General features: G+C 46.7%; 2 protein-coding genes across 2 annotated transcripts; both read left to right on the forward strand.

The window, feature by feature from the left end:
• The first annotated feature begins 573 nt into the window (after positions 1-573).
• Positions 574-12,364, forward strand: Pdcd2l (programmed cell death 2 like). Its single transcript, XM_028877796.2, has 7 exons — positions 574-1,322; positions 1,441-1,607; positions 1,734-1,794; positions 3,484-3,827; positions 5,621-5,731; positions 11,203-11,351; positions 12,182-12,364. The coding sequence occupies exons 1-7, from the start codon at positions 1,215-1,217 to the stop codon at positions 12,310-12,312; spliced, it is 1,071 nt and encodes a 356-aa protein (XP_028733629.1). The 5' UTR covers positions 574-1,214; the 3' UTR covers positions 12,313-12,364.
• Positions 12,365-20,962: 8,598 nt separating this feature from the next.
• Positions 20,963-47,908, forward strand: Uba2 (ubiquitin like modifier activating enzyme 2). Its single transcript, XM_028877797.2, has 17 exons — positions 20,963-21,100; positions 23,398-23,481; positions 24,464-24,534; positions 25,508-25,572; positions 27,255-27,355; positions 29,581-29,702; positions 31,965-32,032; positions 33,086-33,207; positions 35,269-35,368; positions 36,643-36,809; positions 39,827-39,920; positions 40,013-40,125; positions 41,198-41,353; positions 42,541-42,637; positions 44,193-44,298; positions 45,788-45,924; positions 47,098-47,908. The coding sequence occupies exons 1-17, from the start codon at positions 20,963-20,965 to the stop codon at positions 47,283-47,285; spliced, it is 1,929 nt and encodes a 642-aa protein (XP_028733630.1). The 3' UTR covers positions 47,286-47,908.
• Positions 47,909-54,455: the final 6,547 nt, after the last annotated feature.

A 54,455-nucleotide genomic window follows, 5' to 3' on the forward strand; every position in this document is an offset into this window, starting at 1 on the left:
CCTTGGAAAATACTGAGATAAAACATCCACCAAGCCATCCAAGTTTGCAGAGTCAGCCTGAAGGGAACGTCACAGTCAGACTCCACAGAGCCTTACTCTGCCATGTTAGTGTGATAAACCAAGACTAACCAGAGGAATGAGCTGGTTCCATCTCCAATCTCTGGACAGGGCTGAGGCCAATCCTGGGAAGGCTGGTGCGCCCGCCATTCAGGTGCAGGATCTTAGAATACCACTTTCCCAGCATTATAGAAATCTTAAAATCCTGTGTATTTCCAGCCTGCTGTACTCACTTCTGTATGTGTGTGGAGGGTATGCATGGGATTACCTCAGGTGTCATTCCTCTGGTGCCGTTGATAACTTGCGTTAAGACAGTCTCACTAGCCTGAGAGTTACTGATTAGGCTAGCTGGTCATTGGACCTCAAGGATCCACCTATATCTAACCCAGATACTAGGATTATAAACGACCCCCAGCAGGTCTTTGTGTTTACATTGTTTCTGGGGACTTGTGTTGCCATGCTTACTTACTGAGCTACCTCTCCAGGTGGTTTTTTTTTTTTTTTTTTTTTTTTTCTTTTTTTGAGATAGTCGCAAACCATAACCAAAGCTGGCCTGAGTTTCACTGGGAAGTCCAAAATTGCTGGGATTACCGGTGTGAGCAACCCTTGCCTGGCAATGCATGTTTTTCAAATGTGTTTATTGATGTGTCATTTAAGTACAACAAAACTCTTCGTTAAAATTTTTATTTTTTCACGTACACCATGTGTGCTCCTGGTACCCACGGAGGCCGGAAAAGCATAGGATCCTCTTCAACTGGAGTTGCAAGCAGTTGTGAGCCCCCTATTACATGCTCGAAATCTTCACCTCAGCCTTCCATACCCATTTTTAATCATGTCTTTCAAAATTAAGGACTTTTTGTTCTGTTTCTTGCTGACTGACGATACCATTATCCCGCCTCCAGTTTTTAATTTTCAGGTGAACTTTTTTCGTAGGTCTCATCTGAGGATATCAGAAGTAAAACCTGCGATCTCTGGGATTGCAAGCCCAGGACTCAAAGCCGCAGTCCGTAAGGCAGTGGGATCCGCCCCTTAGCCAATCGGCAGGCCCCATCTGGCTTGGGGCGGGGCCGTCCTGGCGGGACGGGCGGCGCGCGTGCGCAGAGAGCGCGCCCTTTGAGCCACCGTATCTCGCGCTGTCACGTGGGGGTCCGGTTGTCATGGCGGCTGTCGGGAAGCCGGTGCTGCTGGGACTCCGAGACGCGGCGGTCCAGGGCTGCCCCAAGGGGCCCGCCGCCTGGACCGCTAGCAAGCTGGGCGGCGTCCCGGTGAGCGTGGCCGCGAAGCCTTGGCGGGGCCCGTGGGGCGGCGTCCCGCGTGGGGAGAGGGTCCCGCGGGAGGGAGCGGGGTTGAGTCCCGGGGACTGAGTACCTGCTGCGCCCCCAGGACGCCCTGCCGGCCGTTGCCGCTCCGGGGCCGCGGTGTGGCGGCTGCGCGCAGCCGCTCGCGCTCGTCGTGCAGGTGTACTGCCCGCTGGAAGGCTCCCCGTTCCACCGGCTTCTGCACGTGTTCGCCTGTGGCCGGCCCGGCTGCGGCGGCAGCGGGACGCGCTGGTAGGCGGGGAGCTCCCGTAGCCTAGTAGAGTGGCTGGTCCCGGAGAGGGCGGGCTGGATCGGATGAGACTGGGTGGGGCCACACGTCGGGGGTGGAGCCCTCACGACATCTGTCTCGCCCCTAAGCTGGAAGGTGTTCCGCTCCCAGTGCCTGCAAGTGCCAGAGAAAGAGACTCTGAACGCCCAGGTAAAGCGACTCTGGTCAGCACACTGTGTGTTTCTATAATTGGAAAATCTTTTCCAGCATCTCGTTTAAGACAACCTTTCTTGCTCTGTTTGTGAGACACAGTCTACCCTCTGTAGCCCAAGCTGGCGTTCACTGCCAGAAAGTGGTTAGTCTAAATCCCTCCCTATTTCTGTGGTTACCGCTATATAGCACCACTCACTATTGAAGACAGTTTTGTTTTTGTTTTTTTTTAAAGATTTATTTATTATGTATACAGCATGTATGACTGCAGGCCAGAAGAGGGCACCAGATCTCATTACAGATAGATGGTCGTGAGCCTCCATGTGGTTGCTGGGAATCAGGGCCTCTGGAAGAGCAATCAGTGCTCTTATCCTCTGAGCCTCCAGCCCGACAGTTTTTTAAAAGATTTATTTTGGAGGCTGGAGAGATGGTTCAACTGCTAAGATCACTTGTTGCTCTTCCAGAGGACCCAGGATCCATTTTCAGTACTCACACGGCTGCTTGAAATCATCTGTAACTCCAGTTTCAGGGGTTCCAATGTCTTCTTCTAGCCTCAGTGGCACCAGGAACACACACATACATTGCAGGCAAAACACCCATACACGTAAAATACATTTAAAAAAAAATCTGGCCAGGCGGCGGTGGTGGCGCACACCTTTAATCCCAGCACTCGGGAGGCAGAGCCAGGCGGATCTCTGTGAGTTTGAGGCCAGCCTGGACTACCAAGTGAGTTCTAGGAAAGGCGCAAAGCTACACATAGAAACCCTGTCTCAAAAAACAAGAACAAAATTAAAACTCAGGGACAAATATTAAAGATGAAAACCTAAGATAATCATAAGTAATCACAAAAACACACTGCCTCCAGTTGTTTCCTGTCCCCAAAAGGCCCACGAAACCTTCTGACCTTGGCTCCTCTTCCCAGGGTCCTCTTTTTCTTGTGCCCATCAGTAAACTCTATGATCTCTTATGACTAGCTGAATGTGAACCCCCTTTTGAACCAACGCTCTATTCCAATGAGCACAACACAGACAAAATTCCTGTAGTAGTAGTTCTTCCTACTCTGTTCCCACACTACTTGAAGCACAACTGAAAGATCGTGGGGCAGACTGACCAAAGAAACCTTGACCTATGTGTACCTCATTGCCGAGAAAGAGAAGACAGTTTGTAAGTCACCTCTTACGTGTTTGGGTTGTTGGTTGGTTGGTTTGGACTTATTTATTTAGTTTATGTGGATCAGTGTTTGTCTGCACAAATATACATGCCCCACATGCACAGCTGGCGCCTTGGAGGGTAGAAAGTGGCATTTTACCCCCGGGACTGGAGTTAGAGATGGTTGAGCCACCCAAACCTGCGTCCTCTGGAAAAGCAACAAATGCTCTAACCACTAAGCCAGCTCTGCTGGTCCAATTTTGTTGTTTGTGTGTTTGTTTTGAGACAGGGTCTCACCCTGGAGCTCAGGCTGGCCTGGAACTCAGAGCTCTATCTGCTTCTGCCTCAAGAGTGCTTGGATTAAATGGATACCGCCCCATACCCAGTTAGACTAGAATCCAGGAAGTTGAATTGTAGTGTGCCGGGGGAAGGGGCTGATATGCAGGCTCCCTGGAAGGTACAGGGATGGGTGGTGAGGCTGAAGGGATAGATGAAGTCATCGAGAAGTGATTGGCCTGTGTTGATTGGCTGTTCTTCTAGAAACAGGGTAACGGCCTTGCAGCTGAGAACTGGTGCGAAGGCTCCCAGGACTGGGGCAGTGACAGTGAGGAGACGCCGCCCACCTCAGATTTGGGGACTGATTCTAATGGCGTCAGAGCTGTAGACTGGACTGCACAGCTCCAGGCTCTCTGCCTGCAGGACGGTGCCCCAGCTCTTGCTCACCCTGTCCCTTCACGGGAAGTGCCACAGTTCCAACCCTACTATATCTGTGTCGCCGAGGAGGAGGATTACGGGAACTCCGTGGGTCTGGAGCACGCCCGCAGCCTTCTGCAGGACTACCAGCAGAGAGAAGGTGTTGACATGGAACACCTGCTTTCCCTTTGGTGAGAACTTGCCACCAAGGTTGAGAGAGTCAGGCAAGAAGCTGCCACAGTGGGGTCCCTTTTGTCTTGGTACCTGTGGTGAGTTCTAGAGAGAAGGGATGTGACTGGGCTCTTTTGTTCTGCTGTCCTTGGATGAGAAGAGCAGACTCAGGCCAGGGCTATCTGTATCAACCAACCTGCATTAACTTTCTTTCTTTCTTTCTTTTTTTTTAAAAGATTTATTTATTTATTATGTACACAGGAGAGGGTGCCAGATCTCATTACAGGTGGTTGTGAGCCACCATGTGGTTGCTGGGAATTGAACTCAGGACCTCTGGAAGAACAGTCGGTGCTCTTAACCTCTGAGCCATCTCTCCAGCCCCTCTTTTTTTTTTTTTTTTTTTTTTTTAATTTCATAATTAACTCAGTTTCACACATCAGCCACAGATTCCCCCGTCCTCTCTCCTCCCACCCCCCAGTGCATTAACTCTCAGACTTGTAGCTGAGTGCCCTCAGGAACTGAACCCAGATGAGCACACAGGAGTTGGTGGTACTGGCTGCTTCCTTTTGTTCTATGGTGCGTTCATTTGTTTCTGTTTTGATTGACTGTGGGGCCTGCAACATGTTAAATGAGTGTTTTACCAATGAGCTGTGCCCACAGCCTCTAGTCTCTTCATTTTTCAACGGTTGTTTTTACATTGTGTATTTGTGTACATGCACACAGAGAGTGCATGTGTGGAGGTCAGAGACAGGAGAATCTGCTACATGGGTTCTGGGGGAGGGAGGGAGCACCTTAACCCACTGAGACATCTCTTGGACCATGTTTTGATTTTTTTGTTGTTTTGATTTTGAGACAGTCCCATGTATATTGGGTTGGCCTTAAACTCTCTCTGTAGTCAAGGATGACCTTGAATTCCTTATCCTTCTGCCTCCACTTTGAGTGCTGAGTCAGGTTTTATGCAGTGTTGGGGACCAAACCCAGGCTTCCCTGGTGGTAGGCAAGCGTTCTTCCAGCTGAGCTACATCCACAGCCCTCTTTCCTGATTTTGTTTTTTAAAATTCCTGACAAGGAATTTGTGTGTGCACCTATGTTTATGAGTGCAGGTGTGCACATGCTGCCACAGTCCATGTGTGAAATTCAGAGGACATTTGCTCCTCTTCTCTTTTTTCAGCATGTGGGTTCTGGGGGTGGAACTCAGGTCTTTGAAATCAACAGCAAGTGCTATTTTGCTGGCCTGTTTTCATGTGGTTTTTTTATTCTTTGTTTTTTGAGACAGGCTTTCTCTGTGTGTCTCTGACTGTCCAGGAGCTTGCACTGTAGACCAGGCTGGCCTCGAACTCACAGAGATCCACGTGCCTCTGCCTCCAAAGTGCTGGGATTAAAGGCATGCGCCACCACCGCCCGGCCTTCATGCGTCTTTATAGCAGAGGATGATGAGTTGGAAGAAAGACCCCTTGTGTCAATGACTCTGCTGTGATTCCAGAACTGCCTCAGGCTCTGAGGCCATTTCAGGTTCTCAGTTCTCATTTATGAAATGGGAAGGGTAGCAGAGTTTCCGTTCTTTTATTGCATACTTTGGTGGGTCCTGAGAGAGTAGATCTAGACAGACCATGAACCAAAGCACTAAAGAAGGACGAACTGACCCTTGGAAGTTGGCCCCTGACCTCTATAGGTGCTGTGGCACATGTGCACCAACCCCCACCACACGTGGGGATTAACAAAATCTAGAAAGAAAGCCGTCTTGCTTCCTCTTGCGAATGCTCTGGTTCTCTAGACATTCCTGATTTCACGTGGTCTCTGCTTCTCTCTTTAGTTCTTATAGTGATGGGGACGAGAAATATGAGAAGACCAATATTAAAAGTGGAGACCAAACGTTTTACAAGTTCATGAAGAGAATCGCAGCCTGTCAGGAGCAGATTTTGAGGTAAAGAAAATATGTTTTGTTTCTGTTTTACCGTAGAGGTGGCATGCCAACGAGCACCTACAGTCCCAGGGACTCCTCGGTAAAGTGGGAAGGTCACCTAGCCTGCCTCAGCAACAGTGAGGCGCTCAATTTTTTTTTCATACTATATCCATATTTATTGAGAGATGTCTCAAAGTAACTGAGAAAGGCACCCAGCATTCATCTCTGGTCTCCACATATATGGACATATGCACAAAGAAGTATCTTTCTTTCTTCTATTAGAAGTGTTATGTTTAGGAGCCTTCCACCAGGTACTTGTTTCTGAGAATATCTGCAGTCAGTTTCCTGGACATGATATTGCTGGGCTAAAGGATATTAAACTTTTTGTAGATATTGGCAAATTTGCCCTTAAAAACATAGTGCCTGCTTGCATTCTCACTAGGAATGTAAAGTATTATCTTCTGGTGAATATGCAAATTTCATTTTGTGGACAGAGTCAGGGACTCTGCTCTTTACTAGCTAATCATCCGTTCTTCAGTCACGTTTCCGTTCCCCAGTTTCACTGTATGGAAACAATTGCAGCATCTGGGGTTATTGAGAGGCCCTTCCGTGGACCCTGCACTCTGCTAAGGTAAACAGCAGTGTATAAACGGTGTGTGTGTCCTGTGGTGTGTGAAGAGACAGATGCTGGGGCCGATCACAGTAGGTTCTTGCTCTTCCATAGTGACAGCAGAACAAGCCTCTCAAAAGAGGATAGGAAAGCAGGAGAGTCCACTGTCAAGTTCCTAGTAGAGGGACCAGCAAGTGCAGAGCCCTGGGGAGGGAACAGGGGAATAGGATGTTTGCCAGAGCAGCTCAAGTGGAGTGCGTGAGGAAGGCACTTAATTTTAAAATGTATTTTTACTATTTTTAATTATGTGTGTCTGTTTGTGCATGAGATTTCGGGTACCATAGAATCCAGAAGAGATAGGCAGTCGTGGGCTGTTCCGTTTGGGTGCTGGGAACTGAACTTGAGTCCTCTGTTCTTAGCCACTGAGCCCTCTCTCCAGCCCAGGACACACACACACACACACACACACACACACACACTCTCTCTCTCTCTCTCTCTCTCTCTCTCTCTCTCTCTCTCTCTCTCTCTCTAAATGTATGTGTATGTGGATGCCCATGGAGCCAGAAGAAGGCGTGGGATCCCCTGGAACTGGAGTTAGGGATGCTTATGAGCCATTACATAGGTGCTGAGAATGAACCTGGGTCCTCTGCAAGAGCAACAAGTGCTCTGACTGTTGAGCCATCTTTCCAGCCTCAGCTTTCAACTTCTTAAAAGAAATAGCCAAACTGTTTTCCAAATGTCTTTTACCCTTTATATTCCTTCCCATGGGCTGTGCGTAATAATCCTGGTTCCTGCACACTTCACCAGACTTGGCATTGAAATGATCTATGCCAGATAGTTATTGGCAACCACACTGATTAAGCTAATTACAAGTTTATGAGTCCTAGTGTACACCTTTAGTCCCAGTATTCAAGAAGGCAGATGCAGGTGGATCTCCAAGTTCAAGGCCAGCCCAGTCTACAGAGTGAAGTCTAGGACAGCCAGAGCTACATAGTGAAACCCTGTTTCAAAACACACACACACACACACACACACACACACACACACACACACACACACACACACAAAGTTATGAGTCCTTTTATTAATGGACAGACCAAGAGCAGACTTGCACCTCTGAAATCTCTTGGTACCCTGTAGGCAGAGTTTTCCTGTCCTGACTGTTCCCAAATAACTGACACAAAGGCTTAATATTATTTATAAGTGCTTGGTCGATAGCTCAAGCTTGTTACTTTCTAACTCTTAACTTAAATCAACACATTTTTTATCTATGTTTTGCCATGTAGCTCATGGCTTGTTACTTCATTTTCTACACATCCTGTTTCTTCAGCAGCCGCCTTGTGTCTCTTCTGACTCTGCCCTTCTCATCCCAGTATCCTCAGTTTGATTGTCCCGCCTAACTTTATCCTGCCTTGCTATAGACCACTCAGCTTCTTTGTTAACCAATGAGAGTAATAGATATTCTAGTGTACAGAGGGTTATTCCGCAGCAATGCCCAAGCTCAGGGTAAGTGGTTTTTTGTTTTTGTTTTTTTGTTTTGTTTTGTTTTTTCAAGACAGGGTTTCTCTGTGTCGCTTTGCACCTTTCCTGGATCTCACTCTGTAGACCAGGTTGGCCTCGAACTCACAGAGATCCACTTACCTCTGCCTCCTGAGTGCTGGGATTAAAGGCATGCGCCACCACCGCCTGGCCAGGGTAAGTGTTTTTAAGACAAAATCACAATTAGAACAGTGCTCAAGGTGGGGTTACATCAGTGAGGGTTTGGGGTGGCCTAGTGGCATCTGTTTTCTTGCAGAGCTCAGAAGTATTTTCCAGACCCTACATGACAACTGTGTTTTGGTTTACACTTCCTCTTAGTTATTTTAGTTTTATGTTGAAGCTTGCACAAACACCAGTTATTTTGGTTAATACATCTGGACCATCGTCCCAAAATTGTTGCCAAGGCACATGTGGTTGTTGGGATGTGTGTGAAGGGCTGAGAAGTATCGAGGCGGACACAGAATTAAGTTGGAATAAGCAGTTTCTACAGAAGGTGTATGGTGGTATGGTGGTATTTCAATTGTAACTTTAATGTTTACTTCCCTTGTAACTGAAGGACACTGACCACTTTTTCAAGTATTTGTTTTCTACCTCTTATACCTTATTTTTTAAGGCTGGGGATCCAGTTGGGGACCTTGTAAGTGTAAAGCAAGCACTCTACACTGAGCTATAGCCCCAGACTTTAGGTTTTGGTTTCTTTTACAGTTTGAGTTGGCTTGGAACTGGCTATGTAGACCAGATTAACTTCGAATTGGTAGTTTCCCGGGCCTCCACAGTCCCAGTGCTAGGATTAGCTCGGCGCTAGGTCTAGTAAGCTACCACTCAGGCTGCTTCTGTCGGGTTTTGCCCCATGCATTTGGGTGCTGGGTAAGGAGGAACTCACTGTGCTGCTGTCTGGTGAGGTCAGCCTGCTCTAACTGGTGGGTTGCTGTTGTTTCTCCTGCTGCCCTTGCTTGGGATCTGTCCTGCCTGATTCATGTAGCTGTACAGGCTTTCAGGGTCTTTGTATGACTGATCTTCAATTTGCTTTTATCTTTGTTTTCTTTCTTTTGGACAGGTTTCTATATAGCATAGGCTGCTTTCAAACTTGCTATGTAGCCAGGCATAACCCCCAATATGACCCTGGACTGGGGAGATGGCTCAGTGGAAAGAGCACTGGCTGTTCTTGCAGAGGACCTGGGCTTGTTTCCCAGCACCCGTATGGCGGATCACAGCTGTCTGTAACTCTAGTCCCAGGGGATCTGACACCATCCTGTCACTGCAGGCTCCAGGCACATGTGTAGTGCACATTTACACATGCAGGCAAAACATCCATTTATATAAATAAACAAAGGTTTCGAAGACCATCTGATCATCCTGCCTCTGCCTCTAGCACACTGGGGTGTATAGGCAGGCCTGCATTACCATGTCCAGTTTATACAGTTCCAGGCATCAAACCCAGAACTGCTCACATGCTAGATAAATAGTCTTGCCACACACATCTCTCAGTTCGTGTGTGATTGATTTTTATGTATTCTCTCTGTCCCCCACTTTGTGTGTGTGGTGAATCATACCCAAGACCTCAGCAGTGGCACCCAAGTGTGCTGCCCTGTTCTCTGTTCACACTTTCACTTCCAACCTACACTGAATGCTGTTCTTTTGTTTTTAAGATTCATTTTAGTGTTTGTGTATGTGTGCGTGTACAGTTGTTCTCAGAGGCCAGAGGAGGGTGTCAGATACCCTGGAGCTGGAGTTAAAGACATCTGATGTGGGTGCTGGGAGCTGAACCCGGGACCTCTGGAAGAGCAGAACATGCACTTAACCACTGAGCCATCATTCCAGCCCTAGAATTACAGGCTTAAACTGTGTCTTAGTTGGGTCTTTCCTTTAATCCTGTTTGCTAATAAATAGAGTGTCAAACTTAGGTCCTTAGGGGTGGTAGCAAGCACCCTTCCTTGCTTAGTTGTCCTGATGGCCCTGACCTTGAACTTCTGATTCTCCTGCCAAGCAATACCAATTTCCCTTGATAGCTGGCTGTTGGCAAACATGGGTTCTTTGATTCCAGTCCTAGTCATAAGATGAATGCTTAGGCTCCATATCACACAATACCTACAGGTGCGTGTAGATGCACCTGTGCAGACATACAGCTATGTGTGTGGGCTGTGCAATGCATACAGCAGGGTAATGAAAAGCGGAGGCAGAGGTGCAGAGGTCATAGAGAGACCAATGAAGTCACTAGTGTGTTTACATATGATACTAACAAATCCAGTTGGCAAGCTTCTGGAGACACCTTGCCAAGCTGTGGGGTCACAGGCTTGTATCCGGGTCTCAGGGTGAACCAAGCTGCAGAGACAAGGGGCAGGACTTGTGGAGGCCACAGAGCTGAGCAAAGGAACTGGTCTACAGGGAGGGAGGGAGGGAGGGCACTCCCTCGTCATAGCTGCAGCTGGGACTGAGCTGAGCAGAGCCCCTGGGCAGTTGGCAACACACACCGAGTAGTCATGTAACAGGTCATGGTCACCCAGGTGAGGATTTCAGGTCCTTCCTTGGTTAGGTAGGTGTGTTGAATAAATGTACAGGCCTGGTTTTGCTGATATGGTTTGAGTATGTCCATGTGCGGTTCCCATCTATTCAGTGAGCTCAGAGTGCAGCCCTTCTGCCTTGAGAAGTGTGTGTGTCATCTGTCCTTTAAGGTGAGGCAGACCCCACTCAAAATGGAACCAGGACACTGCTCAGCCGGAATCTGGTTGATACAATATGGAGTAACTTAGGGCAGGGCTCAAAGGCTAGCCTGTAAGTGTCTTGTCCAACCTGTTATATCCTCTTCAAGGCTGAAGATGTCATTTTCCTAAACCTAGTTACCTTAAACTCCTGGGTGAGCATTCTTCCAGAGGAGAGTGGATATCGGTAAGGGTGAGGTGATTATCTGAGAACCACTCAGTTCCCTAAGCAAGGAGGACTTTTTTCCAGACCTCCTTACGGGAGCAAGACAGTGTCAGCAAGGTGCACGTTGCTTAACTAAGTGATAATTAGGCAGGTCGGTCTCTTTAGTCCAGTCTGGTCTACCTAGTGAGCTCAGGCCAGTGTCTATATAATGGGACCCTGTCTCAAATAAGATAAAATAGTCTATGTGGGAACCAGAAAAAGGAAACTTAACACATTGTTAAGAATAACATATGAAGGGGTTCCCTGACCCCAACCTTGCCCCTCCTTAGGGCCTTCAGTGCCATTGTGCCAAGACTTCAGTTCCCCTGAGTGCTTGACACAGCGGCCGGGGATGCTCTGCTCCTGATGCCTGCAGTGGCCCTGCTGCTGGCTGCTGGTGTGTACGGCTCTGAAGCATGGCTCTTCCCTCCTGCTCTAGGTACTCGTGGAGTGGAGAGCCTCTCTTTTTGGTCTCTCCCACCTCAGAAGTCTCTGAGATCCCATCCTGCAGTGGCTGTGGAGGCCAGAGGACGTTTGAGTTTCAGCTTATGCCAGCACTAGTCAGCATGCTCAGCAGTGCTAACCTAGGTGAGAACCCCTTTATTCACTTTAGTGTGGAATGATATTACAATGAAATGCTTTCTTTAGTTATTAAATATAGAAAATGTGAGAAATTTGTAATCTAGCAAATTTCTAATGCCATTATGAACATTAGCCATTTTGATAACTTGAGACTGATCAAGCTAATTTGTACTTTATAAAAAGGTTTATTATTTTATGTGTATGGTATATTGCCTGCCAGTAAGATAAAACTTATTGTCATCTAAGAAAATTGCCTAGAGGCCAGCAAGATGGCTCAGAGGTAAAGTAGAAGTCTCATTGGATAAAGGAGTTTGTTCCACATACCTGACAACCTGAGTTTGGTCCCTGAACCCCACAGTGGACGGGGAGAACTGATTCCCAAAAGTTGTCCTCTGACTTTCACATGGAGTATGTGACATGCAAGCACCCGCCCCCTTCTCACACACACACTAAGTAAAAATAAGCGCCATTGAGATGATTGAGCCCATAAAGACATTTGCTGTGCAAGCCTGATGACCTGCGTTGGATCCCCAAACCACATAAGGAAGAAGGGCACCACCTCTACGGAGCTGAGAGGGCTGGGGGTATGCTGCTTGTCTTTCTTGCTTGAGAAGCTGAGGCAGGACAGTGCTTGAGGACAGCCTGGACAACACACTGACACCGTTTCACAAGGACAATGAGTTAGGCTTGGGTCGGGGCTGGACAGATGGCCCAGTGATTAAGAGCCCTGGTTGTTCTTCCCGAGGACCCAGGCTCAAGTCCCAGCACCCACCTTATCATGAGTGTACCTTTTAACTGTCTCCTTGGTGGACTCTAGAGCATGTGGTATTTTTCAGGTCTTGCTGTGGAATTTGGAACAATTCTCGTTTACACATGTGAGCAGAGTTGCTGGCCTCCGAATCAGCAGACTCCCATGGAAGAATTCTGTATTATACAAGAAGACCCAGATGAATTTTTATTTAAGTAGAACACTTCCTCTTATTTATACAAATTAAAACAAGTTTTCATATTGAAATATATGTATGTTTACCTTATTTTAGCTTGAGACAGGGCGGCCTTGAACTTGTGGCAATCCTCCTGCCTCGGACTTAGCATATAAATTATTAACTAATGTTTTTGTTTAATTTATTGTTTTTCTTTTGTTTTGTCTTGTTTGAGACATGGTCTCTCTGTGTAGCCTAGGCTGGTCTTGAATTCTACAATCCACCGCCTCATTCTCCCAAGTCCTAGGATTACAGGTAAGGACCATCATGCCCAGCTTTAACTGTCATTTATTAATTTGTTTGTTTGTTTATTTTTTGAGACAGGGTTTTTTTTCTAAATTTTATAATTTAATTTAATTTTACATATCAGCCACGGATTCCCCTGTTCTCCCACCTCCCATCTCCTCCAGGGCAAAGACTCCCCTGGGGATTCAGTTCAACCTGGTAGATTCAGTCCAGGCAGGTCCAGTCTCCTTCTCCCAGGCTGAGCAAAGTGTCCCTGCATAAGCCCCAGGTTCCAAACAGCAAGACAGGGTTTTTCTGTGTAACTCTGGCTGTCCTGAAACTCTTTCTGTAGACCAGAGTGGCCTTAAACTAACAGATCCTCCTGCCTCTGCCTCCCAAATGCTAGGATTAAAGGTATAGGTCACCACCACCACCCGGCTATTAACATTTTTTTGTTGCTGTTTTGTTTTTGTTTTTTGTTTTTGGAAACAGTTTTTTTTCTGTGTAACAGCCCTAGCTGCCCTAGAACTCACTCTGTAGACTAGGCTGGTCTCCAACTCAGAAATTGCCTGCCTCAGCTTCCCTAGTGCTGGGATGGAAGGCTGTGCACCACCACCACCAGGCTTAACAGGTATTTTTAATATTGTCCTTTTCTTTCTCTTGGAGACTGTGCTGGGCTTGACTGCACCTCCTGACTGCGTGGATCAGGGACTATCTGCTGCCATTTGCAGTGTTTCTTCCTGGCCTGGAGGCCACTGACTGTCCACAGACACCCTGGTAGGCATTCTGTCTCTAGTGTAGCAGTCAGCATCTTCCCATCCCCTCCAGTGTACCCCACTGCACCCTCTCTCAGCCCTGCAGAGCGTCCTGCCCTTAGACCTGGCTGCCAGGACCTACGCTGTGACCCCTCACTCAGCGTTCTGCTCTTGCAGCATCCCAGGAAGGATCTCTGTGCCATGGCCTATCATCTAACTGCCCACTTGCCCAGTCTCCCCTTCCTGCATTCCGTTTCTGTGTCACTGGCCCCTTCGTTTCTTCTCCCCAACAGCAGTGTGGGAAGACTCCCACTAGTCATGTTCCAGCATGCTCTTGACTCTGCAGTGAGGAGGAGTCCTGATGAGTGGGGTGTGGTCATGTGCACAGTGTAACTGGTGAGAGCTCGCTGAAGGAAAGTGGCTGTGTGTGATAACTGAAGGTTCTGGGCAGAGAGGCTCCAGCAGAGCTTGGCTGAGCATAGCACTGCACAGAGCTGTTCACCTCTCTCTCACTGCCGTGCCAGGAAATCACCACTGGTTTCTCTGTGGTGTCTATGCTATAGACAGTGACTGCCTCAGCTGGCTAGACCATTTACTCCAACTAGAGCAGAAAGTGACGGATTACATCCACAGCTGCGGCCCTTTGAGTTTCTTCAGGTGGCTGGCAAGGGGCGTCTTGACAATAAGGATTGTTGCTTAACTGTATTCTATCTTTTTGAGTCAGGTACTAATGGGGATGATACAGGGAGTTAGCTGGGTTGGGAGGTTGCTCAGTGGTAGAGTTTGGCAAGGCCCTGGTTTCATCCCTAACACTACCCCTCCCCCCAAAAAAGCCCTTCCCACCTTCTCAGATTGCTAGGAGTTACATTCCTTATTCTTTTTTAGATAGGGTCTCCAGTTTGCTGTGTAGTTAATGATAATGAACTTCTAATTTTCTTACTTCCACTTCTAAAGTTACAGGAACATACTGCCATGCTTGGTTTATAGAGTATTGGGGATCAAAGCTGGGCCTTGGACATGCTAGGCAAACACTTTACCAACTTACCTTCAATCTCAGACCCGGTTTTAGTTTTCTGAGACATAGTTCCCGCCTGGCCTCATACTGACCATTCTCCCTTGGTCTCTCCCTTTCCTACTTTCAGATGAAGATAGGCTGCTGACCAAACCTACATTCATGCTTTGTGTGTGTGTGTGTGTGTGGGTGCACAGAGGTCAGAAGAAGGCACCAATGACCTCTTCTAGGATCCTCCGTCTTATTTGATGCGTGGTCTCTCCCTGAACCTGGAGCTCATGTATTTCTACTAGTTTGGCAACCAGTGAGCCCCAGGGATCTTCCTGTTTCTATCCCCACCAGTGCTGGAATTTAGAGCTACAGGCCTTAATAGACCACACCCACTTGTTATGTGGTGCTGGGGTCTGAGTCAGGGCCTCAGGCTTATACAGCAAGTGCTCCTACACACTGAACCATCTCTCCAGCCCTGCTCAAGCATCCTTGAGTTTGGTTATGTGTTACCTATTTAAACCATACAGCTGAACAGAGGCTTTCCTGCAGTCCTATAAGACATTGTGACATGTGAAGAAAACAAGTCTGCTATACACCCATTTAGATGCACCACTGTGTGTGAGGCCGTGGGTTGCAGAACTAGCAATGTCAAAAAAGGAAGTGCTCTGTTAAAGATTTGGGATTAGAGAGGCACAGTGGAACAGGATTGTTGCATGGGGAGGGGCTTACAACTCTCACTTCCTGCACGTAACAGTGTAAGTTCCTACTAGAACTTATTATGCAGGGCAAATATCCAGCCTCCTGGGAAGGGCATCTGCTAGATTAGCTTCAGGATGGTGTTTTTGAGTGCTGGGAGAGAACTCTGTAGATGTACTTATTAAATAAGAAACACAGAACCAATACAAAGAAGAAAGCCAAGAGATCAGAGCTAAGAGCCTTACCCATCTGCTGCAGCTAGCCTCTTCAGCCAAGAGACCTACTTCCTGTGTTTTTGTCTTTATATAGACTTTCTGTTCTGCCTTCTCATTGGTTGTAAACCCAACCACATGTGACTGCCTCGTCACTGCCTGTCTGTACAGACCTCCAGGTCTTCTATGGTTGGTATTGAGATTAAAGGCCTGTGTCTCCAATGCTGACTATATCCTTGAACACACAGAGATCTACCTAGCTCTGCCTACCAAGTGCTGGGATTAAAGGCGTGTGCCACAAACGCCCAGCTTTTGCTATGGCTCTAATAGCTCTGACCCCCCGGGGCAACTTTATTTTTTAACATACAAATCACATTTTAGTACAAATAAAATAACACTATAGAACTCAGCTTATATGCAGGAGTGCCCTCTGCCCTGGTGAGACCCTCTTGTTCTTCCTACACTTGATAAATCCAGGTAGTAGCATATGCTAGCCTGTGTGTGGATGGTGAGCCAATCAACTGCAGAGAAAGACAACGGTTCAAATAGCAATTTTTTCTGTTTTCTGTCTTTAGAGTTAGTTTTCTTTGATGAGCATGAACTGAGAAACAGAACCACAGACAAATGCATAAAAATACCAACCAGGGTGTTCTCAGCTGTTAAGAGCACCCACTATTCTTGCAGAGGACCAGGGTTTAGTTTCACAGCACCCACAACGTAGCTCACAAACTTCTGGAACTCTAGTTCCAGGAGATCTGACCCCTCTTCTGAACTCTACAGGCTCTTCATGTACATGGTGCACAGGAACTCACACATACACATAAAAATAGAAATAAGGTGGAGAGTGATTAGAATAGAGTGCGTGTGCATGTGTGCAGACACACACAGAAAAAGTGCATCTAATTAATGCTGCCTTGTAACATGAATCTTAAAGGGTCTTACTAATTAAAAAAACACAGATATTGAGGTGAATGTTGAAAGATCAGAGAAACAGAGCAAGCCACAGCTTCCTCACCTCGCCAATTCCTCAGCTGATCTTGTTTGCTCAAACTGGGAGCCTCTGTGTCCTCATCTGAATGGATCTCAGCTGAACTGCTGCTCAAAAGCCTAAAAGCTTAACCAGCCTAGTTCCTGGTTTTCACGCCTTAAATACCTTTCTGCTTTCTGCCATCACTTCCTGGGATTAAAGGCGTGTGTCACCATGCCTGGCTGTTTCCAGTGTGTCTTTGAACTTACAGAGAACCGGATGGATCTCTGCCTCCAGAATGCTAGGATTAAAGGTGTGTGTGCCACCATTTTCTGGCCTCTATGTTTGTCTAGTGGCTGTTCTGTTCTCTGACCCCAGATAAGTTTATTAGGGTGCACAATATTTTGGGGAACACAATATCACCACCACATTTCTTTTTTTTTTTTGTCTAAAATTTTAAAAAGCTTATAACTAATACAAGAAAAACTATATCCAATAAGTATATACAATATACACAGTCAAGAATTATTTTAACAATCTCTAGTCCATTAACATTTGACAGATTCAGACAAAATACTTCATTATAATATATTAACAATGTCCAGTCCATTAACATTTGACAAATTCAGATAAAAATTATTACTTATCCTATTTAAAACAAGTAGTTCCTTTTTATTTTTATTTTTATTTTTATTTTTTGGTTTTTCGAGACAGGGTTTCTCTGTGGTAGTTCCTTTTTAAAAGTAGACTCAATAATCTCCCTTTTTATCTTATCATATCCATATTCTCTCTCTTTTTTTTTGAGTAGATCCAAAAATCAACCTTTTGTCATTTCTATATCTTCTCTTTTTTCAGAGTAGATTCAATGAGCTACCCTTTTCTATATCTTTTTTTCTTCTTTTTTTAAACAAGAACCTTGTATCTAATCTCCTTTGTTTAGCTTTTATTTTTATTTTTTACCATTAACAATTAACAACTTGTAACCAACCATCATAAACAACGACAATATCCATAACTCAAATTAGCCAAAAACCACATATCCCACCTCTTGGGAATGTGGGTGTCGTGTTCTTAAAATTACATCAAGTCCTGAGAGAGTTAGTTGTATCATTTGTCCAGTATCTGCATAATGGGAAAGTGCAGGGCTTGTCTCAAGTCCTTGCTCGAGTAGTCTGTGAATCTGGATCATCTCAGCTAGTCATCTTGAAATTGTCCTGAGCAGTTTGTAGTCCAAAGCAGATCTTTCAGTGGTGGTAATCAGCTTAACAGCTTTATCATAGTCATGTAGAATCATCGTTGTGGGGTCCCATCATCCTTTTGAAGATTTCAAAGTTGTTGTTAGGCGTGTTTCTTATTTAATAAAACTGTTTAGAATTTTGTCTACACTGCCTGTACTGGGATCAGTGTAAATCAGGGAATTTCTTATTTTAAAAAATAATTTATTTAAATTTATTTTATGTGCATTGATGTAAAGGCATTAGATCCCCTGGAACTGAAGTTACACAGTTGTGAGCTGCCATGTGGGTACTGGGAGTTGAACCCAGGTCCTCTGGAAAAGCAGCCAGTGCTCTTTACCGCTGAGCCATCTCTCCAGCCCCCAGGGAATTTCTTTATGGCCACTTCCAAGACAGAAAAGTCAGGGATGATCAGAGTTCCTGTGACCTGATTCCATCAGAGGCATTCTGTCTAGCTCTGTGGCCTGCCTTGAGAGTTACCAGCCCTGAATGGCTGACTAAAGCCACCGTATATATTAGATAGGTGCAAAAGTAATTGCAGTTTTTGCATCGCTGAAATTTTGTGTAATATTGGAATATATTAATGTTTTTTTTTATTTTTTATGTGTATGAGAGCATGTTTGTGTGAAAGTGTGTGTGTGTGTGTGTGTGTGTGTGTGTGTGTATGTGTTCCTGTCCAGGAGGTGGAATTACAGACAGTGGTGAGCTGCCTTAAAATAGGTCCTCTACAGTAGCAGGATGAGCTCTTAACCTCTGAGTCATCTTTCCAGCCCATGGAGTAGATTGATAAATGTGGCTATGCTGTATAACATTTTGATATGCATTTCCTGCCCTTTTTTAAATGACTTGCTTGCAGCTTATTTTATATTATGGATATTATGTTAGCCAAAATGCAGATTCGAAGCCCGGCGGTAGTGGCACGCACCTTCCGTTCCAGCACTCAGGAGGCAGAGGCAAACAGATCGGAGTAATTTTGTGATCTGAGTTCAGGATGTGCGACAAAGCAGCAGAGATGACTCTCATCAACGCACATTTGGTTGCTAAGTAACAGTCCACAGAGCAGCGGTTCAGGAACAGCTGGCTGACTCCCACTTAGTGATGGCTCAGGGAGTCTGCAGAGGCAGTGAATGAGAGCCTTGAAGAGTGTAGTGGCTGACATCAGGAGCTGACAGCTGCAGGGGTGGTTTTCAAAGAGGTCAACATGGACCATTCAATCTGCAGTCAAACTGGAAGGGTGAAGAAGCTTGACCGGTGGGTGCCTCAGGAGAGACTGGAAACTGGTTTTGGGCTGTCATTCTGTGCTCTCCCATTCTACACAGTGACCGTTGTTTCCAGTTGGATTGCTGACATGATGGACGTAAGCTTTCCCAGCATCTGTCTCCTGAGGCTGCAGCGGCAGTCGCTGCTCCCTGCACTTCACTACACTTCCCAAGAACGACAAGAAGAAAGATGCCAGAATGCTGGCCAAGAAAGACAAATCCAGTGAGGCAATCTGGGGGCCAGGCCCAAAGGAGTGTGGTCCCAAGGCTGGTTCCGGAGAAGCTCCGGCACCTCATGCTGTTCTTTTTAATGTTTACTTGATGGGCATTGGTGTTTTTCCTGCACGTATGTCTGTGTGAGGGCGTCAGGTCCCCTAGAACTCACTCACCTAATGCTATTTAACAAAGCTCCATATGACAACTGTAAGGAAATTCCCAATTGTATGTAGGCTTATTACCCCAGCTCTGGTCTCAGAGACTCAGCCCTGCAGGAGTTCCTTAGCAAATGGCTTATCAACCTGATTGCAGAGCACAGAGCCCAAGTAATTTACACCCGAAACACAGAGGGTGGCCATACCCCAGCTGCTGTCAGAGATGCAGGAAAAGGGTCAGTCGACTCAACTGTACATTTGTTAAATTTTTTAAAAATGGAAAGGTATATAGCAACCAGCTATGATCAGTTCAGTGGTTGGGCAGATAAGAAACTCCAATGCCTTCCTGGAAGCCAAACTTGAACCACTTTTGCTTTCTGATTCTCTGGGAAGCAGGTACATCTAAGAAGTACACACAGCCAGGTGGTGGTGGCACACGCTGTTAATCCCAGCACTCGGGAGGCAGAGGCAGGCAGATCTCTGTGAGTTCGAGGCCAGCCTGGTCTACAGAGTGAGTTCCAGGACAGCCAAGGTGACACAGTGAAACTGCCATGAAAAAACAACAAAAAGAGTACACTCACCAAGCACTCAGGAGGCAGAGCCAGGCGGATCTCTGTCAGTTCAAGGACAGCCCCTGGTCTACAGAGTGAGAATGGACAAGTCAGGGCTACATGAGACCCTGCCACAAAACAAAACTTCTAACAAAAATGTACAGACTGTAATTGTCCCCATTTTGACTAATGAAAGTGTGTTCAACCCTGGTTATAATTTAAAATCTGTGTAATACAATTCCTTTTGCATTAACATAATTTTGGACTATTTGTTTTGTTTTTATATTTTTATAATAATAGCACTATAATATAATCAATAAAAATATTATTTGGTGTGAAGCATGTGTTTGTGAGGGGCAGAGTCTCCCTAGATAACCCTGGAACTGGCTATCTAATAAACTGGCCTTCAACTCTCCAGAGACTCCCTGTCTCTGCCTACTGCTGCCACACCCAACATTGCTTTTTGTGATGATGAGACTGAAACCTAGGATTCTGAGCATGGTAAATACACCCAACATCCTCAGCCCCGAATATCCATTTTCTTTGTGAGCATCGAATCCTATCCTTTGCCAATATATATATTGCTTGGATAACAATTTCCTTTTTTCTTTTTCTTTTCTTTTCTTTTCTTTCTTTTTTTTTTTTTTTTTTTTTTTTTTGTTTTTGTTTTTTTGAGATAGTGCTTCTCTGTGTAGCTTTGGTGCCTGTCCTGGATTTCGCTCTGTAGATCTGGCTGGCCTCGAACTCACAGAGATCCACCTGGCTCTGCCTCCCGAGTGCTTGGTGAGTGTACTCTTTTTGTTGTTTTGTTTTTCATGGCAGAGTGTCACTATGTAGCTGGGATTAAAGGCGTGCACCACCACTGCTTGGAGATAACAATTTTCTTAATTTGCACATGTTCCTTACATATAGAGTCATAACTTTTTTTTTTTTTTTTTTTTTTTCCGAGACAGGGTTTCTCTGTGTAGCTTTGCGCCTTTCATGGATCTCGCTCTGTAGCCCAGGCTGGCCTCGAACTCACAGAGATCCACCTGCCTCTGCCTCCCGAGTGCTGGGATTAAAGGCGTGCGCCACCACCGCCCTGCCTAGAGTCATAACTTTTTAAAACCCCCACATAAGGAGTTGTCGTTGGGCGCTCAAACCAAGGTCGTTAAAAGACGACCCGTCCGGCCGGTCTGTGTTCCTGTAGAAGCCGGCGTGAAGGTATCCCAGGTCTCGGTGTCTCCAAGACCCAACCTGGCGCGGGCTGGCGGCCGCAGTGCGCAGGAGCGGAAGCTGCACCGCCCTTCCCCCACTGGCTTCCGGCTGCCTCTCGGCTTCTCCCGCCTCCGACTGCGCGGCGGCTCGTGGACGTCCCGCCATGGCACTGTCGCGGGGGCTTCCCCGGGAGCTGGCCGAGGCGGTGTCCGGCGGCCGGGTGCTGGTGGTGGGCGCGGGCGGCATCGGCTGTGAGCTGCTCAAGAACCTGGTGCTCACCGGCTTCTCCCACATCGACCTGGTGAGGCCCGGGCTCCGGCTGAATGGCGGGCTGTCTGCGGGACGGGGCCCGGATTCTGGGCGGGAGTCAGGGCGGCGGGGCCCGAGAGGCCGGGGGTCAGGATCGCCGCGCCGGGAGCGGATTGGTGAACACGCTGGGCCCCGGCTCCCCGGCCTCTGGTCCCCGGGCCTGCGCGCGCCGCCTCCCAGTTACTCTGGGATGCAGGAAGTGGCCGAGCCCCCGGTGGATGCTGTGACTTTAATTCGAACGTGCCCCTAACTTCGAAGTTAACGACCGGCGGCAGAGCGGCTTGCAGCCACCAGCAGCGCACCCCGGGTGTGCACACATGCATTCACTCGAGTATGCCACCGGCCTTCAGGTTGCAAGTGCTGTCTGCATCCCGTTTTATTTTTAACAGATGAGGGAAGTAAGACGCTATGAGGTTGAGTAACTTACCCTGGGGGGACGCCGCTAGTGGCTAGATGAACTCCTTTGGGGCTCTCGTGCCTCTGGGCTGGGCACAGTGCAGATGGGACGCTGTCGTTTATGACATTAAAGATATTCCCTTGGGTTTGCGGGATTGGGTGACCGACCACCTGTAATCCCTGCAATCGGGAGTTTGAGGTCCGCTTGGCCTACGTAGCAAGACCTTTCCTTAAATTAAAAAAAAAAGTTTTTGGTTGTCTGTATTCTCAGTTTTGCATTAGTGTGCATTGACAGGAAGCCGCTGTAATTTGTTAACGTGTCGGAGATACTATCTGGAAGTTGGATGCGAGTTGGAAATGCCTTAAGGTTTAGCAGAAACATGGAATGAACTTACAGGTGTCAGGGTGTAAGCCGAGGCACAACTGGCGTCTCTGCAGTTTTCATTGGTTAGGTTTCACACCCAGTTTCAGTCCGCAGAAAATCCAGTATGCTGGTAACTCTGGATGCTATGTTAAAAAGTAGTTTTTGTAGCAGATTAAAGGCGTGTGCCACCACCGCCCGGCTGGTTTAATTTTTCTAATGAACTTTGAAGTACAAATGGATATTTCAGTGCTTATATGTTTTGTAATTGTTCACAAACTACCTCAAACTGTTGGGATGTTTCATGGTGAGAACATTTTGTTTGTTGTTTATGTAAGTTTATTGAACTAGAATGCAAATGACAGCAGCTGCTACTTATTTTTTCTTTCAGATAGCAATTAGATTAAATTTTATTTTTATTTAAAAATCTTTCCTTTAGTTTATGTGTATGGGCCTTTTGCCTGCACATGTCTGTGCCTGGTGCCCTTAGGCCAGAAGGGGGCGTTGGATCCCCCGGAACTGGTGTTAACCAATGTAGGTGCTGAGAATTGAGCCCCAGGTCCTATGCAAGGTCAACCAGCTCTCTTAACTATTGAGCCATCTCTCCAGCTCCTAGGTTAGATTTTAAACATGAGTTTTTGGTTCGGGTTTTGTTTTTAAACCGTATGTAGGCTATTTCCTTTACTAGCCCTCAAGTAATCCTGAGTGACTATGTATATGAAGTTAAAGCAGCAAACATTTCCAGATCTGATTACCACATCACCTATTGAAAACAGTGGGGCACAGTAAATTATACTACATCTGAAATAACCAAATAACCAGACAGATGGGGTGTGGAGCCCAGATGACACTTAGGGTGTGTTCCTGGGGCACTGTCTTTTTTTTTTTTTTTTTTTTTTTTTTTTAACAGGGTCTCTCTTTGCCCTGGAACTCTCCAAATTTACTAGACTATGACTGGCTAGTGAGTCCCAGAACCTCCCATCTCCACCTTCCTGGCTTTGGGATTGCAAAGCTTGCCACTGTGCTCAGCTTGTTTTAATGTAGGTTCTGGGGGATTGAACCCATGTCCTTGTAGCTGGCAGGACAGCCACTTTAATGCCTTTTGTCTCTTTTGCCTTTATTTTATTTATATTTTGAGTCAGGGTCTCAATATGTAACCATAGCTGATCTGGACCTCATTATAGAGACCAGGCTGACCTCCAGCTCACAGATATATCTGAGTGTACCACCTTGCCTATTGGAAAATTTTGTTTTTTAGTTAAACCAAAGCTTTTATGCTTCTTAAGGAATTCCCTAAAAAATTCCCTGAAATAGGATTAAACAAGAAAATTAGCCATCCTTGATGTTTTCTTGGGGTTACCTTTGACATTGATACTGTTCTTCCCATATACTTTAACTGTAACTTTAGCAATTCCGGTGTGACTTGTCCGGAGAAGCACTTTCTCTGCTAGCTAGTAAATTCTGGGTTATTAATGCTGAAGATAGTGATGTTTCTCAAACATTGTGATTTATCTGGGTTTCTGCATTTGTAGATTGATCTGGATACTATTGATGTCAGCAACCTCAACAGACAGTTCCTATTTCAAAAGAAACATGTTGGAAGATCCAAGGCTCAGGTAACCTTCCCATGTTGTGTTTAGATCCCTTTGACAATGAAGCTTTGAGTCAGCAAACTTTTCCTGCAGAGGGAGAAAGCAGGTGAAGCGCTCGCTTGCTCACTCTCCCTTTCTCCCCCTCTCCCCTGTGATTAACATTTTGTTTGCTCATTTTTGCGGGGCACGTGTGCATGCCACTGCATCGTAGTGGCAGTCAGAGGACAGCTGGGTGGTCCCAGGGATTGAATGCTGGTGATGAGACAGTAAATGTGTTTACCCTGAACCTTCACCACACAAGCCCAGCTCTTCAGCTTCAGATCCCGAGGAGTGAAAGGAGTAAGAGTAGCCCACACGGAAATGAATCCTGAATCCTGTAGTTGAGGAATCTTTTGTGTCCTCTTCATATTTAAGTTTGCTCCTTTACATCTCAGAGGCCAGCTTCTGTGTAGCTAGAAAAGATGCTTCCCTTTGAATATTCTTCCTGGGTTGGTGGGGTCAGAGGTCTGTTTTTCCTTCCAGCCCTGCCCCTCCCATGCATACCATTGGATTGACTTACCATTTTTTTAGATTTCAGCCTTCCCCATAGGTATTTGCCTGTGTCCGTTTTTTAGACTAAGCTTGCTCTTCCTCCAATAGTGGTCTTTCTACATTGCCGTCTTTGTAGTTAGGCTAACCTGGCTGGCTAGTAATAGGCTCTTAAGTGAAGGAATAACACTGATTATTGCAGTTCAGTGTAGTTTTATACTGCTGGGGATTCACAAATGCTTTAACTCTGAGTTAGAGAGCTCCAGCCCCGCAGTCTCTGTTTTCTCTGAAGTTTGCCATTCACATAGAAGTGGTCACATGCAGGGGACAACTAATTTTATGAGTATGTATGCACTTAATGAAATCTTAACCACATTTTTATATATAAATAAGATTACCATGTTATAAGTAAGTGAAGTAACCATGTATCTGTCAGATTTCCAGTGTCAACAGAAATGTTTATTGTTGGTTTTTCCAGGTTGCCAAAGAAAGTGTGCTCCAGTTCCACCCCCAAGCTAACATCGAGGCTCACCATGACAGCATCATGAAGTACGCACACCATTCTGTTAAAAGCTGTTTGCTGTGAAGTTGTAGTTAACCCTTTAAAGTATGAGATGTTTTTATTTATGTGAGCCCTGGATCATTCTGCATTTGTAAGATAACTTCTAGAATACTTACAACATAAGTCTGTGTCCACATCAGTTGCATTGCTTTTACCAGTTCGTGTGCATTTGGATTATTTAGATAAGAGATGTTTTAATATCAGTGAGAAAGTCACTTGGAAACTTAGAAATGACTGTACTTCTATGCCTGAGGATCTTCTGATGCTGTGTATAGTGATGGTGTTTGACGGTACTTACCTCAATAATGATAGATAAGTCTGTCTTTAAGGAGGTGTTAGAGCAGAGATCTAGGAGTCTAAGCCCACCGCACGCACGCACGCACGCCCGCCTGCGTGGCTGGTAGTAAAAGCAGTTCCTATGTGAAGTACTAGAGTTAGAGAGAGCCTTACACTTTCTCAAGGCACTTGTTTCCTGGGCTATTTCTAGTTCTCTGGGTGTTTGCTCTGTAGACCTGCCTGTGGCCTCCTACCCCATGCCGCTTTCCCAGTGCTGCTAAAAGCAGAGCCCCAAGGGGCCTGAACCCTGCCCGACTGTGACCACGTGAGGTGAAACTGCAGGCCTAACAGATCCTGGGAATGTGTTCCTTGTATGTTCCCAGGCACTTGCTACCCTGAGAAGGGGGCGGGGTGGGGACAGGGCACTGGTGAGGTTATGCCAGCTTTCTGCCAATTTAAGGGTTTGTTCTGGTGCCTTAGGTTGCTGGTCAGAAAAGAGAGAAATTTGAGAACAGTTCCTTTAAAATATGCTTGTGTTAGGAAAATTTCAGCCTTCCTGTGTCTATGGCATATACTTCCCACCCACAGTTATTTTTACAGTTATTTGTCCTTGGGACTCTATTTATGATACTTAGAAAATCATACAAGAGGCCAGTTTTGGTGACTTTTTGTTTTGCTTTCCAGCCCAGAATATAATGTGGAGTTTTTTCGACAGTTTATATTGGTTATGAACGCGTTAGATAACAGAGGTAAGGTGTTGTTAATACGTTTCACATCTCGTTTCCCCTCTTCCCCGTGTCAGAGCTGGGTAGAGATTTAGTGACCAAGTATGAGTTAGAACTTAAGAGACCCGAAAGGAAATGGGAATAGGTGGGGCTTTATGTGTGTTGGCCAAGCCAGTCTGGAACTCACTATGTCCCCCAGACTGACCTCAAACCAGTCACAATCCTCCTGCCTCAGTCTCTGGTGTGCTAGGATTTCAGGGGTAAGCAGTGCCAGTTGATGGCTGTTTTCCCTAGGACTGATTTTACATTTTTTTTCCTGCACAGTCAGCCATCCGCTTTGCTGTTCTACCAGAAGGTATAGTCAGTAGGGCATTGAAGGGTCTGCAGAGTATGACTGCTTCTGTTTCAGGTTGTTGCAGTATGTCTTAATTTGTGCATAGATCTAGGAAATGTGAATCCCTGGGGTCACTCAGGATGATCATAGTCCAGATGGGCCAGAGCGCCAGGTGATTTTAAAGTGCCTTAGGGTGAGGCGGTGAGGTGCCAGCCATCCTGCTCTGTCCTGAGACAGGGTCTTCAGACTTGCTGTGGAGCTGGGGGGGAGCTGAACTCTTGGGATCCATTCTGCTTCTGCCCCCAGGGGCTGGATTGCAGGCCGCACAACAGGCCTAGTGTAGGCTATTCTAGGCTATGGCTCTGGGATTGTTCCAGCTGTACCTATACCACAGGGTCCTAGACAAGGTCCTTGTAGGTGTAATGAATTTGTTTCTGGAAAGCCAGGCATGGTGGGCACAACTTCAGTCCCAGCACTAGGGAGGCAGAGGCAAGTGGATCTCTGAGTTTGAGGCCAGTCAGCCCTATGTAACAAGCTGCAGATCAGCCAGGGACTACATAGTGAGACCCTGTCTGGGGGGAATAGTGCTGCAAAGTGTGTATGGTAATTACTAACAGGGAAACCATTGGAAGCCTGATGACTCTTATAACCTCCCCCATCTTTTGTTTCCTAACCCTAAACTTCCTTAATGGTTCCCAGTTAGTGTCCATCCCTTCCTCCATTGCCACGGATTACTTGATGATAGAATGGTGACGTGTTGAGGAGTGGATGGAATAGTTTGCTCAGTTCACACTTTGCTGTCTTAATGCTTTTGGTGTTTTTTTCTTTAAATTTATTTGTTTATGTGAGTGGGTGTTTTTTCTGCATTTATGTCTGTGTAACACGTGCTGACCTGGTGTTCAAGGGATCCAAAAGAAGAGTCCCTGGGACTGGAGTTACAGACAGTTGTGAGCCACCATGTAGGTGCTGGGAATTGAACCCAGGGTTCTCTGAGGAGTAGTCAGTGCTCTTAACTGCCGAGCCATCTCTCCAGCCCTTCTTTTGATGTTTTAGAAGTGCTTTGAGTCACACCAGGGCTCATGTCAGACCAGACAGGTGCACCTGCTCTGGCACTTGGGAATCATTTCTAAGAGTCTTTTTCTAGACAAAATTCGCAATGTAAATTCCTTAGTTTTTGGTTTTGCTGAGTGTCCAGTAATGGCATGTTGTCGGCCAAGGATGTAGCCCAGTGTTACAGACAAAAGTGGTTGAGTTATCCTCACCATAGTCACGGTGAACAAGTGCTTTATTGAAGGCAAGAAATGTTTTCGCGATTGTCATCTTTAACTTGTTGGTGTCTTGAGAAACTCACTAACTAGTGTTATTTTTTCAGCTGCCCGAAACCATGTAAATAGAATGTGTCTGGCAGCTGACGTGCCTCTCATTGAAAGCGGGACTGCCGGTTATCTTGGACAAGTGACCACGATCAAGAAGGTGAAGAAACACTTGGTTCTTATTTTCCACCCATTTACTTGAGACCTAGGAAGGACAGAAACGTTGGATGTGTATAGTATAAGCAGGCCAGCATCCAACATATAGAGATTTCATGCTGTATAAGACAGGGTGGGGGGCTGGAGAGATGGCTCAGAGGTTAAGAGCACTGGCTGCTCTTCCAGAGGTCCTCAGTTCAATTCCCAGCAACCACATGGTGGCTCACGACCACCTGTAATGAGATCTGGTGCCCTCTTCTGGCCTCCAGGCACACAGGCAGACAGAACACTGTATACATAATAAATTAATAATAAATCTCTTTAAAAAAAAAAAAGGAAAAAGACAGGGTGATTCGTGGGTCCCTGGGTGGGTTCATTCAGTTCTCAGAAAACCTCCACCCACAAATAAAGCTGGAGGTGCACTAAAGGCAAGAGGAAGAGAGTTTTGACTTTGCCATGTTGTTTCAGTTAACTTACCTATTAAAATCCTTCTAGGTATGGTAGTGCACGCCTTTAATCCCAGCACTCAGCAGGCAGAGGCTGGTGGATCTCTGTGAATTCGAGGACAGAACAAGTTCCAGGACAGCCAGGGCTACACAGAGAAACCCTGTGTTGAAAAACTAACAAACAAAAATCCTTTGACATGACAAGCTGTACAAAACTTGTTAGTTGTTGTGGGACTTTGTGTCATGTTACAGAGGACAGGCAGTAATCAGACTTCCAGAAGTTACAACAGGCCAGGCATGGTCTCCATGCCCTCTTTAATCCCTGTAACCAGAAGCAAGGACAGGAGGCTGTGTTTGAATTCCAGCCCAGCCTGGGATACATAGTGAGATCTTGTCTCAAAACAAATCATAAGTTACCTTGGGGCCAGTGAGGTGGCTCGGTGGGCGCTGGCTGGCTGCTGAGCCTGACAGCTTGGGTCTGAGCCCTTGGACCCACGTGTTAGACGGAGCAAACTCTCCCAGGAGTCCTCTGGTTTCCACACGGGTGCTGTGGTGCTCCTTTGCATGCACACACACTAAATACATGTAAGAAATCAATGGTTAACTTGTGGGCTTGGGAGTCTGGTTCAGTTGTAGAATGAGGTAATAACCAATCCTAACTCGAGATCACTAGAGGAATCCAGTGTACAGCTCTGAAGAGAACTAATGCTTTGGTGTGTTTGTGACGTATTTTAAGCGTTTTAGTAAAACGAAAGAACAGAAGAAGGTGGTGTGCATCATTAACCTAGCTTTATAAAGTTTAGGGACGGATTAGTGTGTTCTTCAGATCTGTTCTCAGCTCCTTCAGGAAGTAGCCATTAAATTCTACACTTGAAGAGTTCCTTTTTAAAATACTTAAAACGGCCTGGTGTATAATTGTTGGTTTTGGAAGCTTATTCTGTGCCAGTCTCCAGAGGTTGTGTGCCAGTGACTATAGAATGGAGTGCCAGTGCCTATAGAATGGAGTGAAGGTTTCTTGAGTCTGCTGCAGCAAGGCAGGAGTTCTCCTCCACAGTGTGACGCTTGTCAGTGGCTTCATCCGAGATGTTTGTTTGGAATCCGAGATGTTTGGAAGATAGATGGAGGAGATCCTGAATGTGCCATTTAATTTATGTTAAAGCAGCCTCTGTAGGGTTTGGTTCTTTAACTTACTGTTATGTTGTTCTTATGCTCCTGTGTGAAGGCTGAGGTTGAAACATGCTGAGGTTAAAGAGGGATTCATCCGATGGTCGCACAATGGGGATACCTTGTCCCCCACCTCCCCTTTTTATTTCTTTTTGAGACAGAGTTTCTCTATATAACCCTGGCTGTCCTGGAACTTGCTCTGTAGACCTGGCTGGCCTTCAACTCAGAGATAGATTGTCCTGCCCAGCCTGAGTGCTGGGATCTTAGAGGGGTGCATCACCTGGCTCCCTGTAGTTTTTTGTTGCTTGGTGAAATCAAAAGTAAAAATTCTCTGACTTGGTGGTGTACTGCGGTACTTTTTTCTTTCTGGATTTGCCTTGTTTGGGAATTGGGAGTACTGGTTCCGCCTTAGCTTTGACTGTGGTCACTTGATTTAGCCTTTGTATTATGATTCTGGATTCTTTATATGTACAGTAAGGATTTTGCAGTCACCAATATTTTAAATTTTTCTTGACAACATAAAACTCAGTTGGAATGTAAATGAGGAGTGAAGTTTCTGTAATTGCACTACCTTATAGCCACTGTGGAATAACTGCTTTCTTGTGCCCTGGCATTACAGGGTGTAACTGAGTGTTACGAATGTCATCCTAAGCCAACGCAGAGAACATTCCCTGGCTGTACGATTCGGAACACACCTTCTGAACCTATTCACTGCATCGTTTGGGCAAAGTATTTGTTCAAGTAAGAGAGTTATGTATCCCTGGCTTGTTTTCAGAGCTGGTCATGGAACACAAGGTCATTTTTACTTAAACGGTCTTAAAAGGTTATATTTATAATGGTTAAATATGGTGAAGAGACTCTAGTGGTTTCCTGGGTTAACTGACAACATTCTTTGCATGCTGTAGATGAAGTTTTGGATGTTTAGTCTGGTATTGGACACAGGCATGCAACTAAATTTGTACAAATATATATATTTGGAAATATGAAAACATACTTATAAATACCCTATTGGCTAAAGAAGAAATCACAGTGGAGTTAAAATCCGTAGTGGGGCCGGGTATGCCCAAGGCCCTGGATCCTTAACCATCCACAACCAACTCTAACGATAGTGAAAAATACCATCCTTGAACTTGCTGGATGCCTGAATATGGTAGTTAGAAGGAAGGCTACAGGTTACTTACATGAAGAAACGCTGAGCATTGGCGGCATTAGAGTCTCCTTGAAATGAAGAGGTGTACCCCAGCATAGATGACAAAACAGCTGGAATGAGAAGAATGTGGTTGGACTAAGAATTTGTCAAATTTGGTTACCAGCTGCAGGGCCTGAGTAAATAAGAGCTGACAGGGAGCACAGTGCTAACACAGCAGTAGGGTGCCCAGGCACAGATCCCCTTTAACGCTTGTTTTTAAGAGACAGCTTTCTCTGTGTAGCCCTGGCTGTCCTGGAACTCATTCTGTAGACCAGGCTGGCCTTGAACTCACAGAGGTTCTCCTGCCTCTGTCTCCTGAGTGCTGGGATTAAAGGTGTGCACTGCCCAATTTCCCCTTTAACATTTTACATTAATTTGATATATACTTGAAGACTAAGGAACCAATGCTGATAACATTAGTAACTAGAAAGTTTCTTGCTAGGCATTGGTGGTACACATCTTTAATCCTAGCTCTTGGGAGGCAAAGGCAGGCAGATCTCTGAGTTCAAGGCCAGCCTGGTCTACAGAGTGAGTTCTAGGACATCCAGGGCCATACAGAACAGAGAAACCCTGTTTTCAAAAACCAAAAACCAAAAAAAAAAAAAAAAAAGTTTTCTTGATGTTTTGTAGCTCTTACATAATATCCTTTTTCACCTCTGGGATCCTGTCTTGGACGCCTCATGAGTCAACATGTCTCTAGCTCTTGGCTGTTCGTTTCTTAGATTTTCTATGTGTTGGGTGACCCTTGTGGTTATCAGTCCCAGGTCAGCATAGTGACCTGCTGTTGGGATTTGTCTGGTTTTCCTTGGGAGACTGGGTATTGAGAGGATGACAACAGGAAAGAGATGCTTTTCGTCCCACACGCCAAGGGCAGATGCTGTCAGCATCATCTGTTACTGCTGTGCCGGCCTTGGTAACCTAGCTGAGGTGTCTGAGCTTTGCTCCACTTTCCGATATGCACTGAACAGTGTAGCAGGGAGTCCTGGGCAGCCAGCTCCGAGGAGTGGAGGTCTGTTCTTTGAGGACAGTGCGTCTGAGTAATTGTACCTGCACTTTTTACTAAGTAAATAACTACTTGCACAGTTCCCTAAGAGCGTGTTTGTTCTCCTCACTCCCTCCTTCCTTTTTTTCCCCCTTGAGACAGGGTCTCCTGTAGCCCAGACTGGCCTGGGACATGCATGCCACATAGTTGGAGATGACCATGCACTCCTGATCTTCCCACTTCCTAAATGCCGGGGTTGCAGAGGTCTGTAACTAGTACCAGGGGGTCCAGTGTCCTCTTCCAGCCTCACAGGAACACATGCAGTGCGCTGACATACGTTCAGGCAAAAGACCCATTTGTTTTTTAATCCCAGCACTCTAGATCTTGGAGCCTGTCCTGGATCTCGCTCTGTAGACCAGTTTGTCCTTGAACTCACAGAGATCCGCCTGGCTCTGCCTCCCGAGTGCTGGGATTAAAGGCGTGCACAAAAAAGCAAAATCTTTAAGTGTAGTTTAAATCTTTGAGTGTAGTTGGTATCAATGTGAGGAAAATTTCTTTGCGATGTATGTAAATCTGGGTGGAATAAGAGTCTAGGAACCATTGTCTTAGTTTAAGATTTATTTATAAGTATATGAAGTGTTTTACTTTCATATATGTTATGGGCACCATGTACATGCCTGATGCCCTCATTCAAAAGAGTGGGTCAGATTCCCCCATGTGGGTGCTGGGAGGTAAGTGCAAGGCTCTCTAGAAGAGCAGCCAGTGCTCTTAACCACAGAGCCATGTCTCCAGCCTTGGGAACAACTAAACGTTCACTCTTCTGAAATTGCAGCCAGCTGTTTGGAGAGGAGGATGCTGATCAGGAAGTGTCTCCTGACAGAGCCGATCCTGAAGCTTCTTGTAAGTGGCTGTTGCCTTTGCTCTGTTCATTCAATGGTGGTGCCTTAAGGAGCAGCAGTGGTTGCTGTTATGTGCTGGAGGTCGTGTGCTGCTTAATGTGCCATTGCATTTTGAAGAAATATTTTTATTTCATGTGTGTGGTGTTTTGCCTGCATGTATGTCCAGTCCTATCATCCAACTTTTAGGGAGTTGTTGGTTTGCTGTTTGCTGGTAGGTTTTTTGCTTGTTTTTGAGATGGGGTCTTTCTGTGTGACCCTCATTGGCCTGGAAAGCAGAGAGATCCATCGCTTCTCTCTCCCAGAGTGCTGGGATTAAGGTATATGCCACCACACCCATCCCCTCATTATGTTTTTAAACCTTGTAACAACGGAGTAGTTCCCTTTCACTAGTAAGAAAGGAAATCAAGATGGCTTGAGTCTTTAATCCCTGCACTCAGGAAGCAGAGGGGTGGATATCTGAGTTCGAGGCCAGCCTGGCCTACAAAGTGAGTTCCAGGACAGCAAGGGCTACACAGAGAAACCCTGTCTGGAAAACTCCAGAAAAAAAGAAAAGGAATCAAGATGAGATATTCACAGATGTAATCATTAGGGCTGGGAGCAGTACTCTATTCTATGTATAGGGCCATGCTCTGAGCTGTTACATATGTGCCCATTAGAAACTGAGGCACAGGGCTGGAGAGATGGCTTGGGATCAGAGTACTGGCTACTCTTCCAGAGGACCCGGCTTCAGTTCCTAGCACCCATGTGTTGGTTCACAACCTTCTGAAACTCCAGTTCCAAAGGATCTTTTATCTTCTGGTTTCTATCGGCACATGTCAGCCACTTGGTGTACATACATACATGTAGGTCAAACCACAAGTGCATATAAAATAAAACTTAAATTAGAAAAAAACCTCAGGCCGCAGAGCAGTGGTGGTACAAACAAACCAAAACCACACTGGTCCTCGTGTTACTGTCCTGTTATCTGAATGTGTTGCCTAAAGCTGCCTTCCATTGAGTGACTGCCTCAGGTGAGAATGTAATTGTACGTGGAAATACGATGCTTGTTTTCTAGGGGAGCCAACAGAAGCTGAAGCCAGAGCCAGAGCTTCTAATGAAGATGGAGACATTAAGCGTATTTCCACTAAGGAATGGGCTAAGTCAACCGGATATGATCCAGTTAAACTTTTCACCAAGGTTAGGTTTACTGTTTGTTTGTTTGTTTGTTTGTTTTAATGTAATGTATTTAGAAGGGTACACACATGCCATGGTGCTCATATGGAGATCAGAGGACAACTTTGTGGAGTTTTGTCCTTCTACCTTTACGTGGGTTCCAAATTGTTACATGATACTATTCTGAGGGAGACAGAAACATCAGTTTGCTCCAGATAGGGAACTGACCAAACCAGATTATTGATAGCACCAAACCTAAACTTTGTGAACCAGGGAGTTTGGGTTTGGTTTTGGTTTTTTAGATGGGTGTTGGGAGTGGAGGTTTGAGACAGGCTTCTCTGTGTGGCTCTGGCTGTCCTGGAACTCACTCTGTAGATTTGCCTGACTCTGCCTCCTGAGTGCTGGGATTACAGATGTGGGCCACCACTGCCTCGCAGCTCTTATTGACTCTTTATAACTTCAAGATGTTTACTAACCCCAACCCCAAAATGAAAGGGGCAGAAATGGAACACAGAACCTCTAAGCACATAGTATTTCAAAAACAATATTGAGAAACTGGATTTCATTCAAGTAGAGCTGGTGTGTTTTGTTGTTGTTTGTTTTGGAGACAGGGTGCTGGTGTGTCTTGTTATTTGTTTTGTAGATGGGTGCTGGTGTGTGTTGTTGTTGTTTTGTAGACGAGTGCTGGTGTGTGGTGTTGGTTTGTAGACGGGTGCTGGTGTGTGGTGTTGTAGACGAGTGCTGGTGTGTGGTGTTGTTTTGTAGACGAGTGCTGGTGTGGTGGTGTTGTTTTGTAGACGAGTGCTGGTGTGTGGTGTTGGTTTGTAGACGGGTGCTGGTGTGTGTTGTTGTAGACGGGTGCTGGTGTGTGTTGTTGTAGACGGGTGCTGGTGTGTGTTGTTGTAGACGGGTGCTGGTGTGTGGTGTTGTTGTAGACGGGTGCTGGTGTGTGGTGTTGTAGACGAGTGCTGGTGTGTGTTGTTGTAGACGGGTGCTGGTGTGTGTTGTTGTTGTAGACGGGTGCTGGTGTGTGTTGTTGTTGTAGACGGGTGCTGGTGTGTGTTGTTGTTGTAGACGGGTGCTGGTGTGTGTTGTTGTAGACGAGTGCTGGTGTGTGGTGTTGTTGTAGCCGGGTGCTGGTGTGTGGTGTTGTAGACGGGTGCTGGTGTGTGGTGTTGTAGATGGGTGCTGGTGTGTGGTGTTGTAGACGAGTGCTGGTGTGTGTTGTTGTTGTAGACGGGTGCTGGTGTGTGTTGTTGTTGTAGACGGGTGCTGGTGTGTGGTGTTGTAGACGAGTGCTGGTGTGTGTTGTTGTAGACGGGTGCTGGTGTGTGGTGTTGTAGACGGGTGCTGGTGTGTGTTGTTGTAGACGAGTGCTGGTGTGTGGTGTTGTAGACGAGTGCTGGTGTGTGGTGTTGTAGACGGGTGCTGGTGTGTGTTGTTGTTGTAGACGGGTGCTGGTGTGTGTTGTTGTTGTAGACGAGTGCTGGTGTGTGTTGTTGTTGTAGACGAGTGCTGGTGTGTGTTGTTGTTGTAGACGGGTGCTGGTGTGTGTTGTTGTAGACGAGTGCTGGTGTGTGGTGTTGTAGACGGGTGCTGGTGTGTGTTGTTGTTGTAGACGGGTGCTGGTGTGTGGTGTTGTTTTGTAGATGGGTGCTGGTGTGTGGTGTTGTTTTGTAGACGGGTGCTGGTGTGTGGTGTTGTAGACGGGTGCTGGTGTGTTGTTTTGTAGACGGGTGCTGGTGTGTGGCGTTGTTGTAGACGGGTGCTGGTGTGTGGTGTTGTTGTTGTAGACGGGTGCTGGTGTGTTTACTGAGCGCTTTAGTGTGTGTCACTGTGTCTCAGACTGACTTGTGGTTTGGGGGGTGGTAGGAGGGCCTGGGTGGTCGGCAGAGCTGAGAGTGACATTGCCCTGCATTCTCCACATATTTGAACATTTATGGTAGTGTTGAAAATTGTTGCTCTGCCTATGCCATGCCTTTAAACTTACTTTCATGGTATAATTATAGTAACTCAACAAAATTTGATCTGTTTGTAATGAACTTGGGCTCTAAAGGACTCATGGGATTTGTTTGTTTATTTCAGCTTTTTAAAGATGATATTAGGTATCTGCTGACAATGGACAAACTCTGGCGCAAGAGGAAACCTCCAGTTCCACTGGACTGGGCGGAAGTGCAGAGTCAAGGTAAACAGAGCAGCTAGTCACTGGTGGTGGTGGCAGCGGCGGCGGCGGCGGCGGCGGCGCATGCCTTCAATGCCAGCACTCTGGAGGCAGAGGCAGGGGGATCTCTGTGAGTTTGAGGCCAGCCTGGTCTACAGAGTGAGGTCCTGGATGGCCAGGGCTCTACACAGAGAAACCCTGTCAAGAGAGGGGATGGGGATGGGGGAGGGAGGGAGGGGGAGAGAGAGAGAGAGAGAATATGCAGCTAGTCCTTCACATGCCATGGGATGCTGTCAGCTAAAGCATGTGTGTGTTGAGTGGTTGGGCTGATTATAAAGAGAAAAGTCATTAGACACAACACCCCAGAGCAGGAGCTGCAGTCCTGCTTTTATAAGCTGGCTGTTTTTTCTCTCTCTTTATTTTTTTTAAACTGTCAATGATTAGGAAATTGTGACTTCAATATTCCTGAAAGTGTTGTGAGTATATGTACAAATCTGCCTTTGTACTCCTGAGATTATTTCTTTAAGATTTAACTTAGAAATACATCTTTTAAATTTATAGTCAAAGAAATAAAACAGTTGTACAGGGCTGGAGAGATGACCCAGAGGTTAAGAGCACTGACTGCTCTTCCAGAGGTCCTGAGTTCAATTCCCAGCAACCACATGGTGGCTCACAACCATCTGTAATGAGATCTGGTGCCCTCTTCTGGCCTGTAGTCATACATGCTGTATACATAATAAATAAATCTTTTAAAAAAAAAAAAACAGTTGTACAAACGACGACTTTCTCACTGGCATGCTGTGTTTTTATCTGAACTATGCTGCAGCTCACAGCAAGATTGAATTAAAAGGTCCCTGGAGTGACACGTAGCGGCACTCAGCAGTGACATTGTGTAATGTTGGGCAAATGGAAGCATGGCTGACAGCTCGGGCAAAATGTGATTTTCACCTTTTTCTTTCATGCTTACTTTTCCACTGTATGGGTATGTGCACATGGGTGTAGGTTCCCACCAAGGCCAGAAGAGAGGGTTGGGTCGTCTGGAAGAGCAGCCGGTTCACTTAACTGCCAGCTTCTCTCCAGCCCTGCCATTATGTTCTTGAATATTCCAACAAAGAGCAGGAGATCCTGACATGGTCTTAGGCAGTCCCTGCTTCAGCGGTTTCCCTGCACACACACTGGTAGTGGTAACTACCCAATAGAGTCCGTTTCTTTTTGTCACATCTCAATGGCCAGCAGGTGAATCTGTCGAATAGACCAAGGTAGAGTGAGGTGTGTAACAAATATTCTTACTCTTTTAGGAGGAGAAGCCGATGCATCCGATCAACAAAACGAGCCCCAGTTGGGTTTGAAAGACCAGCAGGTTCTCGATGTGAAGAGCTACGCAAGTCTGTTTTCCAAAAGCATCGAGACTCTGAGAGTTCATTTAGCAGAAAAGGGAGATGGAGCTGAGCTCATATGGGATAAGGTTTGTTTTGAAATGTGTCAGTCACTCACATATCTCACTCGTGGTTCCTGTGCTGTAAGAGGCTGACAACTTGGGATGTTGCTTGCCTTGTTTGAATGTTTTCCTCTTCGGTTGTGTATTAGAATATGAATTTTCTATGCTTCTAGTAATGCACTCGTGGCTTATGTTATATTGACTAGAAATTGAGTTATCCCAGTGGGATGTTTGAGTTAGAAAAACAGATAGCAAGTCCTCTGCTTTTGGAGGCAGCAGCTCATCTGCCTGATTTGACCTTAAAAATAGTAAAAATTGCCTACGTCCCCCCTCCCCCCCCAGACTGAGTCTAAGCCCTTGTCAACGCTAGTTGAGCACTGTGTGGCTCAGGCTCTCCTTAACAGTTGAAAGCATGTGCTGTCGTATTCAGTTCTGAGATTGCCTTTCTTTTGAAATGGATAGAGTTTTCTTTCAGAAGCCTGGGAGAGCAAAGCCAGGTGTGGCCCACATCTATAGTTCGAGCACTTGGGAGGCTGAGGTAAATCATCATGTTTCAGGTCGTCCTAGCCTGTAGAGTGTCTGAGACAGGGTCTCTAGTGCAAGCTAGCCTCAGTCTCCCTCTGTTGCTGGGGGTGACCTTGACCTCCTGACCTTGCTTCCTCCCCGTCAGTTATATAGTTCTGGAGATTGAACTCTTTTGGCCTCTCATTTGCCAGAAGGCTGCTCTCCATTTGAGCTGCATTCCCAGGAAGATGCATTTGTTCCTAAGGTTGAAATTGTATTAGAAGTTCACTGTGTTTAACTGGCATTTGAATTGCCGGTAAAATTGATTATGTGACAAAGTTTGTTTATTCCTATTGTGCCAGCACTCCACTGAGACCTGAGATGTGTCTGCGGCTCTTTACTGGGATGCTCACTTGCCTGCCATGCATGGGGCCCTGGAGTTCATCCCCAACAGGGGAACCAAAGGAAAGATGTGCTGTGGGTCTCAAAGTGAGGAGAAATGATTGGCCAGTTTTAGAATCCTCAGATAACTATGTGCACGAACGTTGAAACTTTGGTTGAATCAGATATCTAACACAAAGCTGGTAGATTTAGATTTTTGGAATTCTTTTTTTTTTTTTTTTTTTTTTTTTTTTTGGTTTTTCGAGACAGGGTTTCTCTGTGTAGCTTTGCGCCTTTTCCTGGAACTCACTTGGTAGCCCAGGCTGGCCTCGAACTCACAGAGATCCGCCTGGCTCTGCCTCCCAAGTGCTGGGATTAAAGGCGTGCGCCACCACCGCCCGGCTGATTTTTGGAATTCTTATAAACACTAGTCTCTTGGTTTGTGTGATATAAATGGTAGGTTTTAAAATATTCTCTTTGTTGTTATTCTAGCAATTTGGAAAGATTCTATTTGTTCACTGGGGCCAAATAAGGCGCTCTTGGACCTGAACACTGCTGCCTTCATGACTGCCCCTCAGAGTGTCAGCCAGTTCCTGAGAGATTGGGTGGTTTGGGTGGTTTTGTTTTGTTATTCATGTATTTTATGTAGATAAGGGCTCTGTCTTCATGCACACCAGAAGAGGGCATCAGATCTCATTACAGACAACTGTGAGCCACCATGTGGGTGCTGGGACTTGAACTCAGGACCTCTGGAAGAGCAGCCAGTGCTCTAACCTCTGAGCCATCTCTCCAGCCCCACAAGCCATTTCTTTAAGAACAAAGGCATTTAGCTGGGCTTGGTGGCATACACCTTTAATCCCAACATTGGGGTGGGGGGGCCGTACAGCAAATCCTGTCTTGAAAAAAGTGAAAAAGGAAAGAATAAAGGCATTTTACAGAGCAAGGCAGCTGCTTCTCACTCAAGAACTTACCAAAATAGGAGTAGACGGCCAGACATGATGGCTCACACCTTTACTCCCAGTGCTTGGGAAGCAGACAGAGGCAGGTGGATCTTTGTGAGTTCGAGGCCAGGCTGAGTTACATAGTAGGTTCCAGGATAGACAGGGATATATAGTGAGACCCTATCTCAAAAAAAAAAAAAAGACCATCCAGCCGGGGAGTAGCATTTTGCTTTTGGGTTTGAACTGGGTAGGTGAGAAGCTGAGGCCAAGCTCTTGCAGCCTTTGCTTCACTCAAGAGCATGTGCTGTATATGGCAGAAGCCACCTCTGGGTTCTTCATTACTCTGGGAAAATGGCCCTGAGGCTCTAAGCTGGGCATGTTAATGCATGTCTTTAATCCCAGCACACAGGAGGAATAGGCAGCAGGCAAATCTGAGTTCTCCAGGCCAACCTGGTCTACTAAGTGAGTTCTGGGAAATACAGGACAGGGATACACAGAGAAACCCTGTCCTCAAACACTGCACATGGGGTTATCTGTTCAGCCCTAGCTTTACACAGTAAAGAGACCTACAGCCTGTGAGTTCACAGCCACATCTGGGAAAGGCCTTGCTGCCGGGACTTAGCAGAGATTCAGCAAGGCTAAACAGGTTGTCCTTGCCTAGATTCTCTGTGTGTCTAGCAACCTCAGTACTAATGGGCCCAGAAAGAGCTTCCTTCAATGAAAAATGTGTTTAGCTGTACACATAGCCTCTGTGCATTTGGTTTTGTTTTTCAAAGATGCTTTTACTTTTTGTTTCATGTGTATTAATTGTTGTGCTTGCACATGGGTAAGACAGGATTGAGTCTCCTAGAACATGGATGCTGGGAACTGAACTCTGGTTCTTTGTAAGGGCTGCAAGTGCTTCTAACTGACCACTGGGCCATCCTTCCAATTCACCAGTGCATTTGTTTAAGCGGGAATGCTTTCCTAGCATGCATGGTGGTGGTTAGTGTTCTTGGCAGACTCTTCCTGGCCTGGAGAACCTGATGAGCCCCTTTCCCTACACAGTCAGCCTCCATGCTACTTCCTGTGGGGCCGACCACAGCTGCCCCGCCTCTGGAGCAAAACACCCCTTGTTCTGGCTGTGTGTCTGCACGTTACAGATGTGCAAATATGGCTGATTGGAAGGTAACGCAGTGAAATGGCTGTGATTGGCCTTGTGATTTGTGTTCCTGGCAGGACGACCCACCAGCAATGGATTTTGTCACTTCTGCTGCAAACCTCAGGATGCACATTTTCAGCATGAATATGAAGAGCAGATTTGATATAAAATGTAAGTTGTTTGTACTTTGGTTGTATCATCAGCAAACCCATGCAGAGTTTTCTGTTTGGACAACTGACCCTGTTTGTCTTTCTGTCCTCTAGCAATGGCGGGGAACATCATTCCTGCTATTGCCACTACTAATGCAGTGATTGCCGGCTTGATCGTCTTGGAAGGACTGAAGATTTTATCTGGAAAAATAGACCAGTGTAGAACCGTGAGTACTTTCCTTTGTTTAGCTTTGACTTTTGAGGTGGTTCCTCACTATGTTGCCCTGGCTGATCTGGAACTCACTATATGGACCATGCTGGCCTTGAACTCACAGGGATCCACCTGCCTCTGCCTCCTGAGTTGTGAGATTAAAGGCATATTGTACCACTACACCCAGTTATTTAACATTTTTTTAAGAGTAATTTTATAAGAAATACATTAAATGTGCTGGGAATTAAACTAAAAAATGCTTTTGGAATTTTGAGACTGATGTTGCCGAGGCTGGCCTTGAGCTCACTGTGTAGCTCAGGATGACTTGAGCAGGCCCCGAGAGCATGTGCATTCCCACACCACACCCAGCTTGATTCAGTTTTCTTTTTATTTACTTTAATTTGGTATGCTGGGTTTTTAACTTTTAAGAATTTTTTTTCTTTTTCCTTTTTTTTTTTTTTTTTTGAGACAGGTTTTCTCTGTGTAGCTTTGGTGCCTGTCCTGGATCTCACTTTTTAGACCAGGCTGGCCTCGAACTCACAGAGATCCACCCGCCTCTGCCTCCTGAGTGCTGGGATTAAAGGTGTGCGCCACCACCGCCCGGCTTAGAATTTTTTCTTTTAAATGATAAATTTTTCACAGAAAACTGAATGTCTCCTATGGTTTCAGCTTGAGTTAAGAACAATGCTATTAAGCTTATGGAAGTAAGAGCACTGGCTGCTCTTCTGGAGGACCCAGCTTCCATTCCCAGAACCCAGAGCATATCTTAAAACTGTCACTTCAGTGCCGCGGGACCCGGGGTCCTCTTCGGCTCCTGCGGGGACTGAATGCACAGTGTTGGCCACAGGCCCATGGAGGGAGAACACCCATCTACATAAAGTAATAAAAGAAAGAAAAAAACGCCTTCAGTCCCAGCACCTGAGAGCCAGAGCCAGGCAGATCTCTGAGTTCGAGACCAGCCTGGTCTAGAGTGTGTTCCAGGACAGTCAGGGCCACACAGAGAAACCCAGTGGGGGAGGTTCTAGATTCATCTGTATATAAAGTGGAAACGCAGTGTTTCTGATTCCTGCTTGTGTTTTTCTCTGAAGATTTTTTTAAATAAACAGCCAAACCCCAGAAAAAAGCTCTTGGTGCCGTGCGCACTGGACCCTCCCAACAGCAGCTGTTATGTCTGTGCCAGCAAGCCCGAGGTGACCGTGCGGCTGAATGTCCACAGAGTGACTGTCCTCACCTTACAGGATAAGGCAAGTACAAGGGCTGGTTCTGTTTCCTTTTGAATGAGCCGAGGATGGAGGTCACCCTTTCCAGTGTGGCCGTGACCAGCTTGACATCAGATTCTTGCCCTGGCTGCAGAGTGAGCAGTGCCGCTCCTGGATGGCTTGGCGATCCAGGTTCCCACTGGCCTCTTGAGTCTGCTTCCAGGATGTGTGTCTCGTCCTGGGAAGGGTGGTGTGCTTGGCTGGAGTGTGGAGCCTAGCTGGGCAGCAGATGGACAGTGGGGAAAGTCGGTATTTCTGACAAACAGCAGTCCCTCAGTTGTCCTGCTGGTGGTGCTGGTGGTGCTGCTGCTGCTGGTGGTGCTGGTGGTGCTGGTGGTGCTGGTGGTGCTGCTGCTGCTGGTGGTGATGGTGGTGGTGCTTGTGGTGCTGGTGCTGGTGGTGGTAATGGTGGTGGTGAACAGATCGCATGCATAATACCTGGCTAAGGCTGGGTGTGCCCTGTTTTTCTCCGAATGAAAACCCTGGAGTAACTTCATCTTGAAGGATGTGTGTGTGATGCTCTTTCCTATGACGTAGTTGTTGTTGGTATTTGCTGTGGAGCTGGAAGGACTCCTGAGTGTGGGGCTACACTTGTAGAGAGAGCTGCCATTTTTAGGAGCAGGTAGGATTAACACTATTGCCACTTAAGTTGCATCTTGAAGTTAAGGGGAGACGTTGTTTGGAACAGAAAGGTTATCCAATTAGGCATTTTCCTGTCTAACACCTTCCATGACAGGGCGGACATGGAGACTGAGGGGAAATGTGTCAGATACTCTGCCCAAGCCTAATCTGCAGGGAGCAGAGAGGAGAGCGTCTCCAGGTCCTCAGGCTGCATCTGTGGGCAACTCCTTGGTTTCCTGCTGTCAGAAGCAGAGAGAATAGTAAAGGACAACAGGCCAGAAAGACAGACACTCGGTGGGTCAGACAGACCTGACGACCCAAGTTTCTCGGTGGAAGGAGGGACCCAATTCCAAACCTTTTATATGGCCTATACCTGTGTGCTGTGGCCCTTGTGCGTGCACACTCACATAGATATCGCACACACACAGTACTCACGTTTTGAAGAATAATTTGAACCCTCTCCGATGAAAAAGTAAACCTGTATAGAAAAGCAATATTCTTATGGTCTTCAATGACCTGCATGAGTTAATATTTAATTTTTCCCTTTTTAGATAGTGAAAGAGAAGTTTGCTATGGTGGCACCGGATGTCCAGATTGAAGATGGGAAAGGAACAATCCTGATCTCTTCGGAGGAGGGAGAGACAGAAGGTACCAGGCTTGCTCCTCCTCGCCGGGGCGGCTGCCTGAGGAGGGCTGAGCTGGTCTTGTCTTGCCTGTGTCAGTGTGGTGTCTGCCATCACAGTGGCAGCGGGCACTTGCGGAGTTCTCCCAGGGTGCTGCTTATCTCTGCAGCTCCACATCTGGAGGCTTTCCGGAGTTGGGGTCCTCGGGGGTTGTTGGTGTGCCAGTGCACAGATCGTGACTTTTTGCACATTGTAATACCATGGTTCATTTCCAAGGACGCACTGTCTGTATCGTGGGCCCTGGGGCTAGGTTGGTGGTGAGTGTGCTCTTCAGGCTGTTAGCCATCCTGGGGAGTGTATAATAAAGTATTTTTATTCCGGAGCGGCTAGGTCAGGCCAGGCGGTGGGGGCGCACGCCTTTACTTCCAGCACTCAGGAGTCAGAGGCAGGGGTCTCAGAGTTCCAGGACAGCTAGGGCTGTCCTGTTACACAGAGACACCCTGTCTCGAAAAAAACCCAAAATGAATGGCAAGCTCTTGGTAGATGGGGCTTTCCCACCCCTACCCCCAGGTTCAAAATCCAGCAGCACTGCACCTGCTAGCTAGGTCAGCCCCCACCACTGAACTGCTTTCTAGCTTTGTTATAAACTGTGTTGGGATTTCCTGTCAGGAGCAGGAATGCAGTCAGATGGCAGGGTGCCAGCTTAGCATGCATGAACCAGGTGTGGTGGCACACACCTGTCCCTGTCCTTAAAGGGGAGAAGAAGCAGGAGGATCACAAGTTCAAGGCCCGTCTTAAGTTAGCTATGGGGTAAATCTGAGGCATGGAGCACACACCTTAATCATGCACTCATTAGGCAGAGGTGGAAGGATCTCTGAGTTTGAGGTCAGCCTGGTCTACAGAGCAAGACCCTATATTTAAAGAAGAAAAAAAAAATCAGGATTCATGTTGGTAGTAGTTTTGCTTGTTGAGAAATCATTTGAGATATTAGGCCATGTGTAGAGGTGTCTGGTTGGCCGTTTAGGGAGTCTGGTTTAAATCAGTTTGCTCTGAATGGGAGGTTGTTGTGGGTCCTTGTTCACTCCACTTGAAGTGCTGAATTCCTAGTGCCTACAAGCACACTTAGGACTGTAAGTCCCACAGCCTGGAGCTCTGACCCGTCAGAAGCTTTGCCCCAGGCCTCCTCTCCTTGTTGTGTCTTCACGTGGGCTTTCTTAAGAGATGTGCATCCCTGATCTCTGGGGGCCAGACTTCTATAGGGACAGTTTTATTTGTCTGAATAAGAGTCTTGTGTAGCCCAGGCTAGCTCAAAAAATAACCTTGGCCTTTTGATCCCCCACCTCCACCTCCCAAGTACTAGGGTTACAGGCATGTGAAAGACTGTTTTTAACTTGTTATCACTTGTACAAAGCTGTATCTTCAAATGCAGTCACTTTTTTGGGTACTGTGGGTCAGGATTTGAGAATGCCATTTTGGGGGGGACACAGTGATGCCATAATGGAGTGTGCTTTTTAAGAGTTAACCTGCCTGTCTGCACTGTGAAGACCTAATTAAGGCACCCCCATTCTGTTCACATCTAGCTAATAACCCCAAGAAGTTGTCTGATTTTGGCATTAGAAATGGCAGCCGGCTTCAAGCAGACGACTTCCTTCAGGACTACACTTTACTGATCAACATTCTTCACAGGTAGGACCTGTGGTGCCTGGGGGTAAGAAACACAGGGCACGGGAGGAGAGGGGAGCTCATAGAGCTGCCCAGGGTCTGCTTGACTTGACCGCGGAGGTCACGGGGCTCCACCCCAGGAAAATGCTGGGGTTCACAACAAAACTGTTCAGGATGAAAAACTGAAGGCTTAGAGGATGGCTGACCGTCAGGCTTTGGACAGATGGGGTGCCCGCAGGGTGCTCAGGCGAGGGTGCTCTCGGGCCTGGGTTTGGTTCCCAGGACTCAGGTGGAGAAAGGGGAGATCCCACTCTCAGGTCTGCTGACCTCCACATGTGTGCTGTGAGGAGCAGTCACTAAATAAATTAACATGTTTAAATCTTAGGTATAAATTAGTAATAAACTTTGGAGGCCATTTGTAAGGTAAATTTATTTTCATAATTCAGCTGTAGTAAGATCTTGATGTTTTTCTTTTTTACATTTTTAAGATTACATTTATTTTGTGTGTACATGAGAGTGTGAGTGGGTTTGTGTGTGCCTATTCACATGCACCATGACAGTACATGTGGGAGTCAGAGCAGACTGGCTTCAGCTAGCTGAAGTTTAGTTTCGTTTTGAATTGTACATGTGTGGGAATGTTTTGTCTCTGTGTGTGTGCACACGCCCGCATGCAGTGACCAAACACGGCATTGGATCCCCTGGAACTAAGGTTACAGGTGGCTGTGAGCTGCCATCGGGGTGCTAGGAGAAGAACCGGTTCTGGAAGAGCAGCCAGTGCGTGCTCTTAACTGCTGAGCCGTCTCTGCAGCCCCATTGAAGTGAACATGCCTGTGAGTCCTGGCAGACCGACATAACTTTATAACAAAGTGTGGTGTTGGCACTGTAGATTCTAGAGTTGCATAATGGACTCAGGGCTACATGTCAGTCAGTGTGTGCTGTCTTTGGCCTCCTTGGGTGACAGCTAGGTGACAGTGGCAGGCAGGCTTGTGTTACTTGTGACAGAAAACCACAGGAAAGGACAGGACTGTTCAGGTGTCTGAAGGAGGAGCAGGGCCAGGGTGAAGGTTTGTGCCTGGCTTACTTACCTTGTGTTTAAGTCTCGGGACAGAACTGCCTTTAAAGATGTGCGCCCTCTGTTCACCCTGACACATGAACTCCCATGTATGAAAGTGGGGAGTTACCTATAAAGGTGGGGGAAAGCCGGGAACCACACAACCCTGTTCCCAGAACAGAGATCCAGTCACAAATGGAGTGAAGGCTCTTTGGTGTAGCAGCTGGAAAAAGGATGTCAGAGTTGCTGGGCTGCAGAATTGCTCGTCCGCAGTGTTAGCGACACAAAGGAAAACCAGCCTTTACCGTTTGAATCAGAAAAGCTCTGCTCTGTGGTCTTTTTCACGAGTGTTGTGAGAATGAGAACCTTCTGGGGTGCAGTGCACGCTGGGCTGTGAGGGAGGCTCCGGTCCTTACCTTGTGAGCTTGCATCCCTGGCTCACAGCCTGACTCTCTCTTACAGTGAAGATCTAGGAAAGGATGTTGAGTTTGAGGTTGTTGGTGATGCCCCAGAAAAAGTAGGGCCCAAACAAGCGGAAGATGCTGCCAAAAGCATCGCCAACGGCAGTGACGACGGTGCCCAGCCTTCCACCTCCACAGGTGAGTCCCTCCAGCCAGAAGACTTGAGACACTGACGCTGAGCTGATTTGGAATTGATTGTATGATGAACTTGAGTTTTATGAGTTGTGAAGAACTTTAAGGCTGGGGGTTTGGGTAGAGGGAACGGGATGGTTTTCTGACTCCCTCCCCAGTCGCGCTCACGGCAGGCTGTGGGCTTACTTTCTGGTTCACTGTCTGTCTAAGCTGCCAACTGCCTGTTTGATTTGGAAGTCTCAAATCACACATCTGGCTCTTTGAGCAGGTGCTTGGAGGGTGGGTGTGACTTCCAGGTAGGCGGAGCTCCTAAGCAGAGCCCACTGGAGAGCGATCTTGGGGGTCCGACCCTTCGCTGCTCTGGTTGGACTGTTATCTCCTCTGACATCCTCTCCATTTTGTGTGTGTGTGTGTGTGTGTGTGTGTGTAGGAAACTGAAGGTTAACAGTTTTTAAGTTTTTACCTCTGTTTCCATCCATTTGACCCCGGTCTTTGGGTGTCACTTAGAATGTCTGCTCTGGACTGTAGCATCCTCTGAGGATGAGGCTGTGGAACATGGCCCTCTTGGCTGGCCCGCTCTCCCTCCCCACAACTGAAGCATTGTAATGCTGACCCTCTGTTGTGGTGGGTTTTGAAGGCAATATAGGGAATATTTGGGGCTTTTTTGAGGGGGGGGGTACGACTAAAGAGCACAAGTGTGGGGGTCTTGGAGTTTGAACCCTGACCACGTTTTGTGACCTAGTCCATCTCTGTCCCTCGGTTTCCTCTCTGGAAGTGGGGTAATAATGTTGTCTTCTTTATAGGGTGATTAGATGAGTTTGTGCACAGTGCTCAGAGCAGTCCCTGGCGGCTGTAAGTGCCTTTGTTGCTGTTGCTGCTCTGTTTTCTGTTAGGGTGCCCTCCCCTTCTCAGCGGAGGGAGACTCAGGAGGCATGATGGTGCATTTGAATTACATGCTAGTCACAATTGTTTGTTTTGCTTGGAAAAAAATGGGAGTTGGCCCAGGGTTGGTTCCCCGGTAGCACCTTCTAAAAGTAGACGTGCTTGTTACACGGAACACTGGAGACACAGTCCCTGGGGGTGGCCAGTGAGGGTGGCTTCCAGTCAGAGTGAGGAGGCCTTGGAGAGCGGCTGCTATCTCCCACACTTCACCACTCTTTGCATTGTTTCCGAAATAAGCACTAGAGCAAGACGATGTGCTCATAGTTGATTCAGACGAAGAAGGCCCTTCCAATAGCGCCACCGACGGCAGCAGCGAGGACGAGAGGGCCCGCAAGCGGAAACTGGACGAGACTGGGGGTGCCGGTGCCAAGAGGTCCCGCCTGGAGCCCACGGAAGACCTTGACGACATCATAGCGCTAGACTGAGCAGACTCCTGGCCCTTGACCTGGTCGAGCCGAAGGTTTTGTCCTTTGTTGCAGAGGGAAAGCACGGGCTGCGGTGGCTTTGGTTCCGCTCCTGTGAAAGCATCCATGCTAAGACTTAGAGACTGCGTTGCTATGTTGATGTAGGAGTAGTGTTCGAGACCCCTGTGAACAAAGCCGGGTGGGCCAGTGAGGAGCTGAGAGGACGGTGCATGTTGCTTCCCTGTAAATAGCCTTAGCTGTCATTTCCTAGTGGAAGATACTGTGGGGTAGGAACGCTGAGACCTGGTTATAAATATTATGCCTTTATTTTTGGCTAGAGAAGAGTTATTTTTAGCCTAGATCTAACCATTTTCATACTCTTACCTGAAAGACTCACAGAAGTGTCAAGTGCTATGCATTGAAACTTGTTTTTTAAATGTTACCTGGCACTGTGTATATTAATGTAAAACAATGTTAATTTACTCAAACTTTCAGTTTGTACTGCCTGGTATGTCTGTGTAAGGAGCCAATTTTTGTGTATTTGTTACAGTTTCAGGTTATTTATATTTGATGTTTTGTAAACTCAAACAACAAATATACTGTACTTATGGACCAAATAAATGGCGTCTGCATACTTGTTACCACTTCTGCTGCTTTAGTGGTTTGTATCTACACTTCTGAGGACTGCCTCCAGGCTGGGACAGCTGGGTGTTGTGGCCCACACCAGAGCCAGGCAGATCTCTGTGTTCGAGGCCAGCCTGGTCTACAGAGTGAGATCCAGGACAGGCACCAAAACTACACAGAGAAACCCTGTCTCGAAAAATCAAACAAAACAAAAAAACAAAAAGAATTCAGGATGGGCAGTGGTAGTGCACGCCTTTAATCCCAACTTGGGAGGCAGAGGCAGGTGGATCTCCATGAGTTTAAGGCCAGCTTGGTCTACAGAACTATTGGAGAAATTATTTTAACTCCACGTAGTTAAAAGGATATTTATTTAATGGCGTAACTCACAAATTAAGTAATGGGTAAGTCGCAGGGTCTGGGGAAGGTGTAACGCAATCCAGCGGTGTTCTCCGGAGCTCTGCACAGTCCACCTTCACCATTCAGCGTTCCGGCACCGAGAGAGCGCCCAGAGAGAGCGCTGGCCCATCCAGCTCTTGGGTCCCCAGGTGCCTCCCCTCGCCCCGCCTCGTAGGCGTGACAGTTGCCAGAGTCTCAATGGGGGTTGGAACTTCCAGATCCAAGCTGGAATGGCTACCCACTACACAGAACAAGTTCCAGAACAACCAGGTCTACATGGAGAAACCTTGCCTCAAAACAAAACAAAAAAGAATTCAGGATCCTATTTAGCTTCATGGTGAGATTGAAGCCAGCCTGAGCCTCATGAGACCATCTCAATCCCAACCAACTGAAGTACATCCAGGGCTGGCTGAGGTGGCACTCAGTGCTTGGGAAGCATGTGAAAGGCCAGGGGTTTGATAAATAGCACTTTACTACAAAATAAGTAAGAATTTAGGAATTGGGCTGGCAGTATGGCTCAGTGGGTAAGGGTGTTTGCCAGAAGCCTGATGACCTGAGTTCAGTCCCCAGGACCCACATGTTAGGAGAAAGCCAGCTTGTCTAATTTGTCCTCTGACCCCACATGGAGTGTCCCCACCCACATTGTAGTTTTGAAGAAGTGTGACTGAATGATGACCTTTGGATGCTGGCCCTGTGGGGGTCCCTCTGCAGCGTACATGGATAGGTGCATCGTTCGTGGCCCATCTGGAGCCAAGGCCAACATCATGCTCTGCCCTTCCAGGTCTCCACTCTCGACTATTTTCATTACATGCAGGTGGACCTCACACCACCACACACAAAAATCATCTACTCCATTTTTTAAAACACTGAGGGGCCTTTAGAGATGGCTCAGTAGCTGAAGGGCCTGTAAGTCTGAAGACCAGAATTTGGATTCCCCAGATCTCATCTAAAATACCAGGTAGGCATGGCTGCCAGCCTGCACTTCCATCCTGGGAAGGCTGGCTGACAAGCGATGTGGAGCTGGAGAGATGGCCCAGTGGTGAGGAGCATTGTACTCTCCTGTACAGACCCACACTCAGACACCATAGCTACATGATTAAAACAGGGCTGGAGAGATGGCCGAGCGGTGAGGAGCACCAGTTGCTCTTGCGGACGACCTGAGTTTGGTTCCCAGCACCCACATGGCTCACAACTCCAATTCTAGGGGATATGACACGTTTGGCATCTGCAGGTACCAGAAGGCAAAATACTCATAATAAATTCAAATTTTTAAGGTTTGTGCATACGAGTAACAATCCTCTTGCTTCCCAAGAACTGGAATTATTGACCTGTATCGTCATCGGACTTGGGATCTTAGAATATACTTTAATTTTTGGATGTGGTGGCACATGCCTTTAATCTCAGCCTTTTGAGGGTTGGTTTGGTTTGGTTTTGGGTTTTTGAGACAGGATCTGACCTGAAACTTACTATGTAGACCAGGCTTGGCCTCAAACTCCTGAGTGCTGGGGTTAAAGGTGTGTACCACCACCACCACCCATTACTTAAAAAAGCTTCTTCTGTGTGACTGGAGAGATGGCTTAGTGCTTAGCTGTCTAAGAGCACTGTAAAGTTAAGAGCACTGGCTGCTTGGGTAAGGACTTGGGTTTCGTTCCTGGCACCCATGTGGTGGCTTACCACCTTCTGTAACTCCAGTCACAGGGGATCTGACACCTGAACTTCACTGCCCCCCAGGCACACGTGGTATACATATGAACAAACTCCATAAAAAAACTAAAAAGCCATTGCGTGTATTGTGTGCTCGTGTGTGTGTGTGTGTGTGTGTGTGTGTGTGTGTGTGTGTGTATACACGTGTATGCACATGCCACAGCACTTGTGTGGAGGTCTGACGATAAGCAACGTCTTTGCATTTTAAAGCCATATTCCTGAGCTCCAGAATTCTCCATTTGACTGTTTTTAGAGTGGATATATTTAGAGAAGTATTTTTATAGATACTTTTATACTAGGGACCTGCTACTTGAATTCTACACATGGAAGGAACATTCTTCTGCATTCAGTTCAACACAACAAATTCTAGTCAAAAGCTTATTTAAGACATTTCCCTGCTCTCGCTAAAGAAAACAAATATAAACTGAGCATGGTCGTTCACACCTTTAATCCCAGCACCTGGGAGGTGAAGGCAGGCCGGTCAATAGCTCAGAGCCATTGTTGGCTACATAGCAAGTTTGGAGCCAGCCTGGGGAAGAAAGGAGGGAGGGAGAAAGAGAGAAAGGAAGAAAATGAACCAAGGTGAATGTAGGGCCATGGTGCTTTGTTCTGTTTGGTTATAGTCTGAAGGTAATTATTGCCTGATAAAGTAACATTTTAAGAAGTGTTGCTAGGGCTGGGGCCCTGGACTGGATAAAAGGGGGAAACGGAGAAATGCAGCTCAAATGCAGCTCTCCTGCACCCTGACTGTAGAGGTCTGCCACCAGGCTTCTCCGCTTTTAGAGGATTGGGTTCCCTCTAAAAGCAGGAGCCATAGGAAATGTGTTTTCAAGGATTTCGTCACAGTGATGAGAAGAGTGACGAATACAGGGGACCTCGCCAAAAGTAATTTTAAAAGTTGAGTGTGGCCGGGTGGTGGCGCAAGCCTTTAATCCCAGCACTCAGGAGGCAGAGGCAGGCGGATCTCTGTGAGTTTGAGGCCAGCCTGGGCTACAGAGTGAGATCCAGGACAGGCACCAAAAACTACACAGAGAAACCCTATCTTGAAAAAGAAAAAGGAGAGAGAGACAGAGACAGAGAGAGACAGAGACAGAGAGAGAGAGAAAGCTGAGTGTGACAGTACGTGCCTTTAACCCCAGCACTTGGGAGGTAGAGGCAGGTGGATCCTTGAGTTCAAGGCCAGCCTGGTCTATGGAGTGAGTTCCAGGACCACCTTTTTTTATTGTATGTGTATGAGTGTTTGGCCTGCGTGTGTGAGCCCAGTGCCCCCTCAGGCCACAAGAGGCTACCAATTGTCCTGGAACTGGAGATACATATAGTTGTGAACTGCATTGTGGCAGCTGGGTGCTGAACCTGGGTCCTTTGCAAGAGCAGCAAGTGCTTTTAACTGCTGAGCCATTTTTCCAAACCCCCAAAATAACTCCTATTTCTAAGAAGACACATAAAAACAAGAAGTCATAAACTGGTAAAAATATTTGTAAAACACACAGTACACTGAGAATTTGTTACATATTTTGAATAACACACAGTACACTGGTATTCAAAATATGTAACAAATTCTCATAACTCAGTAATATAAAAAGCTTACTAAATATCTTTGACCCATGTCAGCTTGAAAAAAGTGCATAAGAGGATTGGAAAGATGGCTCAGCAGTTAAGAGCACTGGTTGCTTTTCCAAGGGATCTGGTTCACTTCTCAGCTCCCACATGGTGCTCACAATGCCTTATAATTCCAGGTCTAGGAGATCCAATGTCCTCTTCTGGCTTTTATAGGCCTCAGGTATGCACATGGTGTATTAATACACATTCAGGCAAAACTCCCATACACATAAAATAAGTAAATTAAAAAATAAATAAGGAATTTTTAAAAATCTAGCAAATTTGGAAAGGCTTTGAGCAAAACTTTTGTTAGAATGTACACATGGTGATTGCCTTTAATCCCAATGCTCAGGAAACAGAGGCAGGCAGATCTCTGTTAGTTGGAGGCCAGCCTGGGCTATATAGTGAGTTCCAGAAGAGGAAGGGCTATGAAGATCTCAAAAAAAAAAATCAACCAAAAAAAATTACAATGTACACAAAAGTTTGAATGCTAGTTTCTGTACACTTTGTCATGGTTTTTCTCATTCTTCTTTTTGAGACAGGGTCTGTGTTGCCTTGCCTGTCCTGGAACTCACTCCGTACACCAGGCGGTCCTCAAACTCACAGAGATCTGCCGGCATCTGCCTCATGAGTGCTGGGATTAAAAATGTATGCTGCCATGCCCCACTTGGTTTCTCCCATTTGTAAATAATGTGCGCGCATGCACACACGCAAACACACACACTAGTTCATTTGTGGTACTGAGGGTTCCAGCTAGGCTTTCGGATCTGTTTGCTTATTTATTTAGTGTGATCAGAGATGACTATGACTTTCGGGGGGAGGGGTGCTCTCCTACCTCGTGGGTCCCGGGATGGAACTCCTCATCAGGCTTGATGGCAAGTGTCTTTACCCACTGATCCATCTCCCTGCCCCCCAGCTCCTTTTATTATTTTTCATTTTGAAAAGGTCGCACTCCATTGATCAGACTGACTTTGAATTTGTTCTGTAGCTCAGGCCAGCCTTGAATTAGTGATCCTTTTGCTTCTGTCTTCTGGCTGGCCTCCATCTTTCCATGCTGGGTGCATAGCCTGCAGACTTCACTGCACACAAGGGATTCCATCTCAGACGCGCTCTGTTCTGCTCTTCCACAGCGGGGCGTTTTAGGTTGTGCTCCTATTTCTAGGGGAAGTAATGGGATTTAACTGACCCTGGACACTAATCTATTATTTAAATTTTGAAGGCTCCAAATGGGCATGTGTTCGTGCCACAGTGGGTATGTGGAAGTCTGAGAACAATTTATCTAGTCTCCTAGCGTGGGCCTAGGGAATGTACTGCAGGTAGTCAGGCATGGCAACAAACCCCCTCACCAGCTCCCCCCCCCCCCCGCCCTGTTAGGTTCGTGTGCATGCATATGAAACATACATGGCTGTCACAGGACAACTTTTGAGAACTGGTTCTCTCCTGTGGGTTCTGGGGATCAAATGAAGCAAAGTGCTAGGCATATACAACAAGTGATTTTTACCTTCGAGAGACTTCTCACTGGCCCCCAACATCTTCATTTTTAAATAGGTGGTAAATTCGATCACTGAGATGTGATTGTTGGTCATATTGTTTTTCTTTTCTCATCAGACAGGTATGTAGCTGGAAGTTTCTTGGCCCTGCCGGCCCCATGATCCCACAGCCACTTGTAAAATAATCACTTAGAGGCTTATATTAATTACAAACTGTATGGCCTATGGCTTCAGTGTCCACTAGGAGCTAGTAGTCTGTCATAGCTGCGGTCCCGATGTTCAGACTACTAGCTCCTAGGTCCAAGCTTGGCCTGGTCTGACCTTCGGAGTCCAGAGGATGCTTCAGGCAGTAACCAGGCTTTTCCACAGCCAGACGACAGTCCTCAAGGCCAGGGAATTGCCACTGGCTACAGGGTCCTGAGCCCTGTCCAATGCCCGTGAGTGAGGAGGACCATGTGGTACCGCTTTTAGTTCAATCTACATAAACAGAAGATGCCAGTGAAAGAAAGGTAACACTTGATGGCAACAACAGAGAATCCTGGCCTGTCAACCCATCTTCAGACGTGAGCCAGTTGACAAGCCCAGAACCCCTTGAAGGGAAGGCCAGGTCCTCTGAGTAAGAGGCATGTTACACTACAGAGGAGTCTGTGCTAGCCTTTCGTGTATCCTTTATACAGAGGGACGGTGGAATTGTACCTAACAGTGCAATTGTACCTCTGAGAAATGGGAACATTTGGACGTCCCACGGCCTAGTAGATACTGGTTCTAAACTGACAATACTTCTGAGTTGAAGTAGGGACCTTTGGCTGTCAGGTGATCAACATGCTTGTTTGTTCTTTAGATTTTTCATCTTTTGGTATGAGTGTTTTGCCTGCATGTGTGTATATGGTGTGTGCCCAGTGGTGGAAGAGGTTGGTCAGATCCCCTACAACTGGAGTTGAGGATGGTTGTGAACCATCCTGTGTGTGCTGGGAACTGAACTTGGGTCCTCTGCAAGAGTAACAAGTATTCTTAACCTCTGAGCCAGGGCTCCAGCCTAAAAGAATTTTGTGGAAGTCAAATTCACAATGGGTCCTGGAACTTTTTCTAAGTCCCAGAATGTGTAATTGGGAGGGAGAGACCTAAAAGTGGCATTTTAGAAACTGTCAGAATCTCCACATTGGTATCCCGCTTTGGGAGCTCCCAGCATTCCCACACATCCATGTGGAGTAAGGCATCAGGCTGCCCTCCCTGAGCAGAGCGCCTGGGAGGAGTATGGGGAGGTTGTGGGCTCAGGGCTCAGCCTGGTGGGGAGATCTGGAATGCACCCTGAGGCCCCCGGGACGGACCGGAGCCTAGGCCACCGTTGGCTCGCCCGCGTCCCCGCGCAGCCCGCGCG

The sequence above is a fragment of the Peromyscus leucopus genome, chromosome 1 (genome assembly GCF_004664715.2).
Source record: "Peromyscus leucopus breed LL Stock chromosome 1, UCI_PerLeu_2.1, whole genome shotgun sequence".
In the NCBI taxonomy this organism is placed as follows: domain Eukaryota; kingdom Metazoa; phylum Chordata; class Mammalia; order Rodentia; family Cricetidae; genus Peromyscus; species Peromyscus leucopus.

Excerpts from the sequence above, each read along its gene's own strand:
- Pdcd2l (XM_028877796.2), top strand. The coding sequence starts at position 1,215 with ATGGCGGCTGTCGGGAAGCCGGTGCTGCTGGGACTCCGAGACGCGGCG. Across the intron at positions 1,795-3,483 it reads AAGAGACTCTGAACGCCCAG|AAACAGGGTAACGGCCTTGC; the intron begins GTAAAGCGACTC and ends CTGTTCTTCTAG. Across the intron at positions 3,828-5,620 it reads GAACACCTGCTTTCCCTTTG|TTCTTATAGTGATGGGGACG; the intron begins GTGAGAACTTGC and ends TTCTCTCTTTAG.
- Uba2 (XM_028877797.2), top strand. The coding sequence starts at position 20,963 with ATGGCACTGTCGCGGGGGCTTCCCCGGGAGCTGGCCGAGGCGGTGTCC. Across the intron at positions 25,573-27,254 it reads GAACGCGTTAGATAACAGAG|CTGCCCGAAACCATGTAAAT; the intron begins GTAAGGTGTTGT and ends TTATTTTTTCAG. Across the intron at positions 36,810-39,826 it reads CTGAGCTCATATGGGATAAG|GACGACCCACCAGCAATGGA; the intron begins GTTTGTTTTGAA and ends TGTTCCTGGCAG.